At 42.2% G+C, this 62238-nt stretch overlaps 1 protein-coding gene across 2 annotated transcripts; it reads left to right on the forward strand.

Moving 5' to 3' along the window:
* Positions 1-26262: 26262 nt before the first annotated feature.
* On the forward strand, positions 26263-60676 carry LOC147604702 (proteasome subunit alpha type-7). 2 transcript variants are annotated; one of them, XM_086794574.1, is made up of 4 exons: positions 26263-26361; positions 26392-26575; positions 59386-59800; positions 60247-60676. In XM_086794574.1, the coding sequence occupies exons 2-4, from the start codon at positions 26403-26405 to the stop codon at positions 60406-60408; spliced, it is 750 nt and encodes a 249-aa protein (XP_086650700.1). In that variant the 5' UTR covers positions 26263-26361; positions 26392-26402; the 3' UTR covers positions 60409-60676. The 2 variants fall into 2 exon arrangements, with proteins under 2 accessions (XP_086650700.1, XP_086650699.1); XM_086794573.1 differs by having other exon boundaries at positions 26287-26575.
* The last annotated feature ends 1562 nt before the right edge of the window (positions 60677-62238 follow it).

The following is a 62238-nucleotide window of genomic DNA, read 5'->3' on the forward strand; positions in this document are numbered from 1 at the left end:
AGATTTATCTTATGTTTCACACGAACCTAAAAAGGTACTTGAATTCAGGGAAAGGAAACTTCGTTAGTCGACTAATCTCTGAGATTAAAATTTTGTGGAAAGATAGGAAAATAGAGGATTCGACTTGGGAGTCGGTTGAGATTGTTCACTGCAGATTTCCTTGTTTTCATTGCAACAGTGCAATGTTTTGAGAGAGGGAAAGTATGTTATGTGCACAGTATATGTGTATATACTAGGAGGCTAACCCACATTAGGCTTGTGAGCATGGGAGCATGGAAACAAGCTCTAGTGGAGCATGGGTTAGGACTAACCTTAAGGGTTAAGGTTAGGGTCAGGCATCCAAGGGTCACACATAGGAAATGATGAGTCAAGAGTCACTTGAGAACCTTCCTATATAATAGGGGCATGGGGCACACTCAAGGGATGTTCTCTTGTGTGTAGAGGATTGTATCTACATTCTTGCCATTTCACTATAGAGCTGAGTGCTATTGGATTAGATTCATACCTCTTGGTGGTATGGGACACCAAGGTTAAGGTATGTGGTACTTCATTATATTTCATGTGTGCAACCCTTGGGCTCGGGGGTGGTTGGGTGTGGTAGAGTTTATGCCTGATTTATGCATGTTGATTATGTAGAGAGATCTTAGGGTTTTAACAGAGACAACCTCACTCCCGCACGATAGTGCATCAAATCACCCAAGATCTTCCTATCATAAGAGTGTGGGATCATGCCACTCAAAGGGAGCATTCAATTGAGTGTCTTAAAGGAATCTAACCACCCTCAAGACAAGTAATGAAGAATCCATGAAAGAAGGGCTATGATTCTTTGGGTTTGGGGGGAGGAAGAGGAAAAACCACCCTCCCCTACCAGATCTAGTGGTATCATTCATATAGCCCAGGGATTTTTTTTGTCTCCAAACCAACAACTATGAGGAAGCACAATCTGCCAGTGCTGGAGTTAGTCCAAGGCAAGAATTACCAACCCAACCTTCAAGTTCTAGGCTGTCTAACATTGGCACCCCCAGAATGAGAAGAGACTTGGAAAGCACACCCAGGACAGCCAGGACAGGTCAAGTATTCTTCCCAACCTCATAGGAAGTAGAATTAGATTTGAAAAGGATTGAAGTAGAATGGCAGCCTACGAGAATTGAGCTTAAGGAAATAAGAGCTCGATAGTCGAAGGGCTAGGGCTAAACAAAAGGTGATGGGAAATGTGAACCTATGTCAATCACGTGGCGGCAAAGAGCCGAAAATGGTTATGGGCGTAGGAGTGAGGAGAAATTCCAAACTTAGAGCCCATTAATGAAGAGCCAAGGGCAGAGGAAGGGTTCATACCCCAGAAAGAATGAGATAATCTACCGAGAGAAACTGGTGAAGTAGAAGACCACATGTACACCAAGAAAGACATCAAGCAAATGATCAATCACCCCACATTCTTACAAGAGGTGGAGCTCTTAATTCTACAAAGACGTACAGAGGTTGCTAATGATGAGCCAGTCCAGAATGAAGTGGTCGGACCGTCCTATAGACTAGAAATGCTTAAAAGAGCCAATGTTGGAAGAGGACGAGGTCTAGGTAGGGGGGGAGTAGCTCCTCAAAGACCAAGGGCAGATCCAAATGTAGATAGATCTTAATGCGGCCACAAGGATAGATTTGTTGAATATGGTTGTTGCGAAAATGGGCCAAGGAATGGTCAAGGAACTAGGCACTGCTCTAGAATCCAAACCATCCCAAAATGAAGCCACACATCATTTCAAAGCCCATATAAAAGTTCTATGGGGATGGGGATCCGATCCAACATGTAGAGATATTTGAGTCCACATGCAAAACCTACGGGCCAATAAGTGATGTAACCATGATTCATGCCTTCTCATTGACCCTAGAAGGAAAAACTCATCAATATGGTTCCGAATCCTCAAGCCAGAAGATAAGATCAATTTCACACAGCTCAAGAATGTGTTTGTGCAAAGCTTCGCCCCAGAAGTGGCGCGATAAATGGAGTCCTATGGCACAACTGCATAATATCAAACAGAAAGAAATTAAGTTGAATGTGAGACTACGTGTCCCAGCTAATGCACTTGAATTCAAGATGATTATCTAGTATTAACCCGACCGGATACTATGGATGCATGTTGTAAGCTGGCAATTGAATATGAAGACAATATGCTGGAATTGCCATAGCTATAAGATGTCAAAATATCTTCGGCAACAACGACTTCGCAAGTTTCAAGTCACCAAGAGATTGGAACTCAGAGCAAGCAAGTTGGGAACATGTGTTGAAATTTGAGCTAAATGATGAGCTATGGTGGATCATACACTAGAATCAACATGATTAACAAAGTGATTAAGAAATGATTAAGACGTAATTAGTGAATAATTAGCAGATAGATTAATGTAGGCATGGATACTCAAAAACCAGCAAATTCTCATTAGGGCTATGCCTCAATTTATAGTGTTTACATCAAGCATCAAATCCCATTGATTTCTCCATGATTCACTCCCAGAATATCTCCACCTTTTGCCTGATTCTCTCCACCTCTTCTCTTTTCCCTGATTATCTCCCAGAATAACTCCACACTCCTAAATTCCCTCATGCTACCCATTATTCTCTCCCAGTAGATTCTTCTCACCTTTTCACAGGTTCTTTCACAATTACATCTTCTCTTTTACAGCCTCTATCCAAGAGCTCGTTCCCACACACACCCTATTCACTTGTATTTTCAACAACATGACTATGAACGAACTTAGTAATGCCATACTGGATAAATTGAAGGTGAAGGATGGAAGAGAAACATCTGGGCATGGGCATACCCATATTTACCCTCGTAGAGATTTGGTGTGGTGTTCTATGTATAGATTGAATCACACTACCACTGAATGCCCATAGTTTAGAGCAAGGCCATTACTCTATTGTGCACATTATGTAAAATTAGGGAATCATGACACCTCCATGTGTAGGTATCCAAGGTTCCAAACCATAGCACAATTGCCGACACCTAGAGCATAATTGGCCTTACCCCAGCACCACCCGTGCAAATCACTACAGTTGCAGGATAGCCAAACCCTTCCTATTTACCTAGGGGTGATTACTATGAGGAAGCTACGAAGATTGCACCAAAATTTTATGTCTTACAGAATAACATGCCAGTACCTATGTTTCAAAACCACGGTACAGTGGAAAGGTAAAGACATAAACGCAAATATGAGGAGAGTGCCACTACAATGTTTTGGTTGTAGTGGACCACATCGAATCATTGAATATCCTAAACTGTGGTTCATATGCATCAACCTCAACAATTAACTGCACCACCTACTAATGACATGCCAATACTCACTTGTTCTAAATTTGGGATTGATCATTTGATCAAAGATTGTCCATACTGCGCAAGTGGTTCTGCTTCCACTTCTAACCAGGCCACCGTCCAGACCACAAGTGTGCAACCTAGAAACATCATGCCATTGAATGTCACGAGCCCAAGCCCAACTAGGGGACAAAGGGAAGAACCCACAGATGCAACCACTTCTAGAACTGGCAGGAGGAGGGTGAAAAAAGTGGGTAAAGGTGACACCAGAGTCACAATTCAGGATGGATCTCAAGAAAATACAATTGACACCGGATCCACTCAATCAAGAGAAGAGAGGAATCAAATGGTTCAAACCAAATGAGCCTGACCAAGAAGCGCAAGGGGAAAGACCATCAACCCCCTAAAGAAGTTGGTGAATATCCAAATGTTGAAGAAGAGATAAGGAAGCTTGAAGAAGCCAGGGCCCTAGTAGAGGAGTGTCAACGACTTAACGAAGCCAAATTACAAGCTAACCGGGCTAGGGATACAATGTATCCAAGAAATGAACCAACAAGGGAAAGGGAATTAGACGTACCTACTCCAATTCCAGAAGAGTCGAAAGAGGGATCTCAAGGAAACCTGATGTCTCCCTGATGTCAAGAATGTTTGAGGAGGTTGCGCAGGATGAGTCCATTCATTCATTCCCTAGGGATGGATATGAGACACACACATGGAAGGAACCCTCATTTGCCAGAGAGCCCATAGACACATGCAGTCTCGCAGCAGCTGTACTGTCCACTTCCGTGCAAATGCCACTGGGACAACTGCTACGCAGTTCACCAACATTGTGGGTAGAGGGTAGACTAAGGCTAGCCGACACTGCAAAGGAGATTCAGTCACCTCTAGCAAAAAGAACCTTAAAACACGCAAGGGAAAGAACGCTCAAAGTCGTCAAAGAATGGGTAGAGGGTAGACTAAGGCTAGCCGACACTACAGAGGAGATTCAGTCACCTCTAGCAGAAAGAACCTTAAAACACACAAAGGAAAGAATGCTCAAAGTTGTCAAAATACTGGTTAATCGATTGGGGCATTATTATAAAAGTAATGACACTAATGCTACAATCCTAATTCATCATAACGGATAACAAGCACTAGCTATCCTAGATGGTGGGGCAAGGGTCAACATCATCACAAAATGATGTTGGAAAAATTAGGGAAAACCCCATCTGAAAAGAGCAGATCTTATCGATAAAATGGTAGACGAAATATCTTCAAGACCCATTTGGTTTTTAGAGAATGTGCGACTCAAACTCCTTACGTTTTGTTACCATCATACATTTATGGTAATAGACTTTCTGTGCTAGCCAGACTCATATGACATAATATTGGGGAGACCCTTCACGAGGGAATCCAAATTGGTGCTTAGACCATGTGTATGTTCGAAAAGGGACTCGCAAATTCTAAAGATAGATCTGTGAACATGGAAAGCACACCCCATGAAAGGGCAAATGTTTGGTAATGATTCGATCACAACCAAGCGAATCACATCCGTACAAATATGCTAGCCCATGGTGGAAATTTCCAAAGAGGAAGAGGAAGTGTACGCATCACTTCCTCCTTTGGATTTCAGTGAAAACTGGATGCATGTGCCAGCCATCATAGATGTAATGCAACCCTAAGGACCCCAATACGTGGAATCTGGGACTATTCCCACTACCTCTATCTGTATGGTCAATTGGCAACCCATTGAAGAGGAATCAGAGGAGGAAGTTTCCAGCATAGAAGGGACTAGATCACAAGGCCGTATACCAATGCCCAATGCCTTAGAAGATGGCGAAAGCAGAAACGATATATTGCTCGACGAAATGCTCTGCTATGAAGAAAATCCACGGATGCCCAGTGGTTGAGAAACCTCGAAGCTACTAAGGTACATGACGAGTTTTCTAAGAATTGGGGTGAGGAATTGAGCAAGATATCCCTTGAAGGGAAACATAGGGAGGAAGTCACCCTTTGAGAACCGAAAACACCTAAGCTTATGAAAGCTAGGCTCCGAAAATGAAACAAAGCTTTGGCAGAAGCCGAGCGCGAGAGGCTAAGAAGGTGATGGCTAAAAAAAAAAAGGGAGGATGAGGATAAACCAGACCTGCTTTAAGTACCAAACCATTTCAAAACATATACAATTGACGAATGAGGTTCGATTGATGGTAAAAAGGGTTAAGTAAGATGGGTTATCCGCATCATACGATGGCCCAGCTGAAGTCAAGGAAATTGATATTGCAGAACCAAGGGAGGAAACCAAACCTGTTTATATCACTAAGGACTTGACTCTTGCTGAAGAAAATGAGCTTATTGCTCTCCTTAAGAAGTTTAAGGATTGTTTCTCCTAGAACTACAAAGAGATGAAGGGTGTATCACCTGAAGTGGTGCAATATATGATCCTAATCATGGACAGATCAAAACCAACCAAGAAAAAACCATACCAGATGAATCCTAAATATGCGACAATTGTAAAGGAGAAAATTGATAAACTCATTGCTGCGGATTTCATCTACGAGATAGAACATATAGATTGGTTGTCACCAATTGTAATTGTGCCAAAAAAGAATAGGAAACTTAGGATCTGTATCGATCTCAAAAAGGTCAACGCAACTACTAGGAAGGACCATTAATTGGGCGATTTGGACGGAACATATTAAAGAAAATGAATATGGCAATCACTTACAAGAGGATAAGATACCCTTGAACAAAGATAAAATACGTCGGCTTGTTAAGATAGCTACACCTTATCAATTAATTGATGGAGAACTGTATAAGCTAGGTAAGGACAATGTCTTAAGGATGTGGGGGAAGACGAATTTGTCACAATATTAGATGAAGCACACTCAAGGATAGCTAGAGGACATTTTGCTGGGGAAATTACAACTCGCAAGGTGCTTCAAGCATGACTATGGTGGCCTACGTTGTTTGGGGATGCCATAGAGTTTGTTAAAAGGTGCAAAGAGTGTCAACGATTTGCCTTTCTGTAACGAAGAGAGGACAGGATGCCACTCACCCCTCTGTTAAGACAACCTTTTGAGAAATGGGAAATTAATTTTGTTGGACCTATTAGTCGAGCTGCGTATCCATCACAATCTCAATATGTGATCGTGGCCACATACTATTTCACAAAATGGGCAGAGGCCAGAGCCTCTAAGCTAGCTGATGCATGAACAACAGCTAAGTTCTTATATGAACAAATTATTTCAAGATTCGGTTGTCCATTAGAATTAGTCAGTGATTATGTTTCACACTTCATTAATAATGAGGTGATTGATCACTTACTTGTTGGATTCCTTGTAGTCCACCAGAAGTCATCCCCTTGTTATCCATAGTCTAATGGTCAAGCAGAGAGTACAAACAAGATTTTATGTACTATCTTGACAAAAACATTAGAAGCAAGTCAAACAGATTGGGAACATAAGCTAACAGTAGCTTTATGGGCATATCAAACATTGTATAAGGTAGCGATAGGATATACTCCCTTCCATCTAGCTTATGGTGTTGAAGCGGTAATGCCTATGGAGCACCTAGTTCCAAGCCTAAGAATTGCAGTGCAAGAACAATTGACTGAGAATACATTGGCTGAAAGGCTAATTGACTCTTAGAGAAACTTGATGAAACTTGCATCATGTGGTCTTATGGTCGAAAAATTACGAAGAAAACGTTGGTTTAACAATAACTTGAAACAAAAGGAATTAGAAATAGGAGACTTTGTCCTCATGTATGGTGTAGGAAGCACCAAAAAAAAAAAGAAACTCAAGTATAGAGGATTAGGACCTTTTCAAGTGTTCGAAATCACACCTCAAGGGTCGGTTAGAATTGAAACAATTGAGGGTGTAAAAATGGAGGGTTACGTCAATGATGATAGAAGTAAGCTTAAACAATATTTTGGACCACTGACCTAAGAGATGCTCGTGCAAGAGCATCTTTTAAAACAACAAAAGGTGCTCGTAAAAGAAAAAATCAAGCAAGCTCAAGAAGAAGCTAAGGCAAGAGAGGCCAAGGCCAAACAGATATTCCAGAAGAGGGTATTACATGTGAACATGGCTTCACTAACCCTCCTGGATAAAGATGAACTGGACATTGAGCCAGCACAGCTAAGGGTGGAAGTCTCTACAGCTAAAAGTCATACGACGAGCACTGCATTAATAGATATAGGATCAAGTCATAATCCGATCTCATATGAGACATGGGTAGCTCTAGACAAAACCACACCTTGAGACCACCAATGCACAAGTACGAAGTGTGCACTTGTCAAATACAAAAGCTAAGGGATTTCTAAGTGTTAATGTTTCCATCAGAAATAATCCCTTGGTTGGGAAGGCGTTTGTTATGCCTATAGCATCTATGGAGGAAGAAATGATCCTGGGACGATCTTGGATTTGCGTGCCAATAATTATAATATCTAATGGGAAAAGAGAACGGCAAAATTGAATGAGAGCAACAATGTCATTTTCGTGCCCTTATGGAGCCCAATAAACAAAGGGAAGCAAGCTATGATTGAGGATATGGAAACACCAAGCACGGTAACAGTGGCTCACGTAACAGAGAAGACATCAACCCCACAATCCATACACAAAAAACAGCCAAAGTCACCAAGACTCAATAGTGCCTAAGGCAACTTGGAAACCAGTTATACAATGATGCGAAGGGAGTCAATAAGGAATTAGGAAAAAAGGTTCAAAGTACAGACAAAAGTACAGACAAGGGACAGAAATGGCCTTCAAATGTTAGTTGTGCTGGCAAAATTCTAAACAAAACCGCACTCCATAAGGTACTCATAAGCAATGGATTCGAAAGGAATTGCTAGCGGCACAAGGCTATTACCAAGTCAATATAACAATATAGGTGCCCAAATCCCACCCAAAGCCCATCATTGCAAAAACCTTCAGAAATAAAGAAAGGGACAGTAAGAGAAACCAAAGCCAAACCTTGGCTAAAATAAATGCTAGGAATGCACAAACATTAGTGTGGAGAAAGAAGCCAATTCAACAGGATGAACTAAAGATAACAAACCCACCACTTGTATCCACCACAATAGAGGAGCTGGGCAATGTTATTGAGAAGAAAAAGGAAAAGGTGCAACAAATGAACACAAATACAAATCCCAATCAACAGGATTCAGTAGAAGCACTCTTCAGTTGGATGGAGGGAAAGATCAAGCACTCTCACACGGAGCTAAAACGATTGCAAACAACAAATTCCAAAAGTGTCAAAGTACCACCTTGGTTCCCATGGCAATAAACAAATGGAAGTACAAAGGTATCCATTACTCAAAATGGATACAAGGTAAAAACGGGTTTAAATGAAAAGTGATCATTCATCCAACCAACTTTTGAATGCATGATTGAGAGTTTGAGCATGAAAGGATTGTAGGGTATCCACATTGCACACACTCTATACAAAATAGTTCACGTCGTGAACTGGTTCAAAATAGTTCACATCGTGAAATTGTCCAAATAGTTCACATCGTGAACCAATTCTCAATGGTTCACGCCATACAACAGTCACTTTTTCTTCGACCAATCATGGGAGGTCACGTGGCATATTTCATTAAGGTAGCCGCCCAATCTGATGACCATGTCATAAAATCAAATTTCTCTCCATTTTCGTGCATTATGCATTCGTCATTCTCCATCCTGTGCGATCCTCGAGCTTGCATCTCCATGCTTTCGATTCCCCTCTGATCATGTGCCTCTGAAATCGACATATCTGAGTTAAGGTGGGAGCTTGTGCCTTGCCTTCACGTTTTCTTTCCTTTTTTCGGTTCTTTTCTTCTTGAGCATAATTGTAATTGCATGATAGGAAATTCATACAAATACAAGAGTTTATTTAATTGCATAAGTGTGTTTGATTACTTTTTGTAACTGCAAAAACCTACATTCTCATCCTTTCACAAAACGCCACGCGATCACGTTGGTAACTCACACCTTGCACTCTTACGGTACTACATTTTCACAAAATCTGATTACTGCATATGCGTCTTTTGTTCCCTCCTTGACCTATACACTTCATAAACTACACTCACTAATTAACTCTTAAACAGGGTATATGTACAAATAGCTTCACGGGATTACACCTTACAATTTCACGGAAATACTGTTTCATGATGGGATTGCACCCTATACTTTCATGGAAAACGGTTTCATGGTTTTAAACTGTTTCACGATTTTAGACCAACTCACATAAATACTGTTTCATGAGATTGCACCCCGCATTTTCACGGAAAACTATTTCACGGTTTTAGACCAACTCACAAAAATATTGTTTCGCAAGATTGCACCCTGTATTTTCACAGAAAAATGTTTTCGAACTTTAGACCCTCACTTTCACGGAAAACAGTTTCCCAGTTTTAAACAGTTTCACGGTTTTAAACTAACTCACGAAAAAACAGTTTCACGAGTTTACACCCTGCACTTTCACGAAAATATAATTTCACGGGTTTAGATTGTCTCACGGTTTTAGGGAGTTTCACGGTTTTAGCCCGCCTCTCACAGAAAGACTGTTTCACGGTTTTAGACTGCTTATGGAAAGATAGCTCTATAGTACCACATCCCTGAGTGCTTGCAGAACCTCAAGTCATACAACACGGCCACTAAGAGGAAAAAGGTGACTAAAGCAGATGGAACCACATAACAGTTTTAATCTCATAAGATTTGATATGGGAGGCCTTATAATTACCACCATCTCTTAAGATACACTCTCTCACAATTACGAAAAGATGCCCTGGACGCCATGCTGAAGAAAAGTTCTTACAACTCCAACGGAGCTGAGTATGACAGCATCAAAGATGAGGTGACAGAAAAGGCCTGCAGAGCAATGTCGCTCATAATGCAAGTAAAGCCAGTGGATGTTAATCCCATTTTGGATTAGTATCCTCCTCCAATTGAGGACATTAATAAGTGTCATGAAACGGCACTATAAAAGTTATACATTATGAGATATTAGCCACCCAAGGCCTAGTTAAGTAAGTTTTGGGTGCCCAAGTGTGAATAAGGCCCAAATGTATATAAGGCATTTTCTCTTAATGAAAAGACACAATCCCCCTTTGTGCTATAGAGCTCTTCTTTGTGTCTTAAGAGAGATTGAGAGAGAGAATTCTAGCATTTGTTTCTCTTTTATGCTTGTATGATTCATGCTTGTGTTGTGGGAGAGAGAGTGATTGCCTTATGCGACAGTGTGAGCGACTCTACGGTGACAGCATGGAGATGGAGCTTGGAGGTTTGGATCTTAACAAGTGAGCTTGGAGGCCTCGAGGGACTCAAGTTCGAAACATTGGTAAGTGCCCTATGACAACTGTGTTCTATTGCTCTTCCTTTAGGTGAATGCATTGAGTTCTTCTTGGAGGTGTGGTAGCCCATAACATTTTTGGCACCGCTGCCAAGGAAACACCTTTGTTTCTTCCTTCCTCTTGGAGTTTCAACTCCCATTGCATAAGATTCATGATTGCCTTTGCATTCTGGTAGTGCATTGTGTAGGAAATGAATGGATAAGATTTGGGTGAAAGTAAAAAATCGTGTGAAATTGGTTGTGTTTGTTGTGTATATGTGTGGTGGAGTGGTCTTAGAATAGAGCTTCACTATTTTTTCTAGTTAATTATGATATTTGCATCATTGGAAGCATCAACGTGAATGAGCAGGTTGGTGTTCTTTTTTTTTTCTTTTCCAAAAATTCATAAAAAAACTAGAAAATAAGGAGCCATTAATTGTGCCTTGAACTTGTATTCCACTCCTTAGATATGGCACAATCATTTTGGGAACTATGATAAGTATTTGCACCCAAAATCATAATAGTCAACGCGGGAAGTTCCCACGTGAAACTGTAAGAAAACGTTCATGCCACGAACCGTTTTCTGCAACTTCACACCGTGAACCGCTTTCGACATAAGCACCGTGATTAACGCCGCAATTCACAGGATTACCTTGCCAAAAATAGGTAACCTTTATCCTTACACCTTTAACGCCATGAGGTCTGACAAAATTAAGAATCGTGAAAGTACAAAAAATCATTCACGACATGAACCATTTTAGAACTCTTCACGGTGTGAGCCATTTTTTGTTTACGACGTGAACCATTTTAGAAAACTTTCACCACGTGAACCCCTTATTTTTCACGATGTGATCTTTTTCCTGCAATCTCACGCCTTAATCAAATCCAAATCATGAGCTTGGTATAGTCAGGATAAGGCTAAGGAAGTTTTGAAAAGATTGACACCCATAACAAGGTAATGAGGAGTTTTGATTCCAAGAACAAAAATTGTTAAACACGTGAAAGTGTAGAAAATCGTTCACAACATGAACTGTTTTCTGACACTTCACGCCGTGAACTATTCTCTGCAATCTCACGGCCTCAAAAACAGATCGACAAAATCTGATCAAAACTTAGTTTTTGGGACATCAAAGTAGCTTATCAAATCATACATACATGCACTTAAGATTTGGAAAGCTCATCGGAGACGATCTTACACCTGACGATAGTGCATCAAACCACCCAGTATCTTCTTATCAAAAAAGTGTAGCTTTAGGTCACTCATTAAGCACTTGAGTGTCTTAAAGGAACTTGACCACCGTTGCAACTAGTAGTGAAGAGTCCATGGAAGAAGGGCTAAGGTACTCTAGGTTTGGGGAAGAGGAGAAACCACCCTCCCCAACCACATCCAGTGGTATCATTGATATTGCCCGGGGATTTTTTGGTCTCCAAACCAATCATGACGAAGAAGCGCAATCTATGGGCATGGGTCCTTCAACCAGCGCTGGACTTGTCCAAGGCAAGAAGTGCCCATCCAAATGTCAAATTTAGGTTTGTCAAACACGGGCACACTCCGAATGAGATAGGACACGGAAAGTGTGGCCAGGACAGGTCAAGTATTCTTCCCCACCTCAAAAGAAATAGAGTTAGATCTAAAAAGAATCGAGGTGGAACGATAGCTATGAGAGTTGAGCTTAAGGAAACAAGAGCTTGATACTCGAAGGGCGAGGAGCAGAACAAAAGGAGATGGGAGGTGCTAACCTCCTCCAATCACAGGGTAAGAAGCCGGAGATAGTCATGGGAAGAAGTGGGAGAAAATCCAAACTTAGAACCCATAAATGAAGAGCCTAGAGCTGAGGAAGGGTTTGTAACCCTATAAGAAGGGGATAATCTAGTAAGAGCCACGGGTGAAGTCTATACACCAAAAAAGATATTGAGTAGATGATCAATCATCCTACGTTCCTATAGGTTATGGAACTTTTAATTCTGCAAAGGCATGCAGAGGTAACTAATGAGGAGCCTATTCCAAGGTGCAGTGGGGCAGGACCATCCCACAGACCAAAGATACTTAGAAGAGCCAACATAAGAAGAGGACAAGGTTTAGGTAGGGGGGAGCAATTCCTCACAGACTAAGGGTGGACCCAGCCATTGACCTTAATGCGGCCACAAGGACGGATCTGTTGAATATGGATACAGAGATGGGCCGAGGAATGGTCAGGGAACTAGGCACTGCTCTAGAATCCCGACCCTCCCAGATGAAGCCACACATCATTTCCAAACTCGTCCAAAAATTCTATGGGGACAAAGATCCTATCCAACATGTAGAGATTTTTGAATCCACATGCAAAATTCTATGGGGACAAAGATCCTATCCAACATGTAGAGATTTTTGAATCCACATGCAAAACATGCGGGCCTGTTAGTGATGTGACAACAATGATCCATGCTTTCTCACTAACCCTGGAAGGGAAAGCGCATCAGTGGTTTCGAACCCTCAAACATGAGGATAAGGTTAACTTTGCTCGACTCAAGAATGTGTTTGTGCTCAGCTTTGCCCCAGAAGCGGTGACAGATGGAGCCCAGTGGGACAATTGCACAATATCAAACAAAAGGAAATGGAGTCGATGAGAGACTATGTGTCTCGACTTAAGCACTTAAATTCAAGGTGCAAACTATGGGAGAGGTTAACTGACGATCAGTTATTGCCTTGCTTCCAGAGAGGGGTTAGAGACCACAAGATGCATGATTATCTGTACTAGCCCGACCAGCCACTGTAAGTGCATGTTGCAAACTGGCAATTGAATAAGAAGATAATATGCTGGAATTGTTGCAACCGAAAGATGTCAGAATATCTTTGGCAACACGTCTTCGCATGTTTCGAGTAGCCAAAAGATTGGAACTCGGAGCAAGCAAGTCGGAAACATGACTGTAAAAACGAGCTCAGTAATGCAATACTAGAGAAATTGACTTCGCCCAATGACATGCGAGTACTCACTTGTACTAAATGTGGTATTTCATTTGATCAAGGATTTTCCATACCGCGCAAGTGGTTCGACTTCTCCATCGAATTAGGCCACCATCTGAACCATTAGTGTGCAACTTGGAAATATAACACCACTCAATGTCCTGACATGAGCCCAAGCCTAATTGGGAGACAAGGGGAAGAACCGAGCGGGTGCTACTATTTCCAGAACTAGCCGTAAGAGAAGAGTGAAAAAAGTGGGTAGGGGTAACACAAGGGTCACAATCCAAGATGGATCCGAAGAAGATACGATCGACATCGGATCCACCCAATCGAGAGAAGATGCAATCAACCACAAGGTGCCGGACCTAGGGGAGCAAAGGGAGTGACCATCAACTCCTAAAGGATTCGATGAGTACCCTAACACTGATGAGGAGATAAGAAAGCTCGAAGACACTAGAGGTGCTTAGTAGAAGAATGTCAATGGCTTCATGAAGCCAGGCTAAGGTCTAGGCTAACCGGGTCAGAGATACAATGTATCCACGAAACGAGCCAACAAGGGAAAGGGAATTGGACGTACCTACTCCAATTCTAGAAGAAACAAAAGAGGGATCTCAAGCAAACACAATGTCCAAAATGTTTAAGGAAAATGTGCTAGGTGAGTCCATCCATTCCTTCCCTATGGATGAATATGAGACACACACCTGGGAGGAACCCTCAATTACCAGAGACCCCAAAGACATCGAAAGTCTCGCTCACGGCTGTACTGTTTATACCTGTACAAATGCCATTGGGGTAACTGTTACGCAGTTCACCAACCCTATGGACAGACATAAAGGAATGGGGAGAAGGTGGACTAAATCCAACCGATACTATAGAGAAGGTTCTGCCACCTCTAGCAGAAAAAACCCTAAGACACACAAGGAAAACTCGAGTCATTATACCAGTTAATCAACTAGGACGTTATTACGAAAGGGATGACACAAATGCTACAATCCTGATTCATCATGGTGGCAGGTACCAGGAACTGGCTATCTTGGATGGTGGGGCAGGGGTTAGCATCATCACAAAGCGTTACTTGGGAGAACTGGGGAAAACCCGATCTAAAAAGGGCATATCTAATTATTAAAATGGCTAACGAAACATCTTCAAGGCCTATTAGACTTTTGGAGAATGTGAAACTCAAACTCTTTACATTTCACTACCATCATACATTTGTGGTAATGGACTTCCTGTGCCAACCTGACTCATATGACATAATATTGGGGAGACCCTTCATGAGGGAATCCAAATTGGTGCATGATTGGGCATTAGATTATGTGCATGTGCATAGGGATTCACAAATTTTAAAGATAGATATGAGAACATGGAAAGCACATCCCATGGAAGGATAATTGTTCGGTAATGATTTGGTCACAACAGAGCGGACCGCATCTGTGTACAAATATGCCAAACCACGGTGGAAAATTCCAAGAAAGAAGAGGAAACGGAAATGTATGCATCACTTTCTGCTCCAAAATTCAGTGAAAACTGGATGCATGTGCTAGTGTGATGCAACCCAGGGGGATCCAGTATGTGGAATCTCAAAATGTCCCTCTACGAGCTCTGTTTGTATGGTTAATTGTTATACCATTAATGAAGAATCAGAAGAGGAGACCTCTAGCATAGAAGGGACCGTAACACAAAGCTGTACACCAGCACACTCAACGCCTTAGAAGATGGCGAAAACATAAATGATATATTGCCCCGATGAAATGACCTATTACAAAGAAAACACATGGATACCCAATGGGGCTAAGATACCTTGAAGCCACTAAGGTACATGATGAGTTTTCCAAGGATTGGGGTGAGGAGTTGAGTAAGATATCACTAGAATGAAAACACAAGGAGACAGTCACTCTTCAAGAGCCAAAAACACCTAAGCTTACAAAAGATGGGCATCAAAAACGGAATAAAGCTTTGGCAGAAGCCAAACATGAGGCTAGAAAAGTCATGGCTAAAACAAAAAGTGAGAATGAGGATAACCCAGACTTGCTCTCAGTACCAGACCACTTCAAAACCTATGCTGTTAAACGAACGAAAAGTGGTCCGATTGATGGCAACAAACAAGGGTTAAGGAGGATAGGCTATCCACATCATACGATGGCCCGGAGGAGGTCAAGGAAGTTGATATTGCAAGACCAAGGGAGGAAGCCAGACTCATATTCATTTCTAAGGACTTGACTTCGGTGGAACAAGAGGAGCTCGTTTGCCCTCCTAGGAATTTAAGGATTGTTTCACTTGGAATTACAAGGAGATGAAGGGTGTACCACACTGAGGTAGTGTAGCATACCATTCCAATCATGGAAGGATCAAGGCCAACCAAGCAGAAACCATACCAGAATCCTAAGTATACGACGATTGTAAAGGGAGGAAATAGACAAGCTCATTACTGCTGCGGATTTCATCTATGAAATCGATCACACGGATTGGTTGTCACCAATTGTAATAGTGCCAAAAAAGAATGGAAAACTCAGGGTATGTGTCGATCTTTAAAAGGTCAACGCAACGACTAGGAAAGACTATTACCCATTACCCTATACGGAACATGTTTTAGAGAAAGTGGCCGGTGAAGAAGCTTACAGTTTCTTGGATGGATTCTCTGACTACAATCAGGTGTCCATAGCACCAGAAGAACAGCATAAGATAGCATTCAATATACAATGTGGGGGACATTTACATACAAAGTCATGCCCTTCGGTCTCACCAATGCCCCAACAACATTCTAGCGCTTGATGTGCACAGCCTTCAGACTACTTGTAGAAGTGGTTGGAGGTATTCATTGATGATTTGTGTGTACACTCTTGATGGGCGGACCATCTGGCTTGCTTAAGGAAAGTGTTCGAGCAATGTCGATTATATCATATATCCCTGAACCCTTTAAAGTGCCAATTTTGGGTTAAGTGTGGTGTGATATTGGGACATATTGTCTCAAAGAACGGTATATCCACGAATGATAGCAAAGTCAAGTTGATACTAGAGCTGCCACCACACACCCACTAACTACAAAGGTGTGTAAAGATTTATGGGCCACGTTGGGTATTACTGTTGCTTCATCATTTTCTATGTTGAAATCGCCAGGCCATTGTACAAGCTATTCATTGTCTTTGAATGGATTGAGGAATGCCAAGAAGCATATGATCGATAGAAGCAGGCATTGGCTAGTGCGCAAATTCTATGACCCCCTAATTGGGACCTCATATTTCATGTGCATATTGATGCATCAAACTTTGCTATTGGATGTGTACTAGCCTAGCCCGATGAGTTCAAATTAGACTATCCAGTCTGCTTCGCTAGTCATCAATTAAATGATGCAGAGGTAACCTACACCACCATAGAGAGAGAAGGATTGGCCATGGTTTATGCTGCCAAGAAGTATTGACACTACCTATTGGCCAACAAATTCATATTTTTCATGGACCATCAAGCCTTATTGTACCTAGTGAATAAGCCTTCCACCACGGGAAGAATCACACAATGGTTGCTATTACTGTTGGAATTCGACTTTATAGTTACAATAAGAAAAGGGGCACAACATGTATTAGCCAATCATATGTCAAGAATTCCAAATGGGAAACTAGCAACGAGCATTGAAGATGATCTCCCTAATGCTTGTCTGTTCAAAATAGACATGGTACCCGAATGGAGCGAGAAGATATTTGATTATCTAGCTTATGGTTTTTCCCTTGAACAAATATAAAATACAGTGGCTTATCAAGCTTACTGCACCTTATCAATTAATTGCAGGAGAACTATACAAGCTAGGGAAAGACAATGTTCTAAGAAGATGTGAGAGAATATGAGTTCATCACAATATTGGAGGAAGCTCGTTCAAGAATAGCAGGGGGGACATTTTGCTGGGGAAATCACGGCTTGCAAGGTGCTTCAAGCAGGATTATGGTGGCCCACATTTTTTGGAGACGCCATAGAATTTGTCAAAAGGTGCAAAGAATGTCAACGTTTTGCTATCCCACAACAAAGGGACAAGATGCCGCTCACCCCTATTAATGGGGAGTAGATTTTGTTGGACCTATTAGTCCAGCAATACATCCACAAGCCTGATATGTGATCGTGGCCATGGACTATTTCACTAAATGGGTAGAAGCCAGAGCCTTGAAGAAGCGAGCTGATGCACGAACAACAACAAAATTCTTATATGAGCAAATTATCTTGAGGTTCGATAGCCCATTAGAATTAGTTAGTGATCGCGGCTCACATTTTATTAATGAGGTGATTGATCATTTACTTGCTGGATTCTTGTGGTCCATTGAAAATCATCACCTTATTATCCCAAGCTAATGGTCAAGCAGAGGGTACAAACAAAATTTTATGTACTATCTTGACAAAAACCTTGGAAGCAAGTTGAACGGACTGGGAACATAAGCTGACAATAGGCCTATGGGCATATCGAACATCGTATAAGGTAGCACGGGATACACTCCCTTCCATCTAGCTTATGGTGTTGAGGCAGTAATGCCTATGGAATATCTAGTTCTGAGCTTAAGGATTGTAGTGCAAGAACATCTGACGGAGAATGCATTAGCTGAAGGCTAATCGACTTAGAGAAGCTTGGTGAGACCAGGCTAATAGCATCACTTGGACTCATGGTCAAGAAACTACATAGGAAGCATTGGTTTAACAAAAATTTGAAACAAAAAAGAATTGGAAATGAGAGACCTTGTCCTCATGTATGGTGTATGAAGCACCAGAAAAAAGAAAATCAAATACAGAGGCCTAGCACCCTTCCGGGTGTTTGAGATCACACCTCAGGGGTCGGTTAGAATTGAGACAATTGACAACGTACAGATGGAGGGTTACGTCAATGGAAGCAAACTCAGAAAATATTTTGGACCACTGACCCAAGGAGATGCTCTTGCAAGAATGTCTCTTAAAACAACAAAAACAGCTCGCAAAGGAAAAAATCCAGCAAGCTTAAGAAGAGGCTAAGGTAAGGGAGGCCAAAGCTAAACAATTACTCCAGAAGAAGAGAATGTTACACGTCAACATGGCTTCCTTGACTCTCGCGGGGGACGAAGAGGAATTGAACATTGAGCCAGTACGACTCAAGGTGGAACTCGCTATAGCTAAAGGCCATGCAACGAGCATTGCACTAATAGATATAGGATCAAGTCATAACTTGATCTCATATGAGACATGGGAAGCCTTAGATAGACCACACCTTGAACCCACTGATGCACTAATAGATATAGGATCAAGTCATAACTTGATCTCATATGAGACATGGGAAGCCTTAGATAGACCACACCTTGAACCCACTGATGCACAAGTACGCAGTGTACACTTGATAACTGCGAAAGCTGAGGAATTTTTATAGAACCTACTCATTTCAAAGTTGGACTTTCTATGTGGAGGGGAAAAAAAACTTATTGCAATGATTGACTTGGGGCAAGTCATAACTTACTCTCATATGAAACATGGGTGTAATTGAAGAAGCCAGAGTTAGTAAACATCAGCTAAAGTTAAAAAAATGCATGTAGAAACAATAGGGGGGCTTGTTTGGGAAGTTTAAAATTAAATATTTCTACCAAAAATAACCCTTGGCTGTGTATGATTTTTGTAATGCCTACAAGTGCCTTGGAAGAGAAAATGTTGCTTGGACAAAGTTGGATCTCAACTATGGGCTGTGCTAGCAGTTGAGGAGTAGCGGTTGAGGCTGGTAAGGCTAATGCTTGTTTACCTTCGCATGGGGAGCATTTATCGTGGGTGTGGAAGTGGTTGTTTGCCTTCACATGGGGAGCATTTATCGTGGGGCTGGTTGTTTGCATTTGTATGGGGAGCATTTTTCGTGGGTGTCGAAGTGAGTTTTGGTACCAACAATGAGATGTATCTTGATTCCCATGGCACTCAATGATGATGATGATCATAATTTTTTTTAAATCTTGGCCTTAGCAAATAGACACTCCATGCTTGTTTATTTTTGGTAATAAATTACACACCGAACCATATCTCTTCATGGAAATAAGTGAGGGTGTGCAGCCTATGAAACAAGCTGGGATTGGTTACCCTTGGGCTATCCTTGTAGCCTAATAAGTTATGCAAATTGTCTATCAACTCATCCATGCTCATGTCCTTGACTAGGACTCTTTTTTGGTGGTGGTGGTTAGTGGACTCCCTTATCCAACAAAGGCTCTGGGTGATGCACCTCCTATCTCTTAGTTTAATTGGATGACTTCTAACCACATGAATATGCAAAAGACATGATAAGGATGGCATTTAAAATAGGAGGAGGTTGCCAAACATTTAAAATAGGAAAGGGGGACAAGACCAAGCCAATCCACATGTCAAGGATGATGACCAAATTTGATGGAAATGGAGATCTCATTTAGAAGTTCAATCAAGATTATGAAGTCATTGGAAGGATTGATGACCCACTAATATCTAATCATTTAAACTTTGCCCTGAAGGCAAAGCAAACCAGTAATTTAGGATACTAAACCACTGGTCTAGTTGTTTAGTGTCCTAAACCACTAAACCACTAGACCGACACTAATCAACTAAACTACTAAACCCATTTGAAAAGGCCAACTATGAGGCCCATTGCTCAAATCTACACCCTCAAGCAAGAGGAAGGAGAGACCATATTGGACTGCATTGCGAGAGCCACAAGTATCTCTAGATGAGATGCAACCCCCATAGAGAAAGTCTAGATGACTTATTTCTCATTGGCCAAATTCATGATCGGCCTTAAGAAGAGAAAAAAGCTTTACAATCATTTCTACTACATGTCTAGACAGTACATCTTTGATGAGTACCACGACCTAAGTAGACAATCTCTAAGATAGGGATGTCAAAATCATTAGACTGATTTATGATCGACCTTAAGAGCAAGATGATTCATGATTATCTCTGTTGGTTTAGACACTATATGTTACTGTCCATGAGGCAGTGGACCTAGTAGGACGTAAGGGGATGGTTATGCAAAACCATGTGTATCTGGGTTTAGAGTTGTGTGCCCCATGGGGTTGTGGAATATGTAGATTCTAATGGCATTGGTCTTATGCTTGCCTAGATGATATGAGGTTGCACATTTGTGATAGGACACATTATGTGATTGCCCTTATGAAACACCTGGGTGTAGTCCTCTCTATAACTGGTTCTTTTTAACCTTTTTTTGCATTCCATATTCTTTGTTTGAATAGAGAGGAACTAGAACTTGGTTCCATGATGAAGAAGCTTCCAAAATGGTACTCCTACTACACACTGTGTGTGCAGTAGGACCAAGTTAGGAGATGGTACTCCTGCTGCACACTATGTGCAGCAGTAGGAGTACCATCTCAAAAGGGTGGTTTGTCTACCCAAAAGAGACATGTCTCACAGTGGCTATGGGGCTACTTGAAAAACTAACTCGTGACATTAAAAGTTTGAAAAAGGGTGGTGTTCAACATGGTTTGAGAACTTTTGGGTGGAGCAAACCTTGATGATCCTGGTGATCCTGCTCCTCCACTAGAGCTTCGCCCAAACATAGGGTAATTATTGCCCTTTTTATAAAGTTTATGGTGGCATTTACTGAGCATGTTAATGAATCTAAGCTTGAAGGACCATGGCACCTCCATTTTCAAGGATTCAAGGTTTCTCCACTCACGTATGCATTTATTTACCTCATTTCTTCTCAAAGCTCCTCGTTTGAGGTAGATCCAAAGGAGTCACACCTTCTATAGCAAGGAAGCACTCTAATAAGTGTTGGTCATTTGATGGGACCAAAGGCTAAGTGGGTTTAAGGAAGTATGGTTTGATCTCTTGAGTGAATCAATCTCTAGTACTTCCTAAAGCAGGTTTAAATGGATTCAAACACGTGTGTTCCTGTCTAAGTTACAAAAAATAAATGTTTTTTTTTGGTATTTTTCTTCTTTTTAAGTTTGAGCTTTTTGATTTTTTAAACATTTTTTATTTGGCTCACATCATGTTTGCGAACTCACTTCTCACATCTTAAACCTTTTTTATTTGGCTTACATCATGTTTGTAAACTCATGTCTTAGATCTTGTGGGCTCATAATTGGTAGCTCATATCTCACGTCTTGTGGGCTCATGTCTAGTAGCTCATGTCTCATGCCTTGTGGGTTCATGTCTAGTGGCTCATGCTAGTGCCTTATGCCTTTTGGGTTCATGTCTGGTGGCTCATGCATTTTGTTTTGTATAAAATAGACTCACACAAGTCTAGTCTGGTAGACTCATGTCCTAGACTCACAAGGGCTAGTGAGCTAGACTTACCCCACACCTGGGTAGGCTTAGGTTTTGCTGTCTCACGTCACGCTAGCTATGCTCACATATTTTTTTAATGAAATAGACTAATGTATTTTAGTTTTTATGGAATATATACACTTGGACATGGATTCTAAGTGGTGCTTGGGGCTCCATTCTTATCACAAGGTTGGTGAGAAATTATTAAGTAATAATCATCCTAATAATTAAAAAGGATATGAATTTTCCTTTAAATTTGATATACTGGTATAGATTATATTACATGAAGATATTTTTTGGACGTGAGTATGTGTCCTTACAAGTCTTCAAGGAAGTTTGAATTAGCTAGTATAATATTAGGCTGAACTACTTCTAGGCTCATGTCATGTCTGGTACTTGGCTCATGTCTCAATTGGGTAAACTCACTTCAAGTCTCTATAGGCTCATGTCACGTTCTTACACACTCACATGTTTCTATAAACTGCTAGGTTCACATCATGCCCCTATAGATTGTTAGGCTCAGGACTATGAGCTCATGCCTCCTAACTTGAGAGGTGGTTTGACCTAGCTTTTGTGATTTTTCAAGGTTTCAATACAAGAAAATGAAGGTATAGCCACGAAAGGTAGCCACAAAATAGTGAGACTGATGTAAGTAGTGATAGTGATGACATCGATTGTACGTGGCTATTTCGCAACTATACATTTATGGCTAACAGTGCAGTTGTGCCATGTGTAGCCACACCAATATCGAGGCACATAGCCATGTTGATTTAAAAAATGGATTCTAATGCCCATGCTAGAAACATGTAGTACCTCTTATTGCCTGACCTACCTACCTTGATCTTCCTTTATCTCATTTATCTTCTTCCTTCCTTGCTCTCCATAAGCATAGTGCTCTCTTCCACAAGCACAATGCTCTCAATCATAAGGTATGTGTCTCCTCCCTTTGTTTTTTTCAATCAAAATGCTTGTATTTTCCATGTCCTTGTCCATTCCTCCTCCTCTCCAATCCCTCTCTCTCTCTCTCTCTATTAATTTAATATTCTTTTTTTAATGTGTTTGGTTTAGCACTAATGTAAAGACTCTTTGGGGCATGCTCAATTTAGTTAGCTCTTGAGGTAAGCTCCAACCCTAAGCTTGATGCTTATGTCTTATGGCTTTTTTGGGGTTTAGGGTTTTGGTATGCACACATGTTGCCTAATACTTTATGCTCTATGCATAAGCTCTCTAGTTTATACTCTATGCATAGAGAATAATGCTTTATTCTTTTGATTGGGCATGCATAGACTATATTGCATGCATAGAGTATAAAGAGAGATCTTTTATGAATGAACTATGCATAAAAGAGAGCTCTCTATGCACAGAGAGCTCTTATGAGCTCTCTTATGCATAGAGTAGAAGAGAGCTCTTATGAGCTCTCATAAGTGCTCTCTTATATGCATAATGCTCTAAGCTATGCATGAGCTCTCTGTGCATAGCTTATGAGCTCTAATGAGCCATGCATAAAGAGAGCTCTCTATGTACATAACCTCTCATGGGTTATGCATGAGCTCTTATAAGCTCTCTTATGCATAATTTTTTTCATATAACTCATGTTTCTTTGATGTATAGGTCTTCCATCTATCTTGCGTAGCTCTATTCTCCCTCACCATACACTCTTACGATAAGCTCTGGACCCGGTGCTCTTTATTTTAATACTGCACTCCTAGGTGCTTTGGACGTACCTTTTTTTCACATGCATAAGAGATCCCATGCAAATGCATTGAGATCTATGCATTTACATAGGGGCTCTTACCTTATGCAAATGTATTGAGCTCTATGCATAAGGTAGAGCCCTTATATGCAAACGTATTGAGCTCTATGCATAAGGTAGAGCCCTTCTTGCAAACACATTGAGCTCTATGCATGCATAGGGCTCTCTTGTATAGAGTGCTCTATGCATGGATATAGCTCTCTATGCATGCATAGGGATCTTTATGAGCTTTGTGCATGCATAGAGGGATCTACCTCATGGATATAGCTCTCTATGCATGCATAGGGCTCTCTATAAGCTCTATGCATGCATAGAGCTCATACTCTGTGTGAGCTCTATGCGTGCATATAGAGTGCTCTATGCATGGATATAGCTCTCTATACATGCATAGGGCTCTCTATGAGCCCTATGCATGCATATAGAGTGCCCTATACATGGATATACCTCATGCATAGGGATCTCAAGAGCTCTATACATGTACAGAGGAATCTACCTTATGGATAGAGCATGCATAGAGTGATCTATGCATGTATAGAGGGCTCTACCTTGTGGATAGAGCTTACATAAAGTGCTCTATACATGGATATATATCTCTCTATGCATGCATAAGGCTCTCTATAAGCTCTATACATGCATAGAGTGCTCTCTATGTATGTATAGGGCTCTTTATCAGCTCTATGTATAAATATAGCTCTCTATGAGCTACATGAATGCATAGAGATAGAGCTCTATATGCATGCATAGAGTGCTCTTTATGGATGCATAGGGCTATATATGAGCTTTATGCATAGGGCTATATATGAGCTTTATGCATGAGTGCTCTATGAATGGATATAGCTCTATATGCATATATAGAGTACTCTATGCATACGCAGAGCTCTATATGGATGGATAGAGTGATCTATGCATACATAGAGCTCTGTATAAGCTGTGTCCATGTATAGAGCACTCTATGCATGCATAGAGAGCTCTATCTTATGGATAGAGCTCGATATGCATAAATAGAGTGTTCTTATAAGCTATGCATGACATATGTGCAAAGAGAGGTCTCTATGTGCAGAACCTCTCATGAGTTATGCACAAGCTCTCATAAGTCCTCTTATACATAACTTTTTTCGTATAACTCATGTTCCTTTGATTTCTAGGTCTTCCATCTATCTTGCACGGGGACTGCACAAGCTCTAAACCCAACACACTTTTTTTTTAATGCTACACTCCTAAGTGCATGGGAGTACTTTTTTTCACATGCATAAGAGCTCTCATCATACAAATGCATTGAGCTCTATACAAGGGCTCTTATCTTATGCATAGAGCTCTCTTTGAGCTATATGAATAAGGTAGAGGCCTTCTTATACAAATGCTAAAGAGAGCTCTAAGGCATTTAGCTCTATACATGCATAGGGCTGTCTATTGTTAAGATATCGAGCTTAACTAGTGCGCATATGGATGACACGTCAGGAGGATAGCTCCATGCTTATGCCACTTGCATGGTTAGTGAGATTATGGTTAATATGCTACCAATGGTTAATATGCTACCAATGGTTTACATACTATGTGATAGCCACTTTTGTATGCCTCATTAGAGTTATGAGGCATAGTTATAGCGTGCTAGCTCATATAGTCGAGTTCACACTATGGAGAGACCTTATATGTTTTAGTAGTAGAATACTTGCACTTATAGTATGTGCTCTTATCTTTATGTTCTAGAGAAGAGAAGATAATAGAAGAAAATTTAGCCATCTATCTCTCTTGTGTGATTGCCTACTCTTATGTGTATGTATGCTTGCTTGCAAGGAGCTTAAGCTCACCCTCTTCTCCGAATTCTTGTCAATATCAGAGTGGCATCGGTTTGCGAGAAGAGAGCTCAAATTGCAAGCTAGAGGCAAGCAAAGAAAGCGACATGTAGATAAGGGTAACTTCATCTCTTTCCCTTCGATTTAGAAGCAAATCAAGAGCACCAGGTAGGCACAAGAGTAAGATGCACTATCACATCTTGAGCCTCTCCTCACAATGAAGCAGAGGGGTATTATATTGTATGGGCAAGGTCTCATAGGACCTTAGTGATCTCAAAATTTGGATTCGAGGCCATTTTGGGCCCCGTTTGGATGTGCAAGTTTTTCATCGACACTCATGTGAAAGTGTCAATTTATTTTGATTGTGTATGCCTAATTTTTGGTTCGATGCATAGTTATGGTAGAAATTTGGTTGTAAGATATCATATACAGAGAATCTAAGATTTGCAGGTTGTTGGGATGCGTGTTTGTGTAACTGGTTCACATATAGTGGTAGTATAACAAGTTTACAGTATCATAGAAGGTGACTGTGTTGGAGATTATAGGTTTTATGTAAGTATAGAAATATGTATAGTAAATATATAATAATATAATATGATAATGATGAGTTTCTATGTGTGTGAGAGTGTGTTGTGTATAAGAGATGGGTGTGAGAAGGGAGAAAGAGTGCAATGTGTGTGTGAAAACACCTGAGTGCACAAGAGATGCTTTCTTTATTAGTTCTACTACGGTTATATCTATACAAGTGGTAGAGACATAGAGAGAATGCATGTGAGAGACACACAAAAATATGCGTCTATGTGAGAGAGTCACACATAGACACATGCACACACTTATACACAACACACACATATACATACAAATATACAAAAGTATTTACACTCACATGTTTGTACACATACAGACATAGATGCAACACATACAAGCAAAGCACTTAAAATATATGACCAGAGCTCATATCTTCGCATGCACGTTATAAATGTATGAGGAGTAATATCTAAGGGTCTGTTGTGAAAGTAGTGAAAACCTAAGAGAGAGAGAGAGAGAGAGAGAGAGAGAGAGAGAGAGAGAGATATCGCTCCACCATGGCTCGCTATGACAGAGCAATAACCGTCTTCTCGCCGGATGGGCATCTGTTCCAGGTGGAGTATGCCCTGGAAGCCGTTAGAAAGGGAAACGCAGCGGTCGGAGTGCGCGGGACGGACACAATCGTGCTGGGCGTCGAGAAGAAGTCCACTGCCAAGCTCCAAGATGCGAGGTTTATTCCCCTCCCTCCCTCTCTCTCTCTCTGCATCACAGGTTTAATGGTCGATCAGTATGCTTGCTTGCGTCCACTCTATTCTAATGATCCGTCGCCAGAGATTTGTTCATATGATCACAACCGAGGGCCTATCAATCTAATTCGAGGTGCCATTCAAGCATGGCACAAAGAATCTAGAAGGTGCTTGCTGCACCCGTGTAGCTAGTAATGGTGTTGACACTACATCCCTGAAAGCGGATGTAGGAGATTACAATCATGTTCTTGACGCAATCTTCATGTTTAGGTTCTTTAGTTAGATTGGAATAATAAATAGCCTTGATGTTAGTTAATATCTTTGGCTGGCTATGGAGATGTTCCACTGTATAATGGGAAGGATTTGTAGCTTGATTCCCAAGGGTAACGAAGTTGGGTTATTACATCTGATGTCAAGTTTTAGAAAAGCATGACTTTTTAGTAGCAACGCATGAACAAAAGTTGAGTAGCATATATTTACATGCTCATCATTACCATCAGCAGATCAGCCTTAGCATTAACATCATCATCATCAGCAGCATCACCATCAGCATAAGTAGCATAGAGAGGCTCCAGGGTCTTGTCGGCAGCCATCAAGCAGTCAGTCGGCAGCCAGCTAAGTCCTAGGCCGTGGCCAACAGGATGGGCAGCATTGAATGTGAAGCGCAGCAATTTAATAAGGTTCAGCACATATATATAAGCATAAAGTTCTCATTCAGCAGTTATCAGTTCATTCATCATTGCAGAAAGTCTAGCATTAGTAGAAATCATGTAAAGGGGCGAGAGGTCAACTCTCCGTTGGGGCTGACCAAGGGCTCAATCATGTACAAGCATTCAGTCACCTTTTGTACCATATGAAATACAAGAAAACTTGACACTGATTCTCTCTCTTCTTCTCTCTCCTCTGGCTTAACTATATGTAATCAAGCTTAGCCTTTAGGACTGTGGATCAGTACAGCAAGGCTTCCGGGCATGCAACATTGGTATCAGAGCATTTAGGCTCAACCACTAAGCATAGTCCCAAGGAAGGTGCACAGTCCCAGCATAAGAATGTAGCAGGGTAGTAGATGGAGTGGTTTGCAATAGGTGAAGCTAGAGGAAGCATTCCCTGAGGGCATGTACGAATAACCAGTACGTCATTAAGCTTTCAGATTAGTTGCAAAGGCCTTGCAACAGGCATGGTCAGATCTGGTTGGTGACTTGCCCTTGTGTTAAGGGTAAGGAATAGTAGGTATGGGGAGAGCAGTGGAACAAATGCTGAGTTCTCTAGCAAGACTTGGAAGTGGAGATCAGAAGTGGAAGGTGTTTAGACAAAAATATTAAAGTCAAAGTCAAAGTGAGAAGTAGCAAGTCAAAGTTAGAAGTCCAAGGAGGAAGGATGACAGAGTATCGAACCCGTCATCTAGTTTAGCAAGAGGGGATGTCATGTGTACGTCTATGTCATGGCATAATCCTCGGCAAGAATCTCATAATCCTTGAGTAGGACAGTAGTTAGGACAGCATCTAGAGCATAATCATCATGACCATCATCGGCCTTAGCATCAACATCATCATCGTCATCAGCATCGGCCTTGTGTTAAGGGTAAGGAATAGTAGGTATGGGGAGAGCAGTGGAACAAATGCTGAGTTCTCTAGCAAGACTTGGAAGTGGAGATCAGAAGTGGAAGGTGTTTAGACAAAAATATTAAAGTCAAAGTCAAAGTGAGAAGTAGCAAGTCAAAGTTAGAAGTCCAGGGAGGAAGGATGACAGAGTATCGAACCCGTCATCTAGTTTAGCAAGAGGGGATGTCATGTGTACGTCTATGTCATGGCATAATCCTCGGCAAGAATCTCATAATCCTTGAGTAGGACAGTAGTTAGGACAGCATCTAGAGCATAATCATCATGACCATCATCGGCCTTAGCATCAACATCATCATCGTCATCAGCATCGGCCTTAGCATCAACATCATCATCATCATCATCATCATCATTAGCATAAGCAGCATAGAGGGGCTCTAGGGTCGTGTCGGCAGCCATCAACCATTAGTCGATATCGAGCAGACACCTAGGTAGCAGGCGGCTAAGTCCTAGGTAGTGGCCAATAGGATGGGCAACGTTGAATGTGAAGCACAACAATCTAATAAGGCATTTATGCATTTATTGTCCAAGTAAACAAGCCGACGGACTAGCCGATTGACACCTCAGCACATATATATAAGCATAAAGTCCTCATTCAGCAGTTATCAGTTAATTCATCATTGTAGAAAGTCTAGCATTTGTAGAAATCATGTAAAGGGGCCAGAGGTCAACCCTCCGTTGGACTAACCAAGGGCTCAATCATGTACAAGCATTCAGTCACCTTTTTGTACCATATCAAATACAAGAAAACTTGACACCAACTATCTCTCTCTTCTTCTCTCTCATATGTCTTAACTATATGTAATCAGTATCTTGTTCTTAATGAGGCTTAGGACTATGGATCAGCACAAGAAGGCTTTCGCGCATGCAACATGTTGATACCTCTATGACCTCCAACAAGAAACTCATGGGCATCATGGAAAAATACTTGGCGCTTTTCTTTGAGTACACCTAGGTGGTTCTTGTAAAACAACCAGCCATCCCGTATACTGTAGTGGCTTGGTTCTGAATTGAGGGCCAACTGATACTGAGTCTCGAATTCTTTCGAATCTGCATACTATGCCTTCATGTTGTCTAAGTCCTTTCCTCAAATTTCTAGCATAGTGGACTCGTGCAATGTTTGAATCGTGCCTTTACGACTGAGAGCATCGGCAACGAGGTTATTCTTATCAGGGATGTATTCAATCATTCATCCAAATTGTTGGAACAATTGACTCCATGTGGATTGCCCGTCACTTCATTGGGCACTGAGCATGGTTTGCAACCATTTAAGTGTTAGTCTTAACTATGAAATCTCTCCGATAAAGGAAATGTTTCCAATGTTTTAAGCATTGTCATCACCCTAAAAAGCTCTTTGTCATACATTGAATATTTCTTTATGGCTATTCAACTTGTGGCTATAATAAGCCATTGGCATACCATCTTGTTGTACAATAGCTTAAACGGCTAGGATATTGGCATCGGTAGTCACCTTGAAAAGATCATCCTATGATGCCATGTTTAAGATTGGTGACTCAGAGGCAACTTTCTTCAATGCGTGGAATGCCTCTAAAGCCTTGCTTGTGTGTAATGGACACTTTTTGGCGACAAGTCTTTACACCCTTGAGCAAGTCTATGAGAGGTGCTGCAAGGTCAAAAAACTTGTCAATATGCGTATTGTAGTCCTGGCAAAGATCCACAAATGAGCGGATTTCTTGGGCTGTCTTGGAAATATCCCAATTGAGTATGGCCTGTATCTTTTCAGGGCGAGGCTAATTCCTGATGAGCTAATGATGTATCCCAGGTAATGGATTTTTAGTACTCCAACTCACTTTTCTTGGCATTGATAAACAACTCATTATCCTACAAGAGCTACAAAACTTTTGCCACATCTCGCTTATGCTGCTCGATAGTCCCTGAGAAGATAAGGATATCATCTAAAAAGATGAAGATGTGTTTGCCAATGAAATCCCGAAAAACCCAAGACGTTATCTTGTTGAACGTTGTTGGTGCATTGGTCAAGGCAAAAGGCATCACCACAAACTTATAGTGGCCTCGCTTAGTCCTAAAGGTAGGTTTAGGAATGTCGGCCTCAAAGATTCGAACCTGATGGTAGCCACTCTTAAGATCCATCTTGGAGAAAAATTTAGCACCATTGAGTTTCTCTAGGATGTACTATATTCAGGGCATGGGAAATCTATTCTTAATTGTGCACTCATTTAGTGCCATGTAATCCACACATAAGTGTGCAGTCTTATCCTTCTGTTGGACAAACAGGATGGGAGCCGCAAATGGGGAGGAGAGGAAGGCTGGATATATCTAGCTCGGAGTACGTGGGATAAGTGTTCATAGTGGTTGAGTACTTTAGATACGGTGCAGTACGCATATGAGTACGTAAAGTACACATCGGGATGAGTACTTTAAGTACGTTCACTTTTTTTTAAAAAATGTGTTAAAAAAAACCACATATTGTAAATCATTCATAATTTAGCAACATTGATACACAAAGATGCACAAAAAACAATTGAAATGCAAACATGTATGTTATATAAATGTCAAATGAGCTGTCAAATGAGCTGCACTGCATACAACATGAAGGACTGTCCTGCTGAAGCTGAAATCCTAGTACATACTACAAAGTACAAACGCCAATAGCCATATGGCCGGCTCTCACTCATCATCATCCAAGCCTGAAGATGAGGATAATGAGTAGTCTCCATTTGAGAGGAGATTCCCATCAGAATCATATAGTGGCTCCCGCTCCCCCACATCACTTGGTATCTCCTCAACAATGGTAGAGGTCCCAGGTATCTCCTCAGGAAGAGTTTGCATTTGGTGCTTTGGACCACCTCTACTGATCGCTCTGGCGGCTCTTCCTATGCCATGTGCTCCACGAGTGCCTCTAGAGGTGGAAGGACGACTATGCTAAGCTGAAGAAGTAAGGGAGCTGGTAGTGAGAGCTTGAGACCGAGCTTGAGTGACGCGTCTATCAATGGTCTCGAGCTCTCTGTGAAGCTGTCCGTATATCTCCTCTTACTTATTACGTAATATGTCACTCTCCTCGGCATGTTACTGGTTGTGGCGCTCGAACTCCTCAACATCAACCTATGGAGCATGTATTCACTAGTACTTATTAGTGACTAATCACTTTAAACTTATTATGAACTTTGAAGTGCATCAGTATGTCGTAAATTTTTTTAACTATTTTGGTCTATCCATCTTTCGAAGATTCCAAATTAGTCGAAGGTTGGCTCTGCAAAACACCAACCTCTCTAGTTGTGCTGTGCTTAAGCGGTTTCGGATCTTCGTGTGAATAAGAGTAGGAACTCCAGTTCTTCTCACAGGCTCCAGAGGAACAATCCTTAAATCCACGAAGATTCGAGTCTTAGTTATAACAAATCTTAAAGCCTTCACTCTACACTCGTGACTCCAAAGCCGAATTTTTTATCAATATGTATTTTGTATTATTACTTGGGATAATAGCTGAAGTGCAAGGGCTTTTAGTTGAGACTGATGGTATCCATGTGTCTCCCACTAATCAAGAGGCGTCTTACACACCTCTGGCAGCGTAGAAACACCGCGACGATAGAATTCTCCAAGGTTATTGGAGTATTCTATCATCTCTCGATCAATGTGTACCTCCTGCTCATTGGTCCAGTACATGACTCATGTACTGGTCTCTCATGGATAGAAGCGCCGTGTCCATGAAAAGATCTGCACTCTTGTAGAGAGGATGCAGTAGTGTTGCCATACCATGAATTTGACGACACATCCAATCCCATCTCCTCTCTACAAGGCGCATAATCTCATCCACCCTGTGAATATCAACAACTATAAGTACATACTATCACCATTTGGCCACCCGAATGGTTCACTCTTGCTTTCACACTATGTACATATTGGATTGGTGTCCATGGCTTATGGAATGTGCCTATGCATGTGATTGACACGTGTCATGCTGTATAGTTGGATATGATATCGCTGGAACTTGACGTTATCATGCCCGGAATATCTGGAGGACTTGGCTTTCCGCTGGGACTTGTGTCTGTGTACATGTCCGGAAACGCCTGGAGGATTGGCTTTCCACTGGGTCTGGTATTGCATATACTTGCCTGGAAACGCCTGGTCTTATATGGTTTCATGAAATGTGCTTGCTTGAAATTGAAATTGCATGCTGTTTTCATGCTTGCTTGACCAATGTGTAGTTTCGAGTAAGGGGACGCCCGCCCGTGAACCGTGCGTGTGAAACTGTCTGCTGACATGGTTGTGTGGCATGTGAACAGGTGGTAAGTATTACCCAATCTAGGCTCAAATAGACGCAGATGAGAATGGCAAATTGTCTTTCCATGTTTCATTTTCAGATTGTGCATACTCCAGGAAAGAAAAATGTGGTGGCCGATGCATTATCCAAGAGGCCTTATGTAGCTGCAGTCTCAGTGGCCTCTCATGGCGACCTATCTGCTATGAGAGATTTGTATCATTTGGATGTTGATTTTTGCCATATATGGACTGATTTGATGGCTGGTCATTCACATGCCTCTTATGTTATCAACGAGGGTTATCTTATGAAGGATAATTACCTATGTGTGGTGAAGGATTTGCGTCCAAAGGTTATGGACGAATGTCACGCTCCACCATATGCTGGTCATCGAGGTATCATGTCTACTACTCGCATGATTCAGAGGTATTTCTTTTGGCCGAGCATGCGTAAAGACATTGAGGCTTATGTGCGTGCATGTATTACTTGCCAAAAGGTAAAATTTGACAGGCAAAAACCTCCAGGTTTGCTTCAGCCATTGCCTATTCCCTCGCAACCTTGGGAAAGCATTACTATGGATTTTATTATGGACTTGCCTAGATCCCAATATGGGAATGATGCTATTTGGACCATTGTGGAGAGGTTTAGCATGCAAGCTCATTTCTTGCCCGTCAAGAAAATCATTAAAGCTGATCTATGGTAAAGCTTTTTCTTGCAAACATTTTCAAGCATCATGGTATGCCTAAATCCATTGTTGGGGATAGAGATCCCAGGACTACGAGCCTCTTTTGGAGGGCTTTATTTGATAATATGGGTACTAAACTTGAGTTTTCATGAGCTTATCATCCCCAAACGGATGGCCAAAGTGAGGCTGCAAATTCAGCCGTGTTGGATTTGTTGAAATGTTATGTGGCAGATCAAAAGACTGCATGGGAGAAGTATCTTTCACTGTGGGAATGCAGTCGCTTGGGAGAAGTGCAGCCGTCTGCTAGGAACCGCCTGCTGTAGAAGTGCATGCGCAGCAGTTTTTGTAGTGGAGGAGGAGGCGGCGCACCCAAGGTGTCTACTGTAGACAGGCGCAGCATACAGTCGTACAGCCTACAGTGCAGAGGGTACAGCCCGTTGAAGGACTAGCGCATCCACTCTAGCCTGTGGAATCGCCAACAACGATGGAGAAGGAAGCATGCGCAATCGGCTCAGCCGTCAGCAAACGATGGAGCACAAGGTGATGGAGGCGCACAAAATCATCGTGTCTTTCAAAGGTGGTCGCCGGCTTCTTTTATTATGGTTGGAGGAGTAAACAAACTGTTTTGGCTGGCCCCCCCCACGCTTGCATGTGGGTGGCCAGTTCCAAAGAGGGGTGGTAGGTGACCATGCCCACTCCCCCACTCACTTAAGTGGGGCTCCCCACCTTGGCCCCTAAGTGGGTGCCCACTTTTAAGTGGGTGTGAACCTGTAACCTTATAAATCAAAAGGTTAGAAATAAAGTATTTAAAACAACATGTTAATTATACTTACCACCTGTTCACATGCACCAAAACTTGTCAGAAGACAGAGCAGACTTCACGACTCACTGACAGGCGTCCCCGCTTAGTAAGTAACACGTCAAACAGGCAAACACAAAAATACATGTCATGCGAAAACAGTTTCAAACATGCAAATCATGTGTGTGCATGTGCAAATAGTAACATGGACATATCTCCCGTTCATGAAACAAGTACAAAACTGGTACGACGTAAAACATAAAAACTTGGTCTTCCTATGGAGTGACAGTCCCATAGGTAAGACACAGTTCCAGGCACGAGTCTTCCTATGGTGTGACAGTCCCATAGGTAAAACATGGCACGAATACTGGCTCTTCCATGGCGTGACAATCCCATGGGTCGAACACAGTCCAGGTCATATACGGGTGGCACCAGTCTGGCTCCCGTCCATACGACACCATCCTGCTAACACACGGGTGGCACCAGTCTGGCTCCTGTCCATGTCAGCAAAATACTGGCCTCTTCACATGAGACATCGGCCTGGCCTCGTTTTCGCTGGAGGATCTCCTCAAGCTCTTCAATCTCTGGCAGATCTTCTGTGACAGGCTCATGAGGATCTGGCCTCACATATTTCCGAAATAGACTCACATGAAAAGCATTGTGAATCTTCCAGTGGCTAGGTAAAGCAAGCCTGTATGACACTTCATTGATCTTGTGAATCACCTTGAAGGGTCCATAATAGCGAGGAGAAAGCTTAGGATATGATCCCTCTCGTCCTGGCCTCTTCCAAAGCCGAGCCTTCTCAAATTTCAGCAAAACCCAATCACCTTCTTTGACTGCCATGTCCCTTCTGTGCTTGTCAGCAGGTATTTGCAGGCGGCTGTGCTCTCCATCAAGGCAGGTGTCTGTGCGCTCCAACTTCAGCGAGCTGCTCATTCTCTCCACGCTGCAGCCAAGCATCTTCTCCCTTGCAAGTGGGTGTTCCTTCTCTCATAGCGGGCAGTTGTGTCCTTTGTGGTGGTACTTGTCTTGGTGGCTGCGCTAAGTTCACCACGAGGCGACTGAGCCATCCCAACAAGGTGGCTGCTTCTTCAACAAGGTGTTATCTCTCCTAAGGCTGCCTCTCTATTTTCTACTTTGAAAGAGGTTGCACATCTTCTCCACGGGCGACGCGACTACAAGAGGAATTCACCTTTCCTGGGTGGCTACATCTTCTACACGAATACCTCGGGTATTGGTACTCTATCTGCCATCCACAAGTAAGTGAATTTCAGATTTAAGTAAAGTATTTCGTGTTAAATCTGATAAGGGATTCTCGACTCCCTATACGGCCAACACCCGTTTGGTGCCGGGTAGTCCAAGCTCTATTGGCGAACCTCGGTCCAAAGGTGCTGAGATCGGGAGAGCCAGGCGTCAGTACGAGAGCGCCCGTTTGTGCGTGGTCTTGGAACACCAGTGAGGCGCTCTCCGTGGAGTCCAGTGAAAGCACAGGACCGTAGAGACTGGACCACGCTAGTGGTCGTTCTGCTTCGAGTATCTACTTCGAGTATCTACTTCGAACGTCGACTTCGAGCCTATTTGTTTGGTACTGTTTTCATATGTATATGGATATCATCTGGTTCTTGGAACCCATGGAGCATTGTATTTATTAAATACTCCCAATAAATATATCATATATTGAGGGGGGGGGGTCGGCCCGTTCCGGCCCCAGTGCTGGTGTCCATCTTTCCATTTCATTTCATTTCAATTTCAAGTTATATTAAGTTGTCCATTTCAAATTGTGGTTTTAAAGTTGTGCCATTACGCGTGTGGGTGTCCAACGGAGTCTTTGCCACTTGACGGGATCGGTTTCAGGTATTGCAAGAATGATGGGCTCAGGAAAACCTTTAATAATAGTGAAAGTGCTATGCCTCCATTCAGGAATGGGTGCATACTGTCTGAACCACTGGATCCCAAGGATCATGTCACACCCTACAAGAGGGAAAATGATGAGATCTTGTTGAAATGTTGTCTGTTGAACTTGGAACTCAAACTGCTGAGCTCTCTGAGTGATATGTGTGCGTAGACCAGGTGTAAACCCGTCCACATAAGGAACCACTACATAATCCTGTACAAAAATCAAGTACGCGAAAACACTCTTTTTCATTATTTTCTTAATTCGTACATGAGATACAAGGGGAATAATATCACCCTCTTCACCAGCATCAATCACATGCTCTCGGCCTTTATGCATGAAGGTGATCCTATTGGTCTTGTAAGCCTTGCGTGGATCAATATGCATGTGCCAAGGCTTTCTAAGCAATATATCACAACCATTTAAAGGTACTACAAGAAAGTTTTTATGGTCCACACAACCTTGAATGTGTATGCGCAACTTGCCAATAATAGACATGACCTGCACTTCTCTACCAACAAAGGCAGCCCTTGCTTCAATTTGAGGACCATGTCCCCTACTTCAATACCCAAAGCAGTTGCCATTTGTGTAGATATGAAGTTCTCAATTGCACAATTATCAAACATGAACAAAGTGGGTTGATCCTTAAGCTGTCCCCAAGCTTTACATACAACCTTGTCTTTGCTATCATGTGAAGTAATGAGCAGCAATACCTTTCATGAACATGCTTCCATGCCGGATCATGGATTTTTGAGTGAAATCCTCATCACTAAAAGCAATATCAAATTGGACAATAATAGCAAATACCTTTGATGCATCATATTTTCCATGATATGTATCAAACTTCATAGATTTGTCTCTGGCTTTAAAGTTACGAACTTTTGATGCATTAGCTTGCATCTCAACATGTTTTTCCACGTGTATGTCCATTGGGACAGCTTGTGACTTGTGACTGGCATCATTTTGGGAACAAAAGGTGATGCATTAGGCATAGATACATGTGCCTTGTAAGCATGAGACATGGCTGGCCCCTCAAACACACATTGGTGCATTTTCACCCACTTCTTCTCCTTCACGAGGACACTCGAGGGCACGAGTAGCATGAGAGATGCGGAATACCTCCACCAACAAAAAATTGCAACCCATGTTGCATATGTTGTGCATGCACATTTTTAGCTGGCAATGGCATTTGACATACATTTTGATAACTGCTATAGACATTGCATCCTTCATGGGCTACATAAGGTACACTTTCATGGCGTGAAGTCACCGATGGTTCCTCTCTAATAGCATGAAGATTCATCCTCTTAGACGTATGTTCTTGTTCAACCATCTGTGGGGATATCAAGACATGTGGGATGGTTGCGTTTTCTGCATAGGCATTCTCGGTATGAGCCAAGTATGCACGTGTTGCATCCCTCGGTTGCATGTGCAACTCTTGAGCTATCATTGCCATGGCATGATCCATAAAAGATTCAGCTTTCTTGGCCTTTAAATGATCATGTATCAATGGATCCTTGGGTAGAGCTTCAATTCTTCTTCTTGTGCATAAAGAAGAGCTTGCATACGAGTAAGTTCAGCCCTTAAGGCTATGGACACTTCTTCCTGCATTTTCTCTTTGCCACAGGATGGTTGTCCCACATGTTCTTGTTTCTTCGTATGCACCACATGAGTTTGCTCTTCCCGTAAAGCATTGGAAGCGTGCATTTCATTGTCCCCGCCTCTTGTGTTGGCGTCTTCAACATTCACTATACATAATACAACTGCCCATAGTGTTCTAAGTGTAGAGATAGCTAGTGTTCGCGGTGATCGTCTTTCACAATAGAAGTGAAAGAGAACCGTATGCTCTAATACCAATGTAATTCCACCTGTTGGTGTGGAAAGCTTGGTTGAACACAAGGCTAATCAATACACATAAATGTCGGGTCTGTAAAGGCCTAAATGATCTCTTTGTACATTGTACGTTTATTTTTACACTTTGGCCAGGTTCACATTGAACCTGGCCGGACATCTCTCTCTCTCTCTCTCTCTCTCTGTTTTTCGTAACTCCAACGCCACCCCTCTTGGGGCTGTTTTTCCTGCGTTTTCTTGCGCACACACACTTTTTTCCCTTTGCCCTTCACCTGCACACCTTCCGCTCACTCTCAACAACTGGTATTAGAGCGTATTTAGGGTTTCTTCCAAAACCTGCGCAGGCTGATTTTCAGCAAAGAAAACCATTTCTCACGCGAAGTTTTGCAACTTCATCGCGAAAGGTCTTGTCCCCGGACACAAGAGGGCCTCCGAACTTGCAACATTAACCTAAAACAGGCTGTTTACAGGTCTAAAACAGCAGATTACAGGTTATAACAGCAAAGTACAGGTTTTCAAATGATGTATTAAGTTGTGGGAACACATGTACTTGGTCCCCACTGCCTTAAATCACACAAATTGCTGAAAACAGGTCTCAAAAACAGGTTTTTACAGCAAATTACAGGTTTACGCAGGTGTACATTTGATGTATTTGGATTGGGGAATGTGTTAATTGCTGTAATTTCACAACAGCAAGCAAGTTTTGGATACAAAAGGCCAATTTTGAGTCAATTCTCTGCAATTTTATGCTAAAAATTGGGGCTTTTGTCCATACATGCTCCCTAAAGCTGGGGAATGTGTTAATTGCTGTAATTTCACAACAGCAAGCAAGTTTTGGATGCAAAAGGCCAATTTTGAGTCAATTCTCTGCAATTTTATACTAAAAATTGGGGCTTTTGTCCATACATGCTCCCAAAAGCTGTGTTTTTGCATTATGTACACTCTTCGAGGTTAAAAACAACAACATTTTTTGTTTTTGGGCAAAAAAATTTGCTTGCTGAAATTTCTTGCAAAAAAATTTCAGAAATTGATATTTTTGCCTAAACTTGCATATTTTGGCTCAAACTTCTCCTGTGACCCTTTGGAGCTGTTGTGCACACTTCGGTGAGGTTTAATTTCATTTTTGGAGCATTTTGCCCAAAAATTTCAGAAATTAATCCCTCTTGTTTGCAACACCGTTTTTGCAAATATGGCATCAAGTTCCTCTGACGTGAAGAATCTCTTCGAGATCAAGCGATTCGAGGGAACAGGTTTTGATCTTTGGAAGGATAGGATTCAAGGAATCCTCTTTCTTAAAGATTGTGATAGGGCACTTGAAGCAGAGAAGCCAGAAGACATGTCAGATGCAGCATGGCTTACACTGAACAAGAAGGCCATTACCTACATCAGAATGGCCGTCTCTGACGAGATCTTGGTAGATCTGAAAGGTCTTACCAATGCTTTTGAGTTGTGGGAGAAGCTAAAGGCAACGTATGAGAATACAACGCCAGTCAACCAGGTGCATTTAATGCGGAAACTTGTTGGCATGCAGTTAGATGAGTCCAAGAGCGCTGCAGAGCACTTGTCATTGTTTACAGGGACTCTATTACAGGATTCATGCTTGCCCCCCTTTGATGATAAGCTGAAAGCTATCTTCTTGCTGATGACCTTACCTGATTCTTGTGAGACATTGGTAGTCTCACTTTCAAATAATCCCAATTTGACCTTTGATGGAGTTAGGGGCTCAATACTGAATGAAGAAATCAGGAGGAAAGCAAGTGGAGAGGGAGGCGGCTTAGCCAACATGGTTAGAGGCAGGACAAAGAAGAAGAATGCCTATGCACAGAGGAGCAGGAGTAAGAGTAAAGAAAGGGGCAATGCCAGCAAAGGCAAGGGTGATGTGACATGCTATCAGTGTGGCAGGAAAGGTCACAAGAAACCCGACTGTAGGTACTATAAGGCAGAGTTGGAAAGGAAGAAGAATGGTGGAGACAAGAAGAAAGAGAAGAAGGAGATCAGGACAGATGCACAGGACAGCTCAAGGGACAAAGAGAAGGCCAATGTGGCCTCTAGTGTTGTTATTGAGGAGCTGTCAGATGTAGAAGACATCTTATGTGCCACTTTGTCAGCTGATGATGCTTATGAGCTTGATGCCTTTCTCAATGTTCATACACAGGATATGCAGATCACCAAGAGTGATCTAATTGATGCTTTATTGACTGTTAATGATGCATTATCCCAGACTTGGATAGTCGATTCCAGTGCTTCGTTTCATGTGACTCCTATCAAGGAGTGTTTCTCTATTTTTAATGCAGGCAGCCATGGTCATGTATACCTTGGAAACATAGTTGCCACACGTTTTTTGAAACGCGTTTTTGAAACGTGTTTGAAACGTTTCAAAAACGTTTCAAACAAATTTCCAAAAGTTTTTTAAAAGTTTTTTTCAAATTTTTTTTCAGGTGTTTTTTCCAGGTTTTTTTTAGGGGGGTGTCCATAAATTTATGTTTGGTACAGTTTAATGCTAAAATCTACATTCAACTTTCATATACATGAATCATGATACATCATGAATGATGAATCCATGATTCAAATTTCATACTGAATCCTGATTCTTAATACATCATACATGATTACAATTTACATCATACAATGATCATACATGTAACATGAATCATGATACATCATACATGATACATGGCAGTCTTCAGGAATCAGGAATTAGATCATAGATGGCAGTCTTCAATGACAAAGCGCATTGTATAAACAACTTTGTCAATTCACGTGTGGCCTCCTTGACAGCTTGCTTTTGTATGCCTGCTTTAATGCCTGCCCTCTTTAGAGAAGGCACGGTGGGCAATGAAGATCTGTGGGCTACAGGAATGGAGCTAGACCCACCTGCTTGACTCTGCAAATCATCCTCTGTCCTAGCTCTTTTGGACACATCACCTACAGATATCCTGTACATCATCATCAATAGGCTGAATTCCCTTTGCTGCTTCATGTTCTCTCTTCCATTGCTGAAGAGACGCTACAACCTCTCTTGGTACTTGACTGCAAGGGCCAATGCCTTCCCCTCTTACTCCTGTAAAATGGGCCTTTACCCTAATAATAGACCCACCTGACACTTTGGCACAAAAATTGCATTTCCACCTTTCTGTGCCTGAACCCCCATATCTGCTCACAGGAGTTACGTGGTTCCACATGGCATCCTTAGCCCGAGGCATGATGAATGAATGAAGAAATTTGGGCAACCTGGCAAGAAATGCCCAAATTTCAAATCTGAAATTTGGTCCAAAATCAGAAAAAATCAGCATTTAGGGTTATTAAAAACCTGAGAAGCAGGGTGCGTAGGGGCCGGAGGAGTAGGCTTGGTGCGTAGGCAAGGTGTGCATGCACCAATGTAGGCAACCTGGCAAAAAATGCCCAAATTTCAAATCTGAAATTTGGTCCAAAATCAGAAAAAATCAGGATTTAGGGTTAGTACAAACCTGTTACCTACGGTGCGTAGGGGCCGGGGGAGAAGGACTGGTGCGTAGGTAGGGGTGCAAGCAAACCTGGAAGACTTCAAAGGCTGGAAACGTCTCTTTCAAGCGTCACTTTCAAAACTGAAATGCCAGGAGATACTGCATCGTACGTTTTCTATCATAAAAAAAAACTGGCCCAGCAAAAAAACGCGTTTCAAACGTTTGAAACGTTTGCACGTTTCAAACGAGTAGCCTAAAGTTTGAAACGCGTTTTTTTGCAACTATGCTTGGAAACAATCATGCATGTTCCATTGGGGGTATTGGCACTGTGCATCTTTCTATAGATGGCACAAATGAGCTTGTCTTGCATGATGTTAGATATGTGCCGGGAATCAAGAAAAGTCTGCTTTCTGTTGGCCAGATGGATATGCATGGCTACAGCATTTTGTTTGAGAAAGGATCATGGAAGATGACCAAAGGCTCAAGGCTGATTGTGAAAGGTACAAAGAAAGGGACACTTTACTGCTTGCATGGAAAGGCCTTGTTGGGCAAATTTATTGCTTTGGCTGAAATTAACTCACATATGGAGTTGTGGCATAAAAGGCTTGGCCATATGAGCCAAAAAGGCCTTACTAAGCTTTGTAATTTGAATAAGCTTGATGCTAAAGGCACGAAGCTTGACTTTTGTAATGAATGTCAATATGGTAAGCAAGTGAAGAGTTCTTATTACTCCAGTGTCTCTCGCAAATCTAATGTGCTTGATCTTGTACATTCTGATGTTTGGAGCATGCCTACCAAATCTATGGGGGGTGCACACTACTTTGTTTCTTTTGTTGATGATCATTCTAGAAAAATTTGGGTTTATTTGCTTAAGTCTAAGGATGAAGCCTTTGCTTCGTTTAAGAAGTTTCATGCATTTGTGACCACCCAAACAGGTAAAAAGCTAAAATGCTTGCATACGGATAATGGGGGGGAGTTCATAAGTGCTGAATTTAAGAAGTTTTGTGAAAATTTGGGCATTAAGAGGGAGCTTACTGTTCCATACAGCCCCTCTTCTAATGGTGTGACTGAAAGATATAATAGGACTCTATGTGAGAGGGTGAGATGCATGCTGTCCACAGCTAATCTCCCTCATGGATTTTGGGGAGAAGCTCTAAAAACTGCAGTGCATATATGTAATCGATCCCTCACATGTCTTTGAAAGGTGACATCCCTGAGGAGGTTTGGTCTGGCAAACCTGCTTCATATGATCACTTACGCATCTTTGGTTGCGAAGCGTTTGTGCATATAAGACCTGAGTTGAGGAGTAGGTTGGATGCAAAGTCCATTAAAGGCCTCTTCATGGGATATGGTGAAGAAGGTGAATGGGCTACAGGATTTGGTTACCTCAGCTCAAGAGGGTTGTGCGCAGCCGGGATGATGTTTTTAATGAGGCAAGGCTGCTTAAAAACAATTGTGCCTGTAAAAAGGTCAAATTTCAACATGTACAGCCACTTGTTAGGCCTGATTTTGACCCTCAAGATGCACCACATATGACTGAAAATGTTGATGAACCAGTGGTGTTTGAGCCAGATGATGTTGGACAGCAAAATGAGGCTCCTGAATGGCATGTGCAGCCACATAACAATGCTGAAAACAGGGCTGAAATGTAGACCCATTTCCAGATAATGTGGATCATTGGGTGAGGCTGTCTACTTGTCCAAGGCGGAATGTGAGTAGATATGATCCCTCTTTGCATTATATTATGTTGACAGATGAGGGGGAGCCTCTCACTTATAAAGAGGCAAAAACATGTGTGCACAGTAAGAAGTGGGAGCTTGCTATGCAGGAAGAGATTAAAGCTTTGCATGCTAATGATACTTGGGATTTGGTGGAATTGCCCAAGGGAAGGAAAGCCATTCCTAACAAATGGGTGTATAAAATCAAGACAGTTGATGCTAAACCCAAGTATAAGGCAAGGTTGGTTGCAAAGGGATATGCTCAAACAAAGGGCATAGACTTTCAAGAAGTGTTTTCTCCTGTAGTGAAGATGACCACATTGCGTGTATTGTTTGCCATAGCGGCCGCCCTTGATTTGGAATTAGACCAAATGGATGTACATACAGTTTTCTTGCATGGTAATGTTGAAGAAGAGCTTTACATGAAGCAGCCCGAGGGTTTTGTTATTCCTGGAAAGGAACATTTGATATGTAGGCTCAACAGAAGGTTGTATGGGCTGAAACAAGCTTCTAGACAATGGTACAAAAAGTTTGATGCTTTTATGCTCAAACATGGTTACAAAAGAAGCCATGCAGATCATTGTTTTACAAAAATTGATGAGGATGGCAGCCCTATCATTCTTGTGCTCTATGTAGATGATATGCTACTAGCTGCGAAGAAAAGAAGCACAGTAAATGCTTTTAAACAGCAGCTGAAATCTGCATTTTCAATGAAAGACCTTGGGGCAGCTGAACATGTTCTTGGAGTAAGAATTAGAAGGCAAAGAGACCAGCGCATATTGTATTTGTCTCAAGAAAAATACATTGAAAAAGTGCTGGACAGGTTTAACATGGCTGATGCAAAGCCTCTTGGTGTGCCATTACAGCCATATGTTAAATTCTCCAAGGAAGATTGCCCCAAATCTGATCAGGCAGCCAATGACATGCAAGGTGTTCCTTATGCATCAGCTTGTGGTTCACTTATGTATGCTACGGTTGCTACTAGACCTGACATAGCCCATGCAGTGGGCGTTGTAAGCCGGTTTATGGCTGATCCAGGCAGGTTGCATTGGGATGCGGTAAAGTCCATTATGAGGTACTTGAAAGGGACTAAAAACAAATGCCTCTGTTATGGTAAGGGCCCATTGGAATTGAAGGGATTTTGTGACTCTGACATGGCTGGTGATGTGGATACACGCAAATCCACAAGTGGCTATGTATATACTCTTGCAGGAGGTGCTGTCTCATGGTGCTCTAGACTACAGAGGATAGTTGCATTGTCTACTACAGAGGCTGAATATATTTCAGCCACTGAGGCTTCCAAAGAAGCCATATGGTTGGCACGTTTATGCTGTGAGTTTGGTTTGCCTGACAAGGCACCTATGCTTGGTTGTGATAGCCAGAGTGCCATATGTCTGGCAAAGAATGCCATGTTTCATGTGCGCACAAAGCATATTGATGTGCGGTATCACTTCATTCGAGAAGTGCTTGAGGATGGCCTTATCACATTGGTTAAGGTCAATACGTCACAAAACCCTGCAGATGCTCTCACTAAGTGCTTACCCAAAGCACAACATCAGCTATGCATAGAGATGGTGGGAGTCACTTAGCTTAAAGGCGCCATTTATGCCTTTAAGTGGGAGGTTGTCGGGTCTGGAAAGGCCTAAATGATCTCTTTTTACATTGTACATTTATTTTTACACTTTGGCCAGGTTCACATTGAACCTGGCCGGACATATTTTTAAAAGGCCCAAACAATAAAGGGCAAGTGCCCTCACTTTGAGGGCACTCTTGGTTGCCCCAAAACTTACGAGCTCTCTCTCTCTCTCTCTCTCTCTCTCTCTCTCTCTCTCTCTTTTTCGTAACTCCAACGCCACCCCTCTTGGGGCTGTTTTTCCTGCGTTTTCTTGTACACACACACACTTTTCCCTTTGCCCTTCACCTGCACTCAACAATAAATACACCAAGATTTAATGGACAACAAGCACAATACAAGATGTAATTTGTTGAATTGACAACAGACGCACAATGAGTCGGAACGGCCGGCCTCTCCGTGAAATAGTGTATATTAATCTTGGGAGAATCAAGTACATGGTGTATAATATATATTAATGCTGGAAGCCCTTTTATGCTGGCCTGCTTGCTTCTTATGTTGTCGGGCAAGGCTGCGGGCTTTTGACTAGACACAAAGTCCTCCTATGGGTTTGTCATGTGCATAGTGTGTATCTACCGTGTGCTACGTGCACACAAGACTAGCTTCGAGGTTTGGGGAAGCTTGGAGCTAGGCAGGCTGATTGGCGAGCTGGGTTAGGGATAGACTAACGGGCGGGCACCCAAGTGTGGACGCCCGATGACCGGCCAAGAGCCTATAAAAGGGTGGCCAAGGTTAGTCATTAGTCATATAGAGTCTCGCGTGACTTTGTGAGAGCTCTATGGTCAGGAGCCTGGATCTAGTGGAGACGTGCACCTGCTTCATGCAGCCGAGGCCGGTAGGAGTCTCGAGGCCTGCGAGGGTAGCTTGGTGGCGGTATGGGACGTCACGAGGTAGAGATTGGCCGGTACGTCCATCTAGTTAGCTCAGCTCGTGGCTCGGTGGGGACAACCAAGTCTTGTGGGCTTGCCCACGGCTGTCGAGGTTGGGAGGTGAGTCAGGCCTGCACCCCCGTCTTGTTTGTTTGGTTTGATTGCAAGTTTCGAGTCATGTATCAGGGGCGTTCCACGAGGAGATCATATGGGGTTTTGACAGTGGTATTAGAGCAAGCCTCGTGAACGAGCAAGGCGGTAGGTAGAGAAAAGAGGTCGAAGATAAGGTATGAGTTTGAGAAGCTTGCTGTTTTTCTGTGCATACTGCTGTTTTTCAGATTAAGTATGTTGCTTTTTCATCGTAGGAGCCCGTGATGATGGAGATTGTGGTCTAGTTGGGTTGGTTTGCTTAGCAAGAAGAAAGGCTGTGTTGTTGCAACTGTTTGAACAGTTTGAAGAGAGAGAAAAAAGAAAAGCCTGTTGGCTGTTTGTAAGAGAGTGAGAGAGAGAAGTAGCGCATGTGTGGCTGTATCGCCTGTGGGATTGCAACGTATGATTGGCTGCGCATAAGTCACTGTGTGGCGCAGCCCTTATGAGCGAAGATGCCAGCCGTATGAGCATTATACCGGTTTCAGGCAAGCGGGCTAGTACATGCTGTCAGGCGGTACACACAGGAAAGCAGGCGGTGCACACAGGTACGTGTGCAGGCACAGACAAGCGCTGGTGCGCGTAGGCGGCAACGCCAAGCATGCGGTCGCAGGCGGGTGTTATTCGCACATGCGGGTATACATGCGCATACACGCAAGCGTACGGGTGTTGTCATGCAGGCGTACGGGTGATAGACACGCGGGCGCAACAGAAAACACGAAAGCAGGCGCAGGCAGATTTTGTTTAAAAAAAAAAAGAAAAAAGAAAAAAAAACTACGCTATCTTGCTTTCGTTTTTTTTGGCTAAACCTTAGTAAAGGGTTTAAAGGTCTACTTTATGCTTTATAGGTGTTTTTTTAAAAGAAAACAGAATATATATATATAAATATAAATATAAGTATAAATATATAATATAATATAATATAATATTATATATATATATATATATATATATAACACAAAAGCAAAAGCTAAAGTTGGCTTTTGGGGAAGCTTATATATTCCCCTTAAGCGGGCTTCTTGCCACACATCTCTCAAGCTCTCTAGCACTTTCCTTGTGCAAGATCAATTTTTCTCTCACCTTGCCCTCTTCAAGATGTCGACCCAAGAATCCGAGCTGGAGCCCCTTATCGAACGTGAAAGCCTGCCGGCCGGAAGATACTGATGCCAATCTTTTCGATGATTATGTCTCAAAATCAGATTTCCAAGAATTTAAAGTTGCTCTCGAAGCTTCTTCCTCGGAACGTCAAGCACAAATCGCCGCGCAGATGCAGGCTTTGCAGAACTCCATCTCTTTGTTGACCACTACCCTCTCTACTCTTTCGGGTATGGATACCTTGGCACCTGCTTTAGGTCCCAATATTACTCCGGAATAGTTTGGGGGCGAGCAAAAGCAGCGTATCAAGGAGATAGTGGACACTTGGCTACATAAGTGGCAAGTTTATTTTCAGTTCATCCATATGATGATGGAAAAAAGATCCAATTAGCAGCAGGTTTTCTCTTAGGCAAAGCTTTGTTTCGGTGGAAGGAACTCAACCCTAAACCAACGACTTAGGCACAGTTCGAAGACGTCTTCAAGAAGAATTCCTCAAGAAAGAGGATGACTATGATGTTGTTGCCCGGTTTACTACCTTGACCATGACCTCGCAGAACCTCACTTATGAGGTCTACCTCCAGAAATTTAGAGACTTGCAGATGAAAGCTACGAAGATGAATCCCATAACTCTTTTGGGTTTTTTTTGTAGCCGGTTTACTCGACTCATACCGTTTATAGGTTAAAAATAACAAATGCAAAACTTTGGACGAGGCCATTCATTCCGCTTGTATCTATGATGATACAATGTTCTCTTCCAAGTCTAAACCCGTTACCGAGCAGGGGAACAAGCACAAAAGGAAGTTCTCCGCACCAATGGCTAGCACGATTGAAGGAAAGTCTTCGGACCAACCTTCAAAGGATTCAACTTCGACACCAGGCGAAGAAGAAACGTCTCCTTAAGGCTTTGAAGCTCAAGAAGAAGGGACGTTGCTTCATCTGCGAAGAAAAAGGACACATGCGTAACGAGTGCGCGAAGCAAAAGGGTGCAAAGACCAACATAGGACCCAAGCCAAAGGCAGCTAACCAGTTGTCTTTGACAGGTACGTCAGTTACTGTACTTTCTCGCCCTAGTACATGTTCTGATTGTCTGTTCAACTCTAAAGTTTTTGGCTCGCATGATCTTCTCCGAGTTTATGGAGAAGTGAATGGCCATAGAATCCACATTCGTTTAGACCCTGGCAGCTTACACAACTTTGTTAACTACAAACGTGTGCAGAAATTGGGTCTTGATATGACACCCAACGATCATACCTATGAGGGACGTCTACCTGCGAGTTGGCAAGTATGGGATCGAAAGGTGGAGATGCTACCAATCCGGATTCAGGACTACAAAGATACTCTGGAATGCTAAATTATGTACCTAGAACATGTAGACTTGTTTTTAGAGATTGAGTGGTTTAAGACTCTTCAAGTCCAGATACATTGGTCTAGTCATAATTTTTCTTTTTAACATAGGAACACCCAGTATAGTATCTTAGGTGATTGTATACATCCCTCTCAGGGACCTCTTGTAAATACAGTTGATTTTGGCAATATAATGGATTCTTCTTTGTATACTGCTTTCCATTGTGTATTGATTCCACTTTCTTTTCTCATACCTTCTATGGATGTCAATCAATTAAGTGTGTTTGAAAGCAAAGAATTACACAAGATACTTGATTCGTTTCAAGATGTATTTCCTAAGGAAGTGCCATCGGGCTTACCACCTGAAAGGACAGTAGATCATCGTATTGACCTGGTCCTTGGTGCTCACCTTGTTAGTATTCCACCTTACAGGATGAGCCAAGCTGAGGAAGATGAGTTGGCTAAACAACTCGAAGATTATTTGAGGATGGACCAGATCCGTCCAAGTAAATCACCTTGGGGTGCACCTGTGTTGCTTAGGAGAAAGAAGGACAACACTTGGAGAATGTGTATAGATTACAAGAGATTGAACAAGCTGACAATTAAGAACCGTTATCCTCTCCCTAGATCAGATGACCTGATTGACCGCTTAGCAGGAGCGAAATATTTCACGAAGATAGATTTACGTACTGGCTATCACCAGATATGTATTCATGAAAGGCATGTTGAAAGAACTGCCTTTCGGACTAGGTATGACCATTACGAGTTTCTCGTATTACCTTTTGGGTTAACTAATGCTCCAGTCACTTTCCAGCAAATGATGAACGATCTTTTTCGTGAACATTTGAAAAAATTTGTGGTTGTGTTCCTGGATGATATTTTGATATATAGTCGTACTCTTGAGGATCACGTTAGACACCTCACGATTGTCTTAACTATTTTAAGACAGAATCGACTATATGCTAAATTAAGTAAATGTGAGTTTTTCATGACAGACATCATTTACTTGGGACACAAGATCACTAGAGATGGATTGAGCATTGACTATGACCGAGTTCAGAAGGTTCTAAACTGACCTATACCGCGAACAGTGAAACAACTTCGTTCTTTTTTGGGTTTTGTTGTTTTGCTTCGGAAATCTATGCGGGAGTACTCTTAGCTCACACTACCTATGACCGACTTGTTAAAAGGTCGTGGACGTAAGTCAAATCAGCCTATCACTTGGAATAACGATTTAGATATGGCTTTCAGACTTTTGAAAGATAAAGTCAAGGAAGCACCTATCTTAGCATTAGTCGATCCTAGTCGGCCTTATGTTCTTGAAACTGATGCCAGTGACTATGCCATCGAGACTGCTCTATTTCAAGATGGTAGACTTGTTGCTTTTGAAAGTAAAAAGCTAGACGACACTCAATCTCGTTGGCCAACCCTTGAGAAGGAGCTTTATGCTGTGATTCACACTCTCAAGGTTTGGAGACATTATTTATATGGCTCCAAGTTTGTGGTATTGACCGATTATCAGTCAATCAAGTATGTGTGTGATGCGGACGATTTGAGAGGCAAGAAAGCTCGATGGGCTGAATTAATGCAAGATTTTGATTTTGAGATTCGTTATAGAAAAGGGTCCATGAATAGTGTTGCAGATGCTCTTAGTCGAATTAGAGAGTTGAATACTTTGTCGTTCAGCGAGATTTCTACTGACTTATTTCAGTCATTGAGAGGGCTTTGCAGGACTGATAGTTATTTTGGTCCATTTTGGCAGAAGATCCAGGACGAGAGCTCATTGATTGACCAAGACTTAATGACTGAACAACCTACCATTCAGGCTGCACGGGGCCAGTGGATGATTCGGAATGGTTTACTATTTCGTAATGACAAAATTTGTGTACCACAGACTTCGGACATTAGGTCCAAGATTCTTAAGGAGTGTCACGACGTCCCTTCTACTGGATACCCTGCGGTACACAGGACATCATCGTTAGTGAAACACACTTTTTATTGGTCAAAGATGAAAGAGTATGTAGAAGATTATGTTCTCAAGTGTCAAGTTTGTCAAGCAAATAAAGCTGAACGCTTTAGACAGGCTGGGTTGTTGCATCCTTTGCAAATCCCAGGTAACAAATGGAAAAGTATTTTCATGGATTTTATCACCGGATTGCCAAGAACACATCAAGGCCACGATTTTATTTGGGTTGTGGTAGATCGCTTGACAAAAATGGCTAGATTTTTACCGACCCGAAAGACCATTACAGCTACGTAATTAGCAAGGCAGTTTATCGAGCAATTGTTTAGACTGTACGGGTTACTGCAGGACATAGTCAGTGATAGGGACTCTAAGTTTACGAGTGATTTTTGGAAACTTGTTTTTGAGAAGTTGGAAACAACTTTGAATTTGAGTTCCTCAGGTCATCCTCAATCTGATGGCTAGAGTGAATCAGATTTTGGAGGATATGCTTCGAGCATATGTATCCAAAAGACAGAGTTCATGGAAGGATTATCTTCCTATGTTAGAATTTGCATATAACAGTACTAAGCATACGAGTGCAGGTTTTATTCCTTTCATGCTTATGTATGGTTTTCAACCTAGATCACCTATTACAGTGAGATTCTCAGGACTTCAGCATGATGCAGCACGTAATTTTTTGCAAGATATGCAAGAAATGTTACAAGTTGCGAAGGAATCTATTAGAAGTGCCCAAGACCGAGATAGATTTTATTCTAATATCGTTCACCCAGAGAGTTCTTTGAAAACGATGATGTATTTGCGAGTTCCGAAAGATTCCGAGACTTTACGGACAGGTCGATCTCCGAAATTATCCCCTAGATACTGTGGACCATTTCGTATTACACGATGGATTGATTCAGTTGCATATGAACTGGATTTGCCTTCTCATGTGAAAGTTCATCCTGTATTTCATGTCAGTAGACTTAAGGACGTCTCCTCAAGAAATCATAGATGTCGAGGACATGACATTTGTTTCACAACACGAATCTGAAAAGATTCTTGGATTTCGTGAAAGAAGATTGCATAATATGCTTATCACAGAATACAAGATCAAGTGGAAGGATCGTGTTGAGGAGGGCGCTACATGGGAGACATTGACTACTCTTCAGAGAGATTACCCTAGCTTTTTAGTGAGCTCAGGAGTGAGCTCTTAGAGGAAGGGGAGTATGTCATGTGCACAGTGTGTATCTACCGTGTGCTACATGCACACAAGACTAGCTTTGAGGTTTGGAAGCTTGGAGCTAGGCAGGCTGATTGGCGAGTTGAGTTAGGGATAGACTAACGGGCGGGCACCCAAGTGTGGACGCCTGATGATCGGCCAAGAGCCTATAAAAGGGTGGCCAAGGTTAGTCATTAGTCATATAGAGTCTCACGTGACTTTATGAGAGCTCTATGGTCAGGAGCATGGATCTAGTGCAGATGTGCACCTGCTTCATGCAGCCGAGGCCGGTAGCAGTCTCGAGGCCCGCGAGGGTAGCTTCGTGGCGGTATGGGACGTCACGAGGTAGAGATTGGTCGGTATGTCCATCTAGTTAGCTCAGCTCGCGGCTCGGTGGGGACAGCCAAGTCTTGTGGGCTTGCCCACGGCTGTCGAGGTTGGGAGGTGAGATAGGCCTGCACCCTCGTCTTGTTTGTTTGGTTTGATTGCAGGTTTCGAGTCATGTACCAAGAGCATTTCACGAGGAGATCCTATGGGGTTTTGATAGGGTTGGCCATGCCTACCATACCTCATGGGTATGGGCGAGCCAAAGGCATGCTACTTGTCTACTTCTATATGCTTACTAATGCAGACCTAAGCTATGGCTGAGTGTTACATACACTTATATGATGGGTTCTCCAAGTGGGTTAAGAGGTTTGACTCTAGACTAACCTCTTGTTGGGTTTTATGCTGTGTATGCACCCAGAGGAGTGCTAGTGATCATCAGTAGATTACTGGGGCACTTTTTACTTCAGTTAGTGGAGTTTTTTTCCCCAGTTTAGCTTAGTTTCACTTATAAGCAGTTTATAGGTGTTTTGGTCCACCCGGCACATTTTATGGCCGGACATGTGAACACATCTCTTTAGGTCACTTATTATGTGGCTATTGTACTTCATATTTTGATTATCTGAATACAAAGAAGTCGTGTTCTCTCTCTGTTGTTCTCCACGCCTGTTTGCAGCATCTCTAAACCCTAACCCTAACACTCCATAGGCCTTCATTTGGTATCAGCTCAGGCCTTCATTTGGTATCAGAGCTGAGTAGGCCTGCCATTGCCCAGCTTGTACACAGCCGCCTTCTGTTTCTGTCCGTACTGCACTACCCGTACAGACTCGCCAGCAAAAGCTTCGCCTGCGGCTGCCGTACCTGTTCGCCGCCGTCAGCAGGTGTACTGAAGCTTTCCGTACAGGTACCTGCCCGTACACTGTGCGCCGCCTACAGCACCTGTCAGCGCCGACTGTACCTGTCAGCGCCGACTGCACTTGTCAGCTGTCTTCGTACTGTACGTGCCTGCCTGCATACAGTCGACTGCACAAACATTCGACCTGTACCATCTGTACCTGGTCGCCCTGCTCCATACTGTGCCCAGTACAGTAAACGTACCTGCACAGTACCTGTCACGAATATCTGCCTGCAGTCGCCTTCTGTTCTGTACAGTACAAGTCGACTGTACCTGCACAGTACAGTCAACTGTACTTGTTCTTTTGGTGGACTGTACCTGCATATGTTCATTTGGTACCACAACCTACTCAGTCAACTTGTGGTAAGCATTACAAATTTTGTTTTTTGGGCAATTCTATTTTCTTTGTGAAAATCTACAGGCACTACAGGCAGACTTTCTTGCAAAGAAGTCTACAGGCTTTTTGCACAGTTTTGGGTGCAATAAATTTGGGCATTTTTGGGGCATTTTGGCATTGTGTACGCCATTTTTGTTGCTCTACTCAGTCATTGGTGCATTGAGCTGCACATTCAGAGGATTGAGAGTGCAGGCATATTTGGGTGAACTGTATTCAGTGGAGTACAGTTGTTTTCAGGGTTCTTGCTATTGGGTTTTTTGATACACAGGTACAACATTGTGCATAGGCATAATGGCAAATCAACAGCAGAGTGATGTATTCACATATTTGTCTAAGGAAGACAAATTGGACGGCACGAACTACTCCTTGTGGAGTTTTATGCTGAAAAATGTGCTTGTGGCAAAAGGTCTTTGGGATTTTGTTAGTGGTGATGAACCACGTCCAGGTCCATTGGCTCCAGAGACTCCTCCCCAAGGGGGTGCTTGTGGACGAGGACAACAGGTACAGGCTCCAGGGCAGCCATTGCCTGTTCAAAGAACAAATGCGCAGAAGACATGGGATGCCAGGGATGCACAAACTTTGTCACTCGTTGCATTGTCAGTACAGAGGTCTATTATACCTCATATTCGTTCAGCTGGCTCTTCACAGAATGCATGGGTGACTTTGGAGCAGATGTATGCTGCTCCTAATGAGGCTCGGATCTCATTTTTGAAAAGAGAGCTGGAAAATTAGAAAATGAATGAAGGAGATGATATGTCTAGCCACTTAAACAAGCTGCAGGATTTGAGAGAGCAACTCATCAATGTGGATGAGATTATTCCTGAGACACAGCTTGTGTCCACCATCTTGCACTCTTTGCCAAGATCTTACTTGGCTTTTCATACCTCTTTGAACCTCAGCATGAGGAATGCTGTTGAACCCCTTAAGTATCAGGAACTTGTTGCTCTCTTGCTACAAGAAGAGCAAATGAGGAAGAATATGAATATGAACACAAGTGCTGAACAAGCATTTACTACAGGTCAAAAGGGGAAAGGAAAAACTCAGCCAAAGAGTTCAAATCAGAATTCAGGTGATGGTGGTTCTTCTCAGGATACCAAGAAAGGTGATGGACAGCCCAAGAAGAAGGGCAAATGTCATTACTGTAAGAAGCCAGATCACTACATCATTGAATGTAGGAAGAGGATTGCCAAAGAGAAGGCAAAGGAAGCTGGGATGTCTGTTAATGATGCTTCTAAAGCTCCTCCAGAGACTGCTTCTTTTGTTGAGGACAGGGATTACTGTGTTTATACATGCAGCTATGATGCCTCTTGGTCTTCACAGGCACTCAGTATGACAGAGCATGCATGTACTTGGTATTTTGATAGTGGTGCCTCAAAGCATATCACATCTCGCAGGGATTTGTTTTGTCATGTTAGCCCTGCCCCTGTTGGCAAAACTGTTCAGTGTGCCAACAATGCTTCATATCCAGTTCGTGGCATTGGGGAGATTCAGCTTACAGCCATTGATTGGTCCATTCTCCGCCTTACAGATGCCTTATATGTACCAAGGATAAAGAAGAATTTGTTGTCCATTTCTTCTTTAGCACATTGTGGTATGCAAGTCCACTTTGATGATGATAAATGCATGGTCAGAGACAAAGCTAATGCTTTGACCTTGATGCTTACTGGTACATTATGTCATGGACTTTATCAGCTGGATGCATTTCAGCCAGTGGATCAGTTTGCTTATAATGCATTCACTCTTACTCCAGCTATGGTTGATGCGGAGTTATGGCATGCTCGCATGGGGCATGTAAATTTTGGTAGTCTTATGCTTATACAGCGACATAACATGTTTACAGTTCTACCTCTCATGGAGAAGCCTCCAGATCACATTTGTGAAGGATGTATTTTGGGAAAAATGCATAGATTTTCCTTCCCACGTGATCAGGCTCTACAAGCAACTGCAAAGTTGTAGCTTATACACAGTGATCTTTGTGGTCCCATGCAGACGAAGTCATTAGGTGGTTGCTTCTATTTTGCAACATTTATTGATGACTTCTCTTGTATATGCTGGGTCTATCCTTTGACACAGAAATCACAGGTATATGATGCCTTTGTAGCACTTGCTGAGACAGAGTCAGGATGCAAGGTCAAGACTCTCCGTTCTGACGGAGGGGGGGAATATATGTCACACATGTTGAATTCCTTTCTTGGGAGTAGAGGAATAAAACATCAGTATACTACTCCTTATACTCCACAACAGAATGGGGTTGCAGAAAGGAAGAATCGGTCACTCATGGAGATGGCCAGATGTATGCTAAAGGCAAAAAGGCTACCACATATCTTTTGGGTGGAAGCTGTCATGTGCGCTTGTCATATTTTGAATCGATGTCCCACAAAGGCATTGGTTTCCATTACTCCTTTTGAGGCTTGGCATGGCCGTAAGCCTTCTGTATCACATTTTCGTATCTTTGGGTGTCTTGCATATGCACACATACCCAAAGAGTTGAGGAGGAAGTTGGATGATAAAGCCACAAAATGCATTTTTGTTGGGTATAGCCGTGAGAGCAAGGGCTACCGGTTATATGACCCACTATCCGGGAAGATATTCACTAGTCGGGATGTGATTTTTGATGAAAAATCAGAAATATCCATGGCTGGTTATGATGCAAATCAGGCTGAAAATGATGTGTTTGAAGGTCTACTACCTATGGAGTTTCATTCCACAGTTGGTGATCCAACTCATGAGGGTACAGGACAGCCAGCAAATGATGAAGGTGGTGCAGAAATTCAGCAGCAAATTGAGCCAGAAGCTGAACCAAATATGGGGTAGCAGGCACCACAGGTTAGACACATACCTAGATGGTATTTGAGGACATTACAGGACAGCCATTTAGAGGGTCCTCTTGCTGGTCGTACTCGTAGGGAGACACGGACCAATGAGCATGCACACATCATGGATTTGAATCTGGTTATGGCAGCCAGTTTAAAGGATGATGATGAGCCTGATTCATTTGTGGATGCACGAGATAATGTGCATTGGAACAAAGCCATGCAGGATGAGCTTGATTCTATTAAAAGGAATCAAACATGGGATTTGGTTGATCTGCTTAAAGGCAAGAAAGCAATTGGTACTAAATGGGTCTATAAGTTGAAAAGACATGCAGATGGATCCATTGACAGGTACAAAGCCTGTCTAGTTGTAAAGGGCTATGCACAGAAAAAGGGCATTGATTATGAGGAGACATTTGCTCCTACATCCCGTATGTCGACACTTAGGTGTGTCATTGCATTGGTTGCACATCGTGGTTGGGTTGTTCACCAGTTAGACATAAAGACTGCATTCCTACATGGGGACCTCGAGGAGGAAGTTTATGTATATCAGCCCATGGGTTTTGCAGAACATGGTCATGAGGGGAAAGTATATAGGCTGAAAAAGGCCTTGTATGGTTTGAAACAAGCTCCACGAGCTTGGTATGCAAAAATAGATGCTTTTCTACTCACTCAGGGATTTGTGAACAGTCCATCAGAAGCCACTCTGTATGTAAAGAAGAAGAGACAGATCTGCTGGTCATCAGTCTTTATGTGGATGATCTCTTGCTCATGGGATCAAATGATGACAAAATTGCAGCTTTTAAAGAGATACTGCAACAGACATTTGACATGTCTGACTTGGGGCTTGTACACTACTATTTGGGCATACAATTTGTACAGGATAACAGAGGCATTGGGTTGTTGCAATCTCGGTATGTTGCTAAACTTCTGGAGAAGTTTAAATTTCAGGATTGCAAGCCTATTAGTACTCTTATGGAGCCTGGGATGAAACTGTCACTACAAGATGACAGTATTTCCTTTGATGCCACTACATATGCTCAGGCTGTTGGGTGCCTTATTTACCTGTGTAATACAAGGCCAGATATTCAGTATGCAGTCTCTTAGTTGAGCAGATTCATGCACAGCCCACGGTTGTCACATTGGCAAGCTGTGAAGCGTGTATTCCGTTATTTGCAGGGTACCTTGTCTCTTGGATTGCTTTATCCTGAGGGGGGTGACATGCAGTTATACGCTTACAGTGATTTAGATTGGGCTGGTGATTATGATACCAGACATTCCACTAGTGGAAATTGTTTCTTTCTTAGCTCTTTATGCATTTCTTGGCTAAGCAAGAAACAGACCACAGTGGCCACTTCGTCTTGTGAGGCAGAGTACAGAGCAGCCTACACCACTACTGTTGAGTGTGTTTGGCTGCGTCGTCTCATGACTGATATGGATATTTTAGTGGAGGAGCCTACACCTATCTGTACTGATAGTTAGAGTGCCATTACTGTGGCCAGGAATCCTGTGTTTCATGCTCGCACGAAACACATTGAGATTCACTATCATTTTGTTCGGGAGAGACTCCAGGCAGGAGATATCAGTCTGATCTACTGTCCTACAGATCAGAATGTGGCAGACATCTTCACCAAGGCATTACCACGTCCGAAATTCGAAGCATTCCGCACTGCTTTGAATTTGTTTTCTTTTGGTGGATGATGTACAGTGATCACATATCACTCCAGGGGGGGTTTGTTGGGTTTTATGCTGTGTATGCACCCAGAGGAGTGCTAGTGATCATCAGTAGATTACTGGGGCACTTTTTACTTCAGTTAGTGGAGGTTTTTCCCCCCAGTTTAGCTTAGTTTCACTTATAAGCAGTTTATAGGTGTTTTGGTCCACCCGGCACGTTTTATGGCCAGACATGTGAACACATCTCTTTAGGTCACTTATTATGTGGCTATTGTACTTCACATTTTGATTATCTGAATACAAAGAAGTCGTGTTCTCTCTCTGTTGTTCTCCACGCCTGTTTGCAGCATCTCTAAACCCTAACCCTAACACTCCATAGGCCTTCACCTCTATGGCTTGGAGATTGACGTACGTAGCTTGTGCCTGACTGTCCTTGGACTAAGGGCTCACAATGGGGTCATGACGTACGACAAATGTTCTTAAAAAGGTACTATTTTTGTAATAATGTTGCACTGGTGATGGTGCAGTGCGTCATTGTGTACCCCAATGTAGGGTGCACATGACAAGTGTCGTGGGTAGTTGTCGGTGAGCCAAGCTTTATCCATGCTCACGAACTTCACCCTCATGTGTGGAGAGCGATGTACGGCATTTCCTCTGCGCACGTTGTCACACACTGTGGTTCTTAGGATGATGGGTGGCATTTTTCAACTTCACTCACTCACTAAATCCTAGCCCATGGGAGAGTTGCAAAAAGGAAGAAAAAGAACACTTATTCTATTGCACAAATGGGGAAATGTGTTTACAAACATGAGAGATTGGTTTTTATACTTACAAGACTTTTTTCACTAGACTTCCTCGGGGCCAAGCGATCGGAGGTGCCCATGACTAGCTACAAGGCTTTTATAAGCAATGGTGTGTCAATTCTGTCAACATTGTAGCTTATTCATCTTGAGGTGCTCTTTGAGAGGTAGAAGCATTCAGATGGCTCGCAGAGTGGTTAGCACTAAACTTATGATTGACAACCCACGAGATGAGACCTTCTTCCAATCTAATGTGTCAAAGCCTAGCTTTGATGCCAGTGTACAAGATGGGATTACAATATATGAAGATGCTCTTTTATATATAAAGTGCGGGCCTTACCTTCTGCTGGGGGTGAATACTCACTCTCATATACTAATCTAGTTCATGCAACATGCTCATGCATAGTGCAACTATAGTTCAGATAATCCCCTCATTTTTCAAGCATTGTACACTTGTTATTGAGATCCTTGGGTATCAACCTTGCCTAGGAATCTTGCCAAATGACTCGAAGTAAATAATCGTAGGGTTCACCCACAGACAATTAGCCAAAGTGGTGACATTTCCTCTATTTTACAGTCAGAAAAAGACTCCCTTATGGTCAACTTTAGGGTTCAATCTCTTGGCGCAAACATGAACTATGACGAGTGTCACTTTGAAAGTTGATACCTCTCGGTTTCATCCATAGAGATGAAACGAAATGAAACAAACGTGTCAAAACGAGACATACGAAATGTTTCTTGTGACTATGATGTGGATAGGGTGTTTTGATCAAATAAAACAAGAGTATCTCTTGAGTTTCATTACACCCCCCCCCCCCCCCCGCGGCGCGCCCCAAGAAAAAAGAGAGTCTTTGATTGAGTCTATTTACATGAAAGACTAAATGAATTCCACTCTACATGACAACTTTAGTTCATAGGTAGCCTCCATAATCACCTGAATGATGTTCTAAGGCCCACTGCACGTGGGAAAAAGCTTACAACTTTTTCATTTCTGGTTTTCATTACTTGAAATCCTTCGGGAATTCTAAAGTAAACCATTTTAGCAACCTGAAATGGTGTCATGCCCTTGGCTAGTTTGTAGTAATCCTACCACAAAACCGTAGAGATACTTCCCATTTGCTTAAAGGAATCTCTAATGGATGCATTAAGCCACCTTTATTAACTTGGCATTGCCTACAAATTCTAACATAGTTGAGCATCTTTGGATTATAGAAATCTTTCCAAATCCAATCCAATATTTTTGGATGCATGGGGGGCAGAGAATGTCGTGTAGTCTTATAGCATGCAAAGCAAGCATAAAAAACAGCGTATCACTAGGTCAACTTTTTCTGGGGATATTTTACAAAAGGCATGTGTGTTCAACCTTTATATTGTTTTGTTGTTGATATTGCAGGACGGTTCGGAAGATTCTGAAATTGGATGAGCATATTGCATTGGCATTTGCTGGTCTCACAGCAGATGCACGGGTCTTGGTGAATAGGGCTCGAGTTGAGTGTCAGAGTCATAGGCTTACTGTGGAGGATCCTGTAACAGTTGAATACATCACACGCTACATTGCAGGGCTGCAGCAGAAGTACACCCAGAGCGGTGGAGTGAGACCTTTTGGGATTTCTACTTTGATTGTCGGTTTTGATCCATACACAGGAGCACCGGCTTTGTATCAAACGGACCCATCTGGAATCTTTTCCGCATGGAAAGCAAATGCTACTGGGCGGAATTCTAATTCTGTTCGAGAGTTTTTGGAAAAGAATTACACAGAAACCTCTGGAATGGAGACTGTGAAGCTTGCTATACGAGCTCTTCTTGAAGTAAGTTTTTCCATACAGGTGCTACTATTCAATTGGGTCCTTTTTATGCTAATTTTCGGAGGGTTTTGTTTCTTAAGGTAGTAAATGGAAGTTGGTGTGGTTATGCATAATGGAAAGGGTTTAAAATAGCTTGTAGCTCCTAATGCAGTGCCTTGACTCAGTATGGTACCAAGCATAATTCTTGTGTATGTTTGAGACGCTGCGAAAGTCTTCATAGCTGTGCAACTCATGTGCCATGTTTCAAGTGGGATGAACATGCAAAACAATGTTTACATGAGGACAGTTTCTGTGATTGTTTGAGCTTATTACATATATAGAATTCCCTTTACCTGCAATGCTATGTGCATGGCCTGGATTTCCTCATTTCTATTGTAGAGCTCAAAGTGTCCATTGCTTATGCACTCAAGGGGCGTTGCCTAACTGTTTGGATATTTGTGTTAATGCAGGTTGTTGAAAGTGGTGGCAAGAACATTGAGATTGCTATTATGACCCAAGAGCAAGGCTTGCGACTGCTAGAGGAGTCTGAAGTTGAAGAAATTGTGGCTGGAATAGAAGCAGAAAAGGCAGCTGTCGAAGCTGCAAAGAAAGGTCCTCCAAGAGATAGCTAATCCTGTGGAGACAGGCTTCTCTTGATGATGAACAATCATTGGCTCTTTAGTTTTGGAGCCAGATAAGTGGGTCCTTGTGAATCATAGGTTTCCTTCAAGGTTCAACAGCATCACTGTTCTGCATAAGAGTTATTGCACATGCGCACACAAAATAGAACAAATTTAAGGGAATTTTGTCCTTGGTTATCTACCTTAACTACCAAGGAGATATATTTAGTCTCATGTTTTTTGTTTTTGCTTCAAACTAATAGTATGGGTGATGTCACAAGGAGTGTCTAATGGTTTTTGATTTCACTTCCAATCAATAGTATGGGTGATGTCTGGGTTTTTTGGGATCACATGTATGCCTGTATGCCCACCTTGTCATGCACTCAAACATGCACATAAAGGACCAACTTGTGCTTCGCTCACACAGCACATGCTCATGCACGCATGTGTCAAACGTGCCAATGAGCAAGTGTGTTTAAGCTCCACAGTGCTCTCCAGATCACAACTCTTGCATTTATTTTGAATCACTTTCCTTCATGAAAAGAGGAATTTTCGAAGGAACCGCCATCCTGGTGTTGAAATCAGGGGCTCATTTCTTTGTTTGTCTGCATTTGATATTGAAAGTTGTTGCCCTGGTCTTTACAGCTTTTGAGCGGACACTTTAGACATTCACATAAGCAACTTTATCCTTTCATCCCTGCCAACTTTAGTGATGATTAGATCTGTCTCTCGTGTTGTGAATCTACATGATGTTATCACACCAAGTTAAGTGAATATTTTGAAGGTGTGAGCACAAATGCGGTTATCCTTTTAGTTTCTGTTCAATTTTTCAGTGATATAAAGATTGGTTATCCTTTTAGTTTCTGTTCAATTTTTCAGTGATATAAAGATTGGTTTTTTACACCGAGGGCTAATTGATGCATTGAAAAAGAGGATGGGTTGGCTCGCATGGATAATTTCAAGTCTCTGAAACGTGTCCTTGTTTTTTAGTGCTTGATGAGGAAGGATATTTGTGTCCATGGTTAGCAGGTCAAAATAGGATGTAACTAGATGTTAACTAAATGCTAAGTGTTATAAGATCAGAAACCTTGGTTTACAAATTTATGGAATCTATATCTAAACTGATGAAATTAGATGTATGTAAGAAGGATTGACTCAAAGAAATATATTTGTAAGTTTTTTAATGTGTTACATTAAATAGTGTGGACCCACATTTTTTTTTTGGGTGGAATTCTTATGAATTGCTTGGGTGTCAATATGAAGGCAGTAGCACAACTATTGTATACATGGCTGTCTCTTTTCAAAATATGAGTGGGAATTGTGTTGATGTTACATTCGTACTTGGTATCATATAAATGAAGAGTACATTCTACCATGTTCAGCAGAGCAGTGCATGGAAACACACATAAGCATCTATTGTCAAAATGGTGGTATGAATGTTGCTGTGAGAGAGCCGCAAACCGCTGAGTTAATTTTATTATTCAGTCACTTCAGCACTTTCACAACCTTTGATGATAGATGAGAAGACAAAAATGTGCTTAAAAACTCAAATTAATCCTATTCACCCGGAGGCGAATAAAACAGAGAAAGAAAGAAAAAAAGAAAGATTATTTACACCTGCTGAAGGCAAAAGTGGACTATGAGACCAAAGTAGTACATACAATGGGGATGCAAGGCCCCCCCAGGTACTATCAATACACAAAATGATACATGAAGCGTGATTTGAAGTATGATTGCTATTGAATCTTGCCCAAGGACTTCTTTGGTAGAGTTCCAAGTGGACTAAGCACATAGACCTTGAGTTGCATGGGTAACAGAGGACAAGGGAATGTTTGATCAACA

The sequence above is a fragment of the Cibotium barometz genome, chromosome 61 (genome assembly GCF_041138505.1).
Source record: "Cibotium barometz isolate CiBa-2024 chromosome 61, ASM4113850v1, whole genome shotgun sequence".
Lineage (NCBI taxonomy): Eukaryota > Viridiplantae > Streptophyta > Polypodiopsida > Cyatheales > Cibotiaceae > Cibotium > Cibotium barometz.

Coding starts and splice junctions, on each gene's coding strand:
- LOC147604702 (XM_086794574.1), top strand. CDS start 26,403: ATGGCTCGCTATGACAGAGCAATAACCGTCTTCTCGCCGGATGGGCAT. Junction 26,576..59,385: donor GCCAAGCTCCAAGATGCGAG/GTTTATTCCCCT, acceptor TTGATATTGCAG/GACGGTTCGGAAGATTCTGA. Junction 59,801..60,246: donor CTATACGAGCTCTTCTTGAA/GTAAGTTTTTCC, acceptor GTGTTAATGCAG/GTTGTTGAAAGTGGTGGCAA.